A 52,500-nucleotide genomic window follows, 5' to 3' on the forward strand; every position below is an offset into this window, starting at 1 on the left:
ATTCTATAGTTTGTAAGATATTTGGGTCTTTTCGGTTTGACCGGCAGTTTTTAAAAAATAATTTCCACGTAACTAACACTTTTAAAACTTCGTATACTGGTAGAATGTGTTTATAAGACATCTTTTTCTCTCTTGGCTTTATTGAGAAAATTCTATAGTTTGTAAGATATTTTGGTCTTTTCGGTTTGACCGCAGTTTTTTAAAAAAATATTTCCACGTAACTAAACACTTTAAAACTTCGTATACTGGTAGAATGTGTTTATAAAACATCTTTTTCTCTTGGCTTTATTGAGAAAATTCTATAGTTTGTAAGATATTTGGGTCTTTTCGGTTTGACCGGCAGTTTTTAAAAAATAATTTCCACGTAACTAAACACTTTAAAACTCGTATACTGGTAGAATGTGTTTATAAGACATCTTTTTCTCTTGGCTTTATTGAGAAAATTCTATAGTTTGTAAGATATTTGGGTCTTTTCGGTTTGACCGGCAGTTTTTAAAAATAATTTCCACGTAACTAAACACTTTAAAACTTCGTATACTGGTAGAATGTGTTTATAAAACATCTTTTTTCTCTTGGCTTTATTGAGAAAATTCTATAGTTTGTAAGATATTTGGGTCTTTTCGGTTTGACCGGCAGTTTTTAAAAAATAATTTCCACGTAACTAAACACTTTAAAACTTCGTATACTGGTAGAATGTGTTTATAAGACATCTTTTTCTCTTGGCTTATTGAGAAAATTCTATAGTTTGTAAGATATTTGGGTCTTTTCGGTTTGACCGGCAGTTTTTAAAAATAATTTCCACGTAACTAAACACTTTAAAACTTCGTATACTGGTAGAATGTGTTTATAAGACATCTTTTTCTCTTGGCTTTATTGAGAAAATTCTATAGTTTGTAAGATATTTGGGTCTTTTCGGTTTGACCGGCAGTTTTTAAAAAATAATTTCCACGTAACTAAACACTTTAAAACTTCGTATACTGGTAGAATGTGTTTATAAGACATCTTTTTCTCTTGGCTTTATTGAGAAAATTCTATAGTTTGTAAGATATTTTGGTCTTTTCGGTTTGACCGGCAGTTTTTAAAAATAATTTCCACGTAACTAAACACTTTAAAACTTCGTATACTGGTAGAATGTGTTTATAAGACATCTTTTTCTCTTGGCTTTATTGAGAAAATTCTATAGTTTGTAAGATATTTGGGTCTTTTCGGTTTGACCGGCAGTTTTTAAAAAATAATTTCCACGTAACTAAACACTTTAAAACTTCGTATACTGGTAGAATGTGTTTATAAAACATCTTTTTCTCTTGGCTTTATTGGAAAAATTCTATAGTTTGTAAGATATTTGGGTCTTTTCGGTTTGACCGGCAGTTTTTTTAAAATAATTTCCACGTAACTAAACACTTTTAAACTTCGTATACTGGTAGAATGTGTTTATAAAACATCTTTTTCTCTCTTGGCTTTATTGAGAAAATTCTATAGTTTGTAAGATATTTGGGTCTTTTCGGTTTGACCGGCAGTTTTAAAAAATAATTTCCACGTAACTAAACACTTTTAAACTTCGTATACTGGTAGAATGTGTTTATAAAACATCTTTTTCTCTTGGCTTTATGAGAAAATTCTATAGTTTGTAAGATATTTGGGTCTTTTCGGTTTGACCGGCAGTTTTTAAAAAAATTTCCACGTAACTAAACACTTAAAACTTCGTATACTGGTAGAATGTGTTATAAGACATCTTTTTCTCTTGGCTTTATTGAGAAAATTCTATAGTTTGTAAGATATTTGGGTCTTTTCGGTTTGACCGGCAGTTTTTAAAAATAATTTCCACGTAACTAAACACTTTAAACTTCGTATACTGGTAGAATGTGTTTATAAGACATCTTTTTCTCTTGGCTTTATTGAGAAAATTCTATAGTTTGTAAGATATTTGGGTCTTTTCGGTTTGACCGGCAGTTTTTAAAAAATAATTTCCACGTAACTAAACACTTTAAAACTTCGTATACTGGTAGAATGTGTTATAAAACATCTTTTTCTCTTGGCTTTATTGGAAAAATTCTATAGTTTGTAAGATATTTGGGTCTTTTCGGTTTGACCGGCAGTTTTTAAAAAAATATTTCCACGTAACTAAACACTTTAAAACTTCGTATACTGGTAGAATGTGTTTATAAGACATCTTTTTCTCTTGGCTTTATTGAGAAAATTCTATAGTTTGTAAGATATTTGGGTCTTTTCGGTTTGACCGGCAGTTTTTTAAAAAATAATTTCCACGTAACTAAACACTTTAAAACTTCGTATACTGGTAGAATGTGTTTATAAGACATCTTTTTCTCTTGGCTTTATTGAGAAAATTCTATAGTTTGTAAGATATTTGGGTCTTTTCGGTTTGACCGGCAGTTTTTAAAAAATAATTTCCACGTAACTAAACACTTTAAAACTTCGTATACTGGTAGAATGTGTTTATAAGACATCTTTTTCTCTGGCTTTATTGAGAAAATTCTATAGTTTGTAAGATATTTGGGTCTTTTCGGTTTGACCGGCAGTTTTTAAAAAAATTTCCACGTAACTAAACACTTTAAAACTTCGTATACTGGTAGAATGTGTTTATAAGACATCTTTTTCTCTGGCTTTATTGAGAAAATTCTATAGTTTGTAAGATATTGGGTCTTTTCGGTTTGACCGGCAGTTTTTAAAAAATAATTTCCACGTAACTAAACACTTTAAAACTTCGTATACTGGTAGAATGTGTTTATAAGACATCTTTTTCTCTTGGCTTTATTGAGAAAATTCTATAGTTTGTAAGATATTTGGGTCTTTTCGGTTTGACCGGCAGTTTTTAAAAAAATTTCCACGTAACTAAACACTTTAAAACTTCGTATACTGGTAGAATGTGTTTATAAGACATCTTTTTCTCTTGGCTTTATTGAGAAAATTCTATAGTTTGTAAGATATTTGGGTCTTTTCGGTTTGACCGGCAGTTTTTAAAAAATAATTTCCACGTACTAAACACTTTAAAACTTCGTATACTGGTAGAATGTGTTTATAAAACATCTTTTTCTCTTGGCTTTATTGGAAAAATTCTATAGTTTGTAAGATATTTGGGTCTTTTCGGTTTGACCGGCAGTTTTTTTAAAATAATTTCCACGTAACTAAACACTTTAAACTTCGTATACTGGTAGAATGTGTTTATAAAACATCTTCTTCTCTTGGCTTTATTGAGAAAATTCTATAGTTTGTAAGATATTGGGTCTTTTCGGTTTGACCGGCAGTTTTTAAAAATAATTTCCACGTAACTAAACACTTTTAAACTTCGTATACTGGTAGAATGTGTTTATAAAACATCTTTTTCTCTTGGCTTTATTGAGAAAATTCTATAGTTTGTAAGATTTTGGGTCTTTTCGGTTTGACCGGCAGTTTTTAAAAAATAATTTCCACGTAACTAAACACTTTAAAACTTCGTATACTGGTAGAATGTGTTTATAAGACATCTTTTTCTCTTGGCTTTATTGAAAAATTCTATAGTTTGTAAGTTATTTGGGTCTTTTCGGTTTGACCGGCAGTTTTTTAAAAAATAATTTCCACGTAACTAAACACTTTAAAACTTCGTATACTGGTAGAATGTGTTTATAAGACATCTTTTTCTCTTGGCTTTATTGAGAAAATTCTATAGTTTGTAAGATATTTTGGTCTTTTCGGTTTGACCGGCAGTTTTTAAAAAATAATTTCCACGTAACTAAACACTTTAAAACTTCGTATACTGGTAGAATGTGTTTATAAGACATCTTTTTCTCTTGGCTTTATTGAGAAAATTCTATAGTTTGTAAGATATTTGGGTCTTTTCGGTTTGACCGGCAGTTTTTAAAAAATAATTCCACGTAACTAAACACTTTAAAACTTCGTATACTGGTAGAATGTGTTATAAGACATCTTTTTCTCTTGGCTTTATTGAGAAAATTCTATAGTTTGTAAGATATTTGGGTCTTTTCGGTTTGACCGGCAGTTTTTTAAAAATAATTTCCACGTAACTAAACACTTTAAACTTCGTATACTGGTAGAATGTGTTTATAAAACATCTTTTTCTCTTGGCTTTATTGAGAAAATTCTATAGTTTGTAAGATATTTGGGTCTTTTCGGTTTGACCGGCAGTTTTTAAAAAAATTTCCACGTAACTAAACACTTTAAAACTTCGTATACTGGTAGAATGTGTTTATAAGACATCTTTTTCTCTCTTGGCTTTATTGAGAAAATTCTATAGTTTGTAAGATATTTGGGTCTTTTCGGTTTGACCGGCAGTTTTTTAAAAATAATTTCCACGTAACTAAACACTTTAAAACTTCGTATACTGGTAGAATGTGTTTATAAAACATCTTTTTTCTCTTGGCTTTATTGAGAAAATTCTATAGTTTGTAAGATATTTGGGTCTTTTCGGTTTGACCGGCAGTTTTTTAAAAAAAATTTCCACGTAACTAAACACTTTAAAACTTCGTATACTGGTAGAATGTGTTTATAAGACATCTTTTTCTCTTGGCTTTATTGAGAAAATTCTATAGTTTGTAAGATATTTGGGTCTTTTCGGTTTGACCGGCAGTTTTTAAAAATAATTTCCACGTAACTAAACACTTTAAAACTTCGTATACTGGTAGAATGTTTATAAGACATCTTTTTCTCTTGGCTTTATTGAGAAAATTCTATAGTTTGTAAGATATTTGGGTCTTTTCGGTTTGACCGGCAGTTTTTAAAAAATAATTTCCACGTAACTAAACACTTTAAAACTTCGTATACTGGTAGAATGTGTTTATAAAACATCTTTTTCTCTTGGCTTTATTGAGAAAATTCTATAGTTTGTAAGATATTTTGGTCTTTTCGGTTTGACCGGCAGTTTTTAAAAAATAATTTCCACGTAACTAAACACTTTAAAACTTCGTATACTGGTAGAATGTGTTTATAAGACATCTTTTTCTCTTGGCTTTATTGAGAAAATTCTATAGTTTGTAAGATATTTGGGTCTTTTCGGTTTGACCGGCAGTTTTTAAAAAATAATTTCCACGTAACTAAACACTTTAAAACTTCGTATACTGGTAGAATGTGTTTATAAAACATCTTTTTCTCTTGGCTTTATTGAGAAAATTCTATAGTTTGTAAGATATTTGGGTCTTTTCGGTTTGACCGGCAGTTTTTTAAAAAATAATTTCCACGTAACTAAACACTTTTAAACTTCGTATACTGGTAGAATGTGTTTATAAGACATCTTTTTCTCTTGGCTTTATTGAGAAAATTCTATAGTTTGTAAGATATTTGGGTCTTTTCGGTTTGACCGGCAGTTTTTTAAAAAATAATTTCCACGTAACTAAACACTTTAAAACTTCGTATACTGGTAGAATGTGTTTATAGACATCTTTTTCTCTTGGCTTTATTGAGAAAATTCTATAGTTTGTAAGATATTTGGGTCTTTTCGGTTTGACCGGCAGTTTTTAAAAAATAATTTCCACGTAACTAAACACTTTAAACTTCGTATACTGGTAGAATGTGTTTATAAAACATCTTCTTCTCTTGGCTTTATTGAGAAAATTCTATAGTTTGTAAGATATTTGGGTCTTTTCGGTTTGACCGGCAGTTTTTAAAAATAATTTCCACGTAACTAAACACTTTTTAAACTTCGTATACTGGTAGAATGTGTTTATAAAACATCTTTTTCTCTTGGCTTTATTGAGAAAATTCTATAGTTTGTAAGATATTTGGGTCTTTTCGGTTTGACCGGCAGTTTTTAAAAAATAATTTCCACGTAACTAAACACTTTAAAACTTCGTATACTGGTAGAATGTGTTTATAAGACATCTTTTTCTCTTGGCTTTATTGAGAAAATTCTATAGTTTGTAAGATATTTGGGTCTTTTCGGTTTGACCGGCAGTTTTTAAAAAATAATTTCCACGTAACTAAACACTTTAAAACTTCGTATACTGGTAGAATGTGTTTATAAGACATCTTTTTCTCTTGGCTTTATTGAGAAAATTCTATAGTTTGTAAGATATTTGGGTCTTTTCGGTTTGACCGGCAGTTTTTAAAAAATAATTTCCACGTAACTAAACACTTTAAAACTTCGTATACTGGTAGAATGTGTTTATAAAACATCTTTTTCTCTTGGCTTTATTGGAAAAATTCTATAGTTTGTAAGATATTTGGGTCTTTTCGGTTTGACCGGCAGTTTTTAAAAATAATTTCCACGTAACTAAACACTTTAAAACTTCGTATACTGGTAGAATGTGTTTATAAGACATCTTTTTCTCTTGGCTTTATTGAGAAAATTCTATAGTTTGTAAGATATTTGGGTCTTTTCGGTTTGACCGGCAGTTTTTTAAAATAATTTCCACGTAACTAAACACTTTAAAACTTCGTATACTGGTAGAATGTGTTTATAAAACATCTTCTTCTCTTGGCTTTATTGAGAAAATTCTATAGTTTGTAAGATATTTGGGTCTTTTCGGTTTGACCGGCAGTTTTTAAAAATAATTTCCACGTAACTAAACACTTTTTAAACTTCGTATACTGGTAGAATGTGTTTATAAAACATCTTTTTCTCTTGGCTTTATTGAGAAAATTCTATAGTTTGTAAGATATTTGGGTCTTTTCGGTTTGACCGGCAGTTTTTTTAAAATAATTTCCACGTAACTAAACACTTTTAAAACTTCGTATACTGGTAGAATGTGTTTATAAAACATCTTTTTCTCTTGGCTTTATTGAGAAAATTCTATAGTTTGTAAGATATTTGGGTCTTTTCGGTTTGACCGGCAGTTTTTTAAAAAATAATTTCCACGTAACTAAACACTTTTAAACTTCGTATACTGGTAGAATGTGTTTATAAAACATCTTTTTCTCTTGGCTTTATTGGAAAAATTCTATAGTTTGTAAGATATTTGGGTCTTTTCGGTTTGACCGGCAGTTTTTTTAAAAATAATTTCCACGTAACTAAACACTTTTAAACTTCGTATACTGGTAGAATGTGTTTATAAAACATCTTCTTCTCTTGGCTTTATTGAGAAAATTCTATAGTTTGTAAGATATTTGGGTCTTTTCGGTTTGACCGGCAGTTTTTAAAAAATAATTTCCACGTAACTAAACACTTTAAAACTTCGTATACTGGTAGAATGTGTTTATAAAACATCTTTTTCTCTTGGCTTTATTGAGAAAATTCTATAGTTTGTAAGATATTTGGGTCTTTTCGGTTTGACCGGCAGTTTTTAAAAATAATTTCCACGTAACTAAACACTTTAAAACTTCGTATACTGGTAGAATGTGTTTATAAAACATCTTTTTCTCTTGGCTTTATTGAGAAAATTCTATAGTTTGTAAGATATTTGGGTCTTTTCGGTTTGACCGGCAGTTTTTAAAAAATAATTTCCACGTAACTAAACACTTTTAAAACTTCGTATACTGGTAGAATGTGTTTATAAAACATCTTTTTTCTCTTGCTTTATTGAGAAAATTCTATAGTTTGTAAGATATTTGGGTCTTTTCGGTTTGACCGGCAGTTTTTTAAAAAATAATTTCCACGTAACTAAAACTTTAAAACTTCGTATACTGGTAGAATGTGTTTATAAAACATCTTTTTCTCTTGGCTTTATTGGAAAAATTCTATAGTTTGTAAGATATTTGGGTCTTTTCGGTTGACCGGCAGTTTTTTTAAAAATAATTTCCACGTAACTAAACACTTTTAAACTTCGTATACTGGTAGAATGTGTTTATAAAACATCTTCTTCTCTTGGCTTTATTGAGAAAATTGTATAGTTTGTAAGATATTTGGGTCTTTTCGGTTTGACCGGCAGTTTTTAAAAATAATTTCCACGTAACTAAACACTTTTAAACTTCGTATACTGGTAGAATGTGTTTATAAAACATCTTTTTCTCTTGGCTTTATTGAGAAAATTCTATAGTTTGTAAGATATTTGGGTCTTTTCGGTTTGACCGGCAGTTTTTTAAAAAATAATTTCCACGTAACTAAACACTTTAAAACTTCGTATACTGGTAGAATGTGTTTATAAAACATCTTTTTCTCTTGGCTTTATTGAGAAAATTCTATAGTTTGTAAGATATTTGGGTCTTTTCGGTTTGACCGGCAGTTTTTTAAAAAATAATTTCCACGTAACTAAACACTTTAAAACTTCGTATACTGGTAGAATGTGTTTATAAAACATCTTTTTCTCTTGGCTTTATTGGAAAAATTCTATAGTTTGTAAGATATTTGGGTCTTTTCGGTTTGACCGGCAGTTTTTTTTAAAATAATTTCCACGTAACTAAACACTTTTAAACTTCGTATACTGGTAGAATGTGTTTATAAAACATCTTCTTCTCTTGGCTTTATTGAGAAACTTCTATAGTTTGTAAGATATTTTGGTCTTTTCGGTTTGACCGGCAGTTTTTTAAAATAATTTCCACGTAACTAAACACTTTTTAAACTTCGTATACTGGTAGAATGTGTTTATAAAACATCTTTTTCTCTTGGCTTTATTGAGAAAATTCTATAGTTTGTAAGATATTTGGGTCTTTTCGGTTTGACCGGCAGTTTTTTAAAATAATTTCCACGTAACTAAACACTTTTAAACTTCGTATACTGGTAGAATGTGTTTATAAAACATCTTTTTCTCTTGGCTTTATTGAGAAAATTCTATAGTTTGTAAGATATTTGTTGGTCCTTTTCGTCAATTTCTGCAATTTCAACCAATCAATGACGTCTATTGAGGTAAAAAAAAACATTCTGTGCCGTATGAAAATGTCCCTCGTTTAAGAAACAGATTGGGTTTATTTACATTTGTGAAGAAAAAAATATACCTATTTCTTTACTACCCACAAGGGGCTAAACACAGACAAACGGATTAAGTCGATTACATCAACCCCTGTGCGTAACTAGTACTTAATTAATCGACCCCGAAAGGATGAAAGGCAAAGTCGACCTCGGCGGAATTTGAACTCAGAACGTAACGGTAGACGAAATACCTATTTCTATTTCTTTATTACCCACAAGGGGCTAAACACAGAGGGGACAAACAAAGACAGACATAGGTATTAAGTCGATTACATCGACCTGAGTGCATAACTGGTACTTAATTTATCGACCCCGAAAGGATGAAAGGCAAAGTCGACCTCGGCGGAATTTGAACTCAGAACGTAACGCAGACGAAATACCGCTAAGCATTTCGCCCGGCGTGCTAACGTTTCTGCCAGCTCGCCGCCTTCTTAAAGGGATTAAGTCGATTACATCGACCCCAGTGCGAAACTGGTACTTTATTTATCGACCCCGAGGCAGAGTCGACCTCGGCGGAATTTGAACTCAGAACGTAACAGCAGACGAAATACGGCTACGCATTTCACCCGGCGTGCTCACGTTTCTGCCAGCTCGCACCGTTCCCCCCACCTCTAACCCTAAAACAGATTGAAATGCAATAGATCGATTCTAGGGTCATAATTATGGGTGACAATTTCATTTGACACCGCTAGAAAAAACTGCCGTTCAAACCGAAAAGATCCGAATGGAGGACTATGAAACGGAATAAAGAAGCAGTCACCTATTTCTTTACTACCCACAAGGGGCTAAAATAGAGAAGCAGTCACCGTTAGATCAGTGGGTGCGCATGCAAAAGGGATAGTGACCGGAAGGAGAAGCAGTCACGCCAGGAAGGGACCGGAAGCTGGATGACATGACGTCAAGTAAGGAAGCTACAGGTTGTAGAAGGTCTTGGTCCTTATGGGGTCTGGGACGTGGTCAATTTATGAGCTGGAAACGGTTGTAGAGCGGAATATATGAGTACACATTGTGAAGATTATATTGTGAAAAACTGAAAAAACTTCAAGAAAACCACTTGAACGAATCCAGCCATTCCGCCTGTGTTTAATGAAATAATTAATTAAGGTGCTTAATTAGCGGTCGCTGACTCGCAGTTTGTATCTGAACAGGGTAAGTTGACAAAGATTGACTTTAAGGCTGTAATAGTGTTGATAATACTACTAATAATAAGGTAAATAATAGAATTATGTGAACCTCTCGATGTTACATTAATTATTTTTCGAAGCGGGAACCTGACAACAATTAAGAAAATATATTTACTCGTCTTAATTAATAACTTCCAAGCTGAAATTTTGGTCGGTCGTTTATGAAAACTGATGATCGACTTTTATATGTGATATAAAGTAAATTAGTTGGTAAAATGAGAGTAATGTGGTATAATTAATTAGTAAAATGAGAAGAAACCGATTGAAGAATACCACATTAATTAACGTTGTCCCGTTGTTAATGAGGTATTGATAAAACGGTAAGTTGAGAAAGATTTACTTTAAGGCTGTAATGATAATAATAATAAGGTAAATAATTGAATTATGTGAACCTCTCGATGTTAGAGTAATTATTTTTCGAAGCGAAAACAGAATAGCATTAGGAAAATATATTTTCTCGTCTTAATTAATAAATTCTAAACTTAAATATTGATATATTGTTTATGGGAACTTATATGATTGCCTGTTACGTGTGATATAAAGGAAATTAATTGGTATAATGAGAGTATAGCGCCGTAATTAATTAGTAAAATGAAACCGATTGAAGAATACCACATTAATTAATGTTATCCTTGTCCTGTTGTTTATGAAATACTGATAAAACTATAAGTTGATGATTTACTTTAAGGTTATATTAATATTTGTAATGATGATGATGGTTTCAAATTTTGGCCGGGGACCAGCATTATTTGAGGCGAGGGGGAAGTCGATTACAGGTAACCCAATTTTCTGTTGCTTCCTATTTCAACGATGTTGAAAGGATGATGGACAAATTCGACCTCGTTGGCTTTTGAACTTGCATATCTAAGATGGGCATTTTTGGATTATGTGAGTCCTTCGTAGTTACAGTAATTATGTAGAAGTTAGGTACTATTTAAGAAGAGTGGTCCCGGTGCGCGCAGTCGCGTACTTGCGCATCTGCGCTAGCTAGTCGTGACTAGTCGATCCTACAACGATTACCTAGCAAAGTAAATAAAACACAAAATAAATAATTGGATCTTTTCCTTTTGAACGGCAGTTTGTAACATAATTTCTAGGTAACTAAAAAATTTTAAACTTCGTATTCTGGTAAAATGTGTTTATAAAACATCTTTTTATCTTGGCTTTATTGAGAAAATTATGTTACAAACTGCTGTTCAAAAGGAAAAGATTCCGTTTTTGTACACGCGTAACAATTAAATTAATTTAACAATTAAGAAAAAAAAATTTAGGGTTAGGGTTAGGTTGAGGGTTAGTGACAGGATGTTGTCTCAGTTTTAGACGCAGTAAATGATTTTAGTTGAATGGAGGTAATCGATTGGTTAAAATTGCCAAAATGCTCGGATTTTCAGACGAAATATCTTACAAACTATAGAATTTTCTCAATAAAACCAAGAGAAAATGATGTTTTATAAACACATTCTACCAGTATACGAAGTTTAAAAGTTTTTCTTAATTGTATATATGTATATATATATATATATATATATATATATATATATATATATATTATATATATATATATATATATATATATAGGCGCAGGAGTGGCTGTGTGGTAAGTAGCTTGCTTACGAACCACATGGTTCCGGGTTCAGTCCCACTGCGTGGCACCTTGGGTAAGTGACTTCTACTATAGCCTCGGGCTGAACAAAGCCTTGTGAGTGGATTTGATAGACGGAAACTAAAAGAAGCCCGTCGTATATATGTATATATATATATGTGTGTGTTTGTCCCCCTAGCATTGCTTGGCAACCGATGCTGGTGTGTTTATGTCCCCGTCACTTAGCAGTTCGACAAAAGAGACCGATAGAATAAGTACTGGGCTTACAAAAGAATAAGTCCTGGGGTCGATTTGCTCGACTAAAGGTGGTGCTCCAGCATGGCCGCAGTCATATGAATGAAACAAGTAAAAGGAAGAGAGTAAAGACTAAGCCACACCATGGGAAAGCAAAGAGTGGAAAGAGATAAATAATTAGACAAAGGTAGAAACATCATCATCATCATTTAGCGTCCGCTTTCCATGCTAGCATGGGTTGGACGGATCAACTGGGGTCTGGGAAGCCAGAAGGCTGCACCAGGCCCAGTCTGATCTGGTGGAGTTTCTACGGCTGGATGCCCTTCTTAACGCCAACCACTCCAAGAGTGTAGTGGGTGCTTTTTACGTGCCACCGGCACAGGGGCCAGGCAGGGCTGGCAAACGACCACAGTTGGATGGTGCTTTTTACATGCCACTGGCGAGGCTGCAACGGCCACCAGCATGGGGGCCAGATGAGGCTGGCAACGGCCACGTTCAGGTGGTTTGCTTACGTGCCACCGGCACTGGTATCGATTTCGATTTTGATTTCCATTTGCCTCAACAGGTCTTCACAAGTAGAGTTTTGTGTACCAAGAAGGAAAGGTTTGCATAAGCCAAGTGATTCCTTTATATACAGAATGCTGTAAAAGTTTCAATGCCTCAATGGATTCTGACCCCTGCAAACATAGACATTAAATGGATGACAGTGTTGATGTTGTAAGATTTGCAATGTTGAATTACTATGTCGTTTAATGATTCTCTTTATTTCACTGCTTCTGTTTTTCTATTTCAGAATATTACATCCTGTTGATATGAAAGAAATTACTTCATTCAGATGTGCCTCTGATATTTTATCAGCTCCCATCAACCAAAGGAAGATGATATATTTATAAGGAGCATTCATCAATACATCAAACTCATCTTATAAAGGAAATCTGTGAAAAACAACAGCAAAATATTTCTTCTGGACGATGGAATTAACAGCAACAATTTGAAGTCTTTGCTGTCTGGAATATAGAGGAGATTATTGTTTTACAGGTTAATTAAGCTTCGATAACTTTACAAAGGGTTAGACGATTGTCACCTCTTGATTTAGATATTAAGCAAAATCACAGATGAAAGAAGCATAGCATTAAATTATTCTCTGAAAATATTAACTGAACAGAACACAAACTCATTCATAGAAATGGAGAAGACGCATTCATTGTGATACGCATGATAAATTATTCTCTCAAAATGCATCATTTAACTAAACCAATAAACCCTGATGCAGGAGAGAAGCCATATCATTGTGACATTTGTGGTAAATCATTCTCTCAAAGTAGTCCCTTGACTAGGCACAAACGTACACATACAGGAGACAAACCCTATCATTGTGATATCTGTGGTAAATCATTTTCTGAAAATAATACTTTAACTATTCACAAACGTATTCATACAGGAGAGAAGCCATTTTCTTGTGATATCTGTGGTAAATCATTCTCTCACAGTAGTAACTTAATTGGCCACAAACGTACACATACAGGAGAGAAACCATATCATTGTGATATCTGTGGGAAATCATTCTCTGAAAGGAGTGACTTGACTAGACACAGACGTACACATACAGGAGAGAAACCATATCATTGTGATATTTGTGGTAAATCATTCACTCAAAGTGGTTCCTTGACTGTACACAAACGTGTTCATACAGGAGAAAAGCCATATGATTGTGATATCTGTGGTAAATCATTCTCTGATTATAGTTACATAACTGATCACAAACGTATTCATACAGGAGAGAAGCCATATCATTGTGATATCTGTGGCAAATCATTCTATCGTAATAGACAATTGGTTAATCACAAACGTACACATACAGGTGAGAAGCCATATCAGTGTGATATCTGTCGTAAATCATTCTCTCAAAGTGGGGACTTGAATAAACACAAACTTACACATACAGGAGAAAAGCCATATCATTGCGATATCTGTGGTAAAACATTTTCTGAAAAGAGTAACTTGACTAGACACAAACGTACACATACAGGAGAGAAACCATATCATTGTGATATTTGTGGTAAATCATTCTCTGAAAGTGGTTCATTAGCCAAGCACAAACGTATTCATACAGGAGAGAAACCACATCACTGTGATATCTGTGGGAAATCATTCTCTCACGGTAGTGATTTAACCAAGCACAAGCGGGTTCATACAGGAGAGAAGCCATATCATTGTGATATTTGTGGTAAATCATTCTCAGCAAGTAGCAATTTAACTTGTCACATACGTATTCATACTGGGGAAAAACCATATTTTTGTGGTATTTGTGGTAAATCATTTTCTAAAAATAGTGGTTTAACTAGTCACAAACGTGTTCATACAGAAGAGGCGCCATACCTCTGTGATGTCTTTGGTTAAGTTAAGTTAATTTTTTGGCTCAAAAAGCGAAAAGCAAGGCCATGTAGGGGGACATGGAATTATGTACAGGGTGGTGTTCATGCAAAGAGTTCAGGCCATTTCTGGTCAAGAGAGACCTTGAACCGAGCGGTTGTTGGCATTTTCACTATCTCGTCCGGCAGCTTATTCCACAGATCCGCAACCCGGACGGAGAAAGCCCCTCTATAGAGAATTAAGGTCGAGCGTCTTACCACACAGCCACCCCTATGCCTATATTTATATTTAGAAGGTCATTTGTTATAGTCATTTACCATCAGTCTTGCATTTATAAAGCGCTTAGCTGTACAGGTTAGTTAAGTTAAGTTAATTTTTTGGCTCAAAAAGTGAAAAGCAAGGCCATGTATGGGGACATGGAATTATGTACAGGGAGGGTGTTTATGCAAGAGTTCAGGCCATTTCTGGTCAAGAGAGACCTTGAACCGAGCGGTTGTCGGCATCTTCACTATCTCGTCCAGCACCTTATTCCACGGATCCGCAACCCGGACAGAGAAAGCCCCTCTCCTTCGATTGAGATGAAATCATCACAGATAGAGCTTTATATATATATATATTCAATTCAATTCAATTTTATTGGCTCAAAAAGCAAAAGCAAGGCCATGTATGGGGACATGGAGTTATGTACAGGGAGGGTGTTCAAGCAAAGAGTTCAGGCCATTTCTGGTCAAGAGAGACCTTGAACCGAGCGGTTGTTGGCATTTTCACTATCTCGTCCGGCAGCTTATTCCACAGATCCGCAACCCGGACGGAGAAAGCCCCTCTATAGAGAATTAAGGTCGAGCGTCTTACCACACAGCCACCCCTATGCCTATATTTATATTTAGAAGGTCATTTGTTATAGTCATTTACCATCAGTCTTGCATTTATAAAGCGCTTAGCTGTACAGGTTAGTTAAGTTAAGTTAATTTTTTGGCTCAAAAAGTGAAAAGCAAGGCCATGTATGGGGACATGGAATTATGTACAGGGAGGGTGTTTATGCAAAGAGTTCAGGCCATTTCTGGTCAAGAGAGACCTTGAACCGAGCGGTTGTCGGCATCTTCACTATCTCGTCCGGCACCTTATTCCACGGATCCGCAACCCGGACAGAGAAAGCCCCTCTCCTTCGATTGAGATGAAATCATCACAGATAGAGCTTTATATATATATATATTCAATTCAATTCAATTTTATTGGCTCAAAAAGCAAAAGCAAGGCCATGTATGGGGACATGGAGTTATGTACAGGGAGGGTGTTCAAGCAAAGAGTTCAGGCCATTTCTGGTCAAGAGAGACTTTGAACCGAGCGGTCATCGGCATCTTCACTATGTCGTCCGGCAGCTTATCCAACGGATCCGCAACCCGGACGGAGAAAGCCCCTCTATAGAGAATAAAGGTCGAGCGTCTTACCACACAGCCACCCCTATGCCTATATTTATATTTAGAAGGTCATTTGTTATGATCATTTACCATCAGTCTTGCATTTATAAAGCACTTAGCTGTACAGGTTAGTTAAGTTAAGTTAAGTTAATTATTTGGCTCAAAAAGCAAAAACCAAGGCCATGTAGGGGGACATGGAATTATGTACAGGGTGGTGTTCATGCAAAGAGTTCAGGCCATTTCTGGTCAAGAGAGACCTTGAACCGAGCGGTCGTCGGCATCTTCACTATCTCGTCCGGCAGCTTATTTCACGGATCTGCAACCCGGACGGAGACAGCCCCTCTCCGATTGAGTTGAAGTCGTCGTAGATAGAGCTTTTCGGAGTGACCCCGCAGCCCACGCTCTCGAGTAGGAGTGAAGAACAGCTCTTTCGAGAGGTTACACTTTCCGCTTATGATGTTGTGAGCAAGAATGAGATCACCACGGCGTCATCGTTTTTCTGGAGAATAAAGGTCGAGCGTCTTCAGCCTTTCTTCATAAGATAAATGCTTGAGACCAAGAACCATGCGGGTAGCCAGCTTCTGGACTCTTTCGATATGATGTATGTCTTTGAGGAGATAAGGAGGTGGTAAATCATTCTCTGAACTGAGTGCTTCAGCTAAAGACATGTGGGCACATACAGGGGAGAAGCCATAACATTCCAACACATGTGGTAGTTTTCTTTTGAAGATGGTGTTTTAACTATTCCTGAACATGTTCATGCTAGCGAGAAACTATGTACTTAGGATATCTGTCATCATCATCATTGTTCGACCGTGGCCAAGACAATGGTATTTACCATGCTACGCCAGACTTCACAGTCCATCATGGCATTACGGAGGTCCTGTTGCTGGATGCCTGTATCCCTGGAGATTACATCAGGGTAGGAGAGAGTGCACCCTCTGGTATCACGACTGTGGTCGAGACAATGGAATTTACCATGCTACGCCAGACTTCATGGTCCATCATAGCATTACGGAGGTCCTGTTGCTGGATGCTTGTATCCCTGGAGATTACATCAGGGTAGGAGAGTGTGCGACCGTGGTCGAGACAATGGAATTTACCATGCTACGCCAGACTTCACGGTCCATCATAGCATTATGGAGGTCCTGTTGCTGGATGCCTGTATCCCTGGAGATTACATCAGGGTAGGAGAGTGTGCGACCGTGGTCGAGACAATGGAATTTACCATGCTACGCCAGACTTCACGGTCCATCATAGCAGGGTAGGAGAGTGTGCGCCCTCTGGTATCGCGACCGTGGTCAAGACAATAGAATCTACCATGTTACGCCAGACTTCACGGTCCATCATAGCATTACGGAGGTCCTGTTGCTGGATGCCTGTATCCCTGGAGATTACATCAGGGTAGGAGAGTGTGCACCCTCTGGTATCGCGACCGTGGTCGAGACAATGGAATCTACCATGCTACGTCAGACTTCACGGTCCATCATAGCATTACGGAGCGTCATTCAACCAAAATGCAAATATATGGGAAACTACCACCTGTATCATCTCTTGTGAAAGGTAGGAGAGTCCAGTTTGCTGGATATTGTTGTAGAGCTGAAAACGAGGTAATTTCTACTCTTCTCCTCTGGAAGCCATCTCACAAGGTTTTGGTCAGACCAAGACTATAGTGGAAGGCACACACTTCAGATGCCATGCAGTGGGATGGAACCCAGAACCATGCGGTTTGCAAAAAGATTTCTTATGACACAGACTACTTACATTATTCTAGTTTTGTTACAAGTACTGTAAATCTTCAAGTATAATCTGCATTTTTCCAAAAAAATTTAAAGGTCAAAATTGCTCGTGCGTACTATATATGAGGTTAAAAATGAAACATATTTTCTAAGCAATGTCCGAGTCTCTATTTGCTGTCCGGCAATATTTATTCAGATGCATTTTGTGATGTCGGGCGCGAAAATACCTTAAGCTAAACCTGAAAGCAATGAAGTCATAAAAGAATCATCCATAACTTGCAGTAAGCAACATTTATTAAAATAAAAGTATTCAGAACACAGAATAACAAGTAACAAAAACAATTTGCAAACATATTTACATTCCCATATAACAGTTAAGAACATCACCATTATTGTATTACACATGCGCGGAAGTGTTTGTTTGACTAAGTGCTGCTGGCTTAATTACGCACGACTCAAGTTAGAGAAGGGGTGCGTATTATACACAAGGTTTAGGTTTTTCAGAGGTACAGCCCCCTAAACTTGCAGTAAGCAACATTTATTAAAATAAATTCAGAACACAGAATAACATGTAACAAAAACAATTTGCAAACATTTACATTCCCATATAACAGTTAAGAACATCACCATTATTGTATTACGCATGCTTGGAAGTGTTTGTTCGACTGGGTGCTGCTGGCTTAATTACACACAAATTATGCAAAATAGTTTATCCTGCAGTTTTTATTGGTACTCAGGATGACATTGTTTAGAAAGATGAAATAAATGAAAGTGAATCTTCTAATGATGACGGAGATTTGCATTACAATGATGCTGACATGTTCACGGAGCAACAAACGGAACAGTTATTTGATGTTGAAAGTGATGTTGAATTTGAAGGATTTGAATAAATGTTTTTGCTTTTACTTTTGTAAAAAGGCAATTTACTTAATATTTATTTTTCACTGACATTATTACTGTTTTTCGTTATTTTCTGCAAACAAAATGCACAAAAAAGCTACACGTTTGCATTATGTTATATTTATAATAATAAAGGATGATACTGTATATATTTTTACAAACCAAGGATTTTATATAGACCTCGTTGACTCATGTTAGAGAAGGGGTGCGCATTATACACAAGGTTTAGGTTTTTCAGAGATACAGCCCCCTAAACTTGCAGTAAGCACCATTTATTAAACGTTATTACTGTTATTTCTTTATTTTCTGCAAACAAAATGCACAAAAAAGCTACACATTTGCATTATGTTATATATACAATAATAATAAAGGACGTTACCGTATACATTTTTACAAACCAAGGATTTTATATAGACCTCATTGACTCATGTTAGAGAAGGGGTGTGTATTATACACAAGGTTTAGGTTTTTCAGAGGGACAGCCCCCTAAAAATCTTTATTAAACGTTATTACTGTTTTTCTTTATTTTCTGCAAACAAAATGCACAAAATAGCTACGCGTTTTTACTCTTTTACATGTTTCAGTCATTTGACTGCGGCCATGCTGGAGCACCGCCTTTAGTCGAGCAAATCGACCCCGGGACTTATTCTTTGTAAGCCCAGTACTAATTCTATCAGTCTCTTTTGCCGAACCGCTAAGTGACGGGGATGTAAACACACCAGCATCGGTTGTCAAGCAATGCTAGGGGGACAAACACAGACACATAAACATACACACACATACATATATATATATATATATACATATATACGACAGGCTTCTTTCAGTTTCTGTCTACCAAATCCACTCACAAGGCATTGGTCGGCCCGGGGCTATAGCAGAAGACACTTGCCCAAGATGCCACGCAGTGGGACTGAACCCAGTACCATTTGGTTGGTTAGCAAGCTACTTACCACACAGCCACTCCTTCGCCTATTACTTACTTTAAATAACACTTGTCCTGGAAGAACTCGGGGATCTTTTCCTTTTGAACGGCAGTTTTCAACACAATTTCTAGTTAACTAAACACTTTAAAACTTCGTATACTGGTAGAATGTGTCAAAATAAGACATTTTTTTCTCTTGGCTTTCTTGAGAAAATTGTAATAATGTTTGTTTAATGTAGTTTAATTTTTCAAATTTTAACCAATCCTATGCTCTCTTTTGAGCTAAAATCATTTGCTGTGTCTAAAACTGAGACAACACCCTGTAACTAACCCTAAACCTCCCCCCTAACCCTAACCCTAAATTTTTTTTTCCTTAATTGTTACGCGTGTAAAAAAAACTAAAGCAATGAAATTAAATTAATTTAACAATTAAGAAAAAATAATTTAGGTTTAGGGTTAGTTACAGGATGTTGTCTCAGTTTTAGACGCAGCAAATGATTTCAGTTGAATGGAGGTAATCGATTGGTTAAAATTGCAAAAAATGCTCGGATTTTCAGACGAAATATCTTACAAACTAGAATTTTCTCAATAAAACCAAGAGAAAATGATGTTTTATTTTGACACATTCTACCAGTATACGAAGTTTAAAAGTGTTTAGTTACCTAGAAATTGTGTTGACATCTGCCGTTCAAAAGGAAAAGATCTGCACTCAGTTGGCTGAATGCTACACGAGGCAGTGTAAGCACAGCAGATCCTGGGACCTGGCTGAACGGGCTGATTGTTTACGTTTGCTGTGCTGTTAATTTAATATCATCTTACTATTACTCCAGCTTCCCAAATATGGGATCTTTACGGTTTGAACGGCAGATTTTTTCTAGCAGTGTCATATGAAATTGTCACCCATAATTATGACCCTACTGTCGATCTAGTTAGTTAGTTAATTTGGCTCAAAAGGAAATAGCAAGGCCATGGAGTTAAGTACAGGGTGGTGTTCATGTAAAGAGTTCAGGCCACTTGAGGTCAAGGGAGGCTTTGAACAAAGCGGTCGTCGGCATCTTCACCATCTCGTCTGGCAGCTTGTTCCACGGATCCGCAACCCGGATGGAGAAAGCTCCTGTCCTTCGATTGAGATGAAATCATCGCAGGTAGAGCTTTTCGGAATGACCCCCGCAGCCGACGCTCTGGAGCAGGAGTGAAGAACAGCTCTTTTAAGAGGTTACACTTTCCGCTTATGATGCTGTGGGCGAGAATGAGATCACCACGGCGGCGGCGTTTTTCAAGAGAATAAAGGTCGAGCGTCCTGAGCCTTTCTTCATAGGACAAATTTTTGAGACCATGAACCATGCGGGTAGCCAGCTTCTGGACTCTTTCGAGATGCTGTATGTCTTTGAGGAGATAAGGAGAAGAGGCTTGAATCCCGTACTCCAATATGGGTCTCACCAGCGTGACATAGAGTGGTAGGAATATGGCTGCTGTAAGCATTCCAAATGACCATCGAATCAAGAACAGAATTCCGTGTGCTTTGTTGGCAGCATGGACGCACTGGGCCGAAGGCGAAAAGGAGGAATCCACCAAGATACCCAGGTCCTTTACCTGATCGGTCCTCTCCAGCAGCAGACAACCCGGCTCGAAATCAAGTTGAGTTGCAGGAGGAGAGCCAACAGGCAGATGACAGCACTTTGACACGTTCAGACACAGGTCCCATTCGTTAGACCACTTCCAAATTTGGTGGAGGCATCGACGAAGATCCTCTATATCACCGCGGGGAGCGACCAATTTGATATCGTCGGCAAATAGAAGGGTGTGTTGCGTGAGGTCGTCGGGCAAGTCATTTATGAAGACTAAGAACAATAAGGGCCCAAGCACTGAACCTTGAGGCACGCCACTGCTCGCACTGGAGACGTCGGACCGCGAACCATTAACTTGGACTTGGAAGGAGTGATCTGAGAGGAAGGCACCAACCCAACGTACAATATCTGGATGGAAACTATATGCTTGAAGCTTGACAAGTAATAGGCGGTGGTTTACCGAGTCAAAAGCTTTGGCAAAGTCCAATAAAACGATGTCAACAGCATCACTATCATCGAGGATGCGCGTCACTAATTCTTCCATTACCAGTAAGTTGGTCAAGCATGATCTCTTCGGCACGAAGCCGTGTTGGGAATCAGAGATAGAGGCTGTGTTTTGGAGGTGGAGCATCATACTTTTCTTAAGGATGGTTTCGAACATCTTGCTGATTATTGATGTAAGGGAAACCGGTCGGTAGTTAAGCGGGTCTTCGCGGCTCCCTTTCTTGAAAATTGGGCAGATTATCGCTGTTCTCCAGTCCGCAGGTATAACACCCGTCGCCAATGACATATTGAATAGACGTGTTAAGGGCTCGCAGATGACCGGAGCCAACGCTTTGATAACCCATGGGTGTATGCCGTCAGGGCCATGACCCTTGTTGACATCGAGGCCTTGAATAACACGTTTGACTTCGTCCCGCGTGATGACTAATCTAGGCATTGGAGGTACCGATCTATCAAATGGAGGGTGTTCACGACCATCATCTTGTTTGAAAATAGTTGAAAAAGCCTCGGCAAATAATTGACTCTGTTGATAAGGGTCCTCAATCGATACGCCTGTTGAGTCTACCAACGTTGCAATCTGGTTGTTCAAGTGGGAATTCCGTTGGACATGGGCAAAGAAGGTTTTTGGATTGCTACTGGCATTGGCCGCGATTTTGTATTCATAACTGAAGCGTTCTTCCTTTTCAATTTTCACGGCTCGGTCTCGTTGAGTTTTGTACACCTCAAAAGCTGCAGTCGAATCCAGATTTTAGAATTCAGCCCAAGCAATATCTCTGAGTCGACGTTCTCGTTTAACCTTCTTCGTCACCCAGGGCTTGTGTTTCTTCTTATTGGGAAACCCAACGGGAACTGCCTGGTCAGTCAACCAGATTACATATGCTTTGAGGGATGACCATAGTTCGTCAACTGAGGACAACGTCATCAGGGATCGCCAGTCCAGAAGCGCGGAAGCCTCGGTTAGAATTTCAAGATTAATTGCAGAGAAGACTCTACGTGGCAGCGAAGTAGTCGTGGGCGTAGAAAAAGTTGTGTGCATGACGAACTTCAGGACCGCATGATCACTCTTGGCAAGAGGGGCGCACACAGATACGTCTGACACTGATCTTGGATAGCGGGAGAATACCAGATCCAGCATAGATGGCTGCTGCCCAGACCGATGCCTTGTCGGATATTCAACATGTTGCGATAGAAAACAATCTTCAGCCACGTCAAGAAGGGCCTGGCCGAACCGGGAAGATGTACAAATTGATGCGGGCCAATCGATCGTGGGAGCGTTGAAGTCTCCTAGTACCAAACAGTCATGCGGAGCTGAAACGAATCTTATCGCTTCGAGTAAATGAGCATCGTCCTGGGGGTCGGCAAGAGGCGGCCTGTAGACAGCTAACACGGGCAGGCAAAACTCGGATAGGCTCAGCTTGCAATAGACGGCATCGAATTTTGTTGTAGGTTGAGCATTAGTGGGTAGAATACCGCTGGACGGTTTGTGCTCAGATTTGACATACACAGCAACACCTCCACCTCGCCTTTTTTCTCTGTCACATCTGAAAAGGACGTAGCCCTGTAGGTGGATTTCTGAGTCCTTTACTTCTGGAGTCAGCCAAGTCTTGGTGATAGCTATCACATCAGGGGAGTCATGTATGGCCAGTGTAAATAGTTCGCTGAACTTTGGGAATAAGGAGCACGAGTTGGTATAGACGATGCTGAGCTGTGAAGTTTGAGGGGCGGGAGTTGGGGAACAAGCAGAATAAGGGGTATCAGAGATAGCATCGTTGACGGGGGTATCAACTTCACTTCGATTTGCCCTCACTTCACTTTCCCTGTCAGTACTACAGCATGCGACCAGAGGTAGGACTTGATTATTTGTCCATCTTGGATGCGTAAACCCTTCTCTACCATCTGTTTCCTCATCTTTAGTTCGGATATTAGGTTTCTCCGATCTATTGCATTTCAATCTGTTTTAGGGTTAAGGTTAGGGGGAAGAGCATCTTTTTTTCTTCACAAATGTAAATAAACCCAATCTGTTTCTTAAACGAGGGACATATTCATACGGCACAGAATTTTTTCACCTTAATAGACGTCATTGGTTGGTTGAAATTGAAGAAAAAAAACAACAACTGGATCTTTTCGGTTTGAACGGCATTTTTTCTAGCGGTGTCATATGAAATTGTCACCCATAATTATGACCCTAGTATCAATCTATTGCATTTCAATCTGTTTTGGGGTTAGGGGTGGAGTGAAGGGTATCGTTTTTTCCTTCAGAATGTTTTTACCTCAATAGATGTCATTGATTGGTTGAAATTGTCACCCATAATTATGACCCTAGTATCGATCTACTGCATTTCAATCTGTTTTAGGGTTAGGGGTGGAGGGAAGGGTATCGTTTTTTTCTTCAGAAATGTAAATAAACCCAATCTGTTTCTTAAACGAGGAACATATTCATACGGCACAGAATGTTTTTTACCTCAATAGATGTCATTGATTGGTTGAAATTGAAGAAAAAACAACAACGAATATCTTACAAACTATAGACTTTTCTCAATAAAGCCAAGAGAAAAAGATGTTTTATAAACACATTCTACCAGTATACGAAGTTTAAAAGTGGAAATTATTTTAAAAATCTGCCGGTCAAACCGAAAACATCCTACGTGTGTGTGTACTCTTTGTAAAAAGAATCTGGTGTAAATTTGAAAAAGGTGAAGTGGTTGACAGAATAGGACAAAGACAATCACTGGAACATAATTCAACCAGTCAGTAGAGCCATCTGTTGGAGATTTGAAGAAATACAATCAAATAAAGGGAAATAACTTGTACAACATTTCAACTTATGGCCATTTGAATTATTAATTAGTGTGATTAATTATCGACCACGGACTCGTTGCTTATTTGTGAATACGGTAAGTTGACAAAGATTTACTTTAAGGCTGTAATAGTGTTGATAATACTACTAATAATGAGGTAAATAATAGAATTCTGTGAACCTCTCGATGTTACAGTAATTATTTTTCGAAGCGGGAACCTGACAACAATTAAGAAAATATAATTTGCTCGTCTTAATTAATAATTTCCAAACTGGGTTAATATAGGGCGTAACAAATATCAGAAAATCAAAAAAAAAATGTGTGTAATAGGTGTAAAACAACTTCCTATGAACGAATATGAAAAAAAAAATTCGCGCACGCGAAAGGGGGGTGGGGGAGAGGCTTCGGAAAATTCACATCGGGAAGTTCCGAAAGCGTCTGAGGGGCTGACCCGGGCACCAAAACAAAAAAAAAATAGTGTAATATGTGTAAAACAACTTGCTCTAAACGAATATGAAAAAAAAAATGTGCTCTCGAGAAAGAGGGGTGGGGGAGAGGCCTCGGAATATTTATATCGGGAATTTCCGAAAGCGTCTGAACCGGGCACAAAAACAAAAACAAAAACAGCGTAATAGGTGTAAAACAACTTGCTCTAAACGACTATCATGAAAAAAATGCGCGCTCGCGAAAGGGGGGTGGGGGAGAGGCTTCGGAAATTTCACATCTTCAGTCCACGGCCTTTAAACTAAGAAAAAATAGTGTAATTGGTGTAAAACTACTTGTTCTAAACGAGTATCAAGAACACACACTCACACATGAATCATAAACTCCGTATTTCGCAAAAAAAAAAAATAAAGAGAAGAAATTCTGGAAAAAGTGAAGAAATGTTGGATCTCCGCCATGTGAATCAAAATACGTGTCAGAAACATCTTGAAATACTACAGAAATTATGTTACGAAAATGATAATGTATACATACCTCTTTGAGTGGTCCATCGATAATGATGATAAAGAAATGAGTTGGATTTGAACTCAGAATATTGACTAACACAACTACATACTACAAGACTCAAAATATTCAGCCAAGTCACCACCCTTTAACTAGCAATAATAATAACATCAATAACATAACAGCCAAAAGATTTATTTGTTCTGAAAATAACAATCATAGTAAATAAATATGTTCTTTAATATTCACATTCATGTGCACAGTTAAACACACTTACATACAAACAGTCACGCATGCATAATACAAAACGGAACACATAAATGAAGGATGCATTACTTAGTATATATTACATCTAGAGAATTTTGATTAATAAGTCAAATATGCAAATTATAAAGATAATTAATTGCTTTACTAAACAGTGTTGTAAAGGTGAAAAAATAAATTTGGGAAAAAAATACACGCCAAAACTAATTAATAAAGGATAATTAGGGAAGGATTGACACAAAATAATAATTTTTTCTGTCTCTTTTTTTCTGATAAATGCATCTTAATAAGTGAGAAGAATTGCATATATCTGAACTATTTCAAAGAAAAGCATAAATTTAATGTTTAAAATAGCTTTAACCAAGGAATGAGATCCAACATTTCTTCACTTTTTCCAGAATTTCTTCTCTTTATTTTTTTTTTTGCGAAATACGGAGTTTATGATTCATGTGTGAGTGTGTGTTCTTGATACTCGTTTAGAACAAGTAGTTTTACACCAATTACACTATTTTTTCTTAGTTTAAAGGCCGTGGACTGAAGATGTGAAATTTCCGGAGCCTCTCCCCCACCCCCCTTTCGCGAGCGCGCATTTTTTTCATGATAGTTGTTTTACACCTATTACGCTGTTTTTGTTTTTGTGCCCGGTTCAGACGCTTTCGGAAATTCCCGATATAAATATTCCGAGGCCTCTCCCCCACCCCTCTTTCGCGAGAGCGCATTTTTTTTTGTCATATTCGTTTAGAGCAAGTTGTTTTACACATATTACACTATTTTTTTTTTTGTTTTGGTGCCCGGGTCAGCCCCTCAGACGCTTTCGGAACTTCCCGATGTGAATTTTCCGAAGCCTCTCCCCCACCCCCCTTTCGCGTGCGCGAATTTTTTTTTTCATATTCGTTCATAGGAAGTTGTTTTACACCTATTACACACATTTTTTTTTTGATTTTCTGATATTTGTTACGCCCTATATTAACCCCAAACTGAAATGTCGATCTGTTGTTTAGGAAAACCTATGATTGACTGTTACATGTGTTATAAAGTAAATTAGTTGGTAAAAATGAAAGTACTACTAGCGAAGACTAGACCCGGTGCGCGCAGTCGCAAGTAGTCGATCCTACAACGACACGTATATACACATACACACGCACACACATATATATATATACATATACATATATATATATATAGGCGCAGGAGTGGCTGTGTGGTAAGTAGCTTGTTTACCAACCACATGGTTCCGGGTTCAGTCCCACTGCGTGGCACCTTGGGCAAGTGTCTTCTACTATAGCCTCGGGCCGACCAAAGCTTCGTGAGTGGATTTGGTAGACGGAAAATGAAAGAAGCCCGTCGTATATATGTATATATACATGTGTTTGTCCCCTAGCATTGCTTGACACCCGATGCTGGTGTGTTTATGTCCCCGTTACTTAACGGTTCAGCAAAAGAGACTGATAGAATAAGTACTGGGCTTACAAAAGAATAAGTCCCGGTGCTCCAGCATGGCTGCAGTCAAATGACTGAAACAAGTAAAAGAGTATATACCTGTATGATGTACCTGTATGATGGATGTTGTCCAAAAACTAAAAACTAGTAAAAGAATATATCACACATAAACACATATAATATCTATTTGTATCGGTGTATATACACACACACACACACACATGATTAAAAACAATAGAATTTGAAAACTAAAAGAATATATCACACACATTTTATTTGATTTGTGTAAAAAAATCATATACATTGTTCTAAGAAATAATTTACTCGTTTACTTGTTTCAGTCATTCTTTGTTTCAGTTATTCTTTGTAAGCCCAGTACTTATTCTATCGGTTTCTTTTGCCGAACTGCTAAGTGACGGGGACATAAACACACCAGCATCGGTTGTCAAGCAATGCTAGGGGGACAAACACACACACACGAACAAATGCACACACATATATATATATATACATATATATATATATACATAATATATATATATATATACATATATATATATATATATACATATATATATAATATATATATATACATATATACGACGGGCTTCTTTCAGTTTCCGTCTATCAAATCCACTCACAAGGCTTTGGTCGGCCCGAGGCTATAGTAGAAGACACTTGCCCAAGGTGCCACGCAGTGGGACTGAACCCGGAACCATGTTGTTTGTAAGCAAGCTACTTACCATACAGCCACTACTACGCCTATATATATATACATATATACGACGGGCTTCTTTCAGTTTCCGTCTACCAAATCCACTCACAAGGCTTTGGTCGGCCCGAGGCTATAGTAGAAGACACTTGCCCAAGGTGCCACGCAGTGGGACTGAACCCGGAACCATGTGGTTTGTAAGCAAGCTACTTACCACACAGCCACTCCTGCACCTATATACGACTGGCTTCTTTCAGTTTCCATCTACCAAATCCACTCACAAGGCTTTGGTCGGCCTGAGGCTATAGTAGAAGACACTTGCCCAAGGTGCCACGCAGTGGGACTGAACCCGGAACCATGTGGTTTGTAAGCAAGCTACTTACCACACATCCACTCCTATTACTTCCTTTAAAAAATTCTTTTATTTTATTCTGTAAAATCAACTCATTTGCGTACGCGCAAGTCGTTGCACGATCGACTACTTACGACTAGCCAGCGCGGACGTGCGACTGCGCATGTGCACGCACCGGGTCCAGTCTTCGCTAGTAGTACCATGAAAGTAATGTGGCATAATTAATTAGTAAAGTGAGAGGAAACCGATTGAAGAATACCACATGAATTCTGTCCTGTTGTTCACGAGATAAAGTGAAAAACGCCGACGCCGTGGTGATCTCATTCTCGCCCACAACATCATAAGCGGAAAGCGGAAAATTAATTAATATTAATAATATTTTTGAACAAAGTAAATAATTTATAAAACTTGGTTAATAATTTTTTTTACACAAACGCGAACGTATATAATTGTGAAACTTTTTTTTTTTTACAGACGTATATATTTGGTAAACTTAATGAATTAATTTCTTCTCATCATCATCATCGTTTAACGTCCGTTCTCCATGCCAGCATGGGTTGGACGGTTCGACCGGGGATCTGGGAAGCCAGAAGGCTGCACCAGACTCCAGTCTTATCTGGCAATGTTTCTACAGCTGGATGCCCTTCCTAACGCCAACCACTCCGAGAGTGTAGTGGGTGCTTTTTACATGCCAGGCGAGGCTGGCAACGGCCACGGTCGGATTGGTGCCAGTCGAGGCGGCTCTGGCATCGGCCACGATTCGGATAGTGCTTTTTACATACCACCAGTCCAGGGGTCCTGGCATTTGCCGGGTACCACACTTGCTCCAACATGTCTTCGCAAGCAAAGGGGGTTGGCATGGGTGCCTGTCGTGGGATGAGGTTCGATATCAACTTCGCTTGCCTCAACAGGTCTTTGTGTATAAATGTATAAATTTTTCGCACTAAATTCTTTCCGTAGAATTTATCAAAAAACGTGCAAAATTATTCCGTAGAATTTATCAAATTAAAAAACGCAAAATTAATATATTTTTTGAAATTGCAAATTATTTAGAATATAAAACAAATGAAGTTAAATTTTAAAAATAAATGTCATATACTTATACTCTGTAAGGTGCTGTGTTCACACTTCAATTTACTATTTTCTAGAAATGTTGCTTTTCTAATTGAAACAATTTTTCTCAATCTCCATTTAAAAGTCCATAATGCCTCTTGAGCCATATCAAAATGAACAACTTTGAATTTTCAAGAATTATTTAATTTATATAATTAATTCATTAATTTTATTCTGTAAAATAGTAATTAATTCATTTATCTGTAAATCCGCGAGGAAAGCGACTATGTAATTATTTTGTGTAAAATTGAAAATGTTATATATATACACACACACACACACACACACACACATATATATTTTTAGTGAAATCCAACACCTTTTTTTTTTAGGGGGGGGGTTAACGTGCATGCGCAAATTCTGCACTGTGCATGCTCAAGTCACCTCGTAGGATCTCGAGTATCGAGTACCTATGTCTGGCGCGCGAATTCGCGTGTGCGAAACCGGGACCACGACAATAGACAAGTACCCTGACAACAATTAAGAAAATATAATTTGCTCGTCTTAATTAATAATTTCCAAACTGAAATATCGATCTGTTGTTTAGGAAAACCTATGATTGACTGTTACATGTGTTATAAAGTAAATTAGTTGGTAAAAATGAAAGTACTACTAGCGAAGACTAGACCCGGTGCGCGCAGTCGCAAGTAGTCGATCCTACAACGACACGTATATACACATACACACGCACACACATATATATATACATATACATATATATATATAGGCGCAGGAGTGGCTGTGTGGTAAGTAGCTTGTTTACCAACCAAATGGTTCCGGGTTCAGTCCCACTGCGTGGCACCTTGGGCAAGTGTCTTCTACTATAGCCTCGGGCCGACCAAAGCTTCGTGAGTGGATTTGGTAGACGGAAAATGAAAGAAGCCCGTCGTATATATGTATATATATACATGTGTTTGTCCCCTAGCATTGCTTGACAACCGATGCTGGTGTGTTTATGTCCCCGTTACTTAACGGTTCAGCAAAAGAGACTGATAGAATAAGTACTGGGCTTACAAAAGAATAAGTCCCGGTGCTCCAGCATGGCTGCAGTCAAATGACTGAAACAAGTAAAAGAGTATATACCTGTATGATGTACCTGTATGATGGATGTTGTCCAAAAACTAAAAACTAGTAAAAGAATATATCACACATAAACACATATAATATCTATTTGTATCGGTGTATATACACACACACACACACATGATTAAAAACAATAGAATTTGAAAACTAAAAGAATATATCACACACATTTTATTTGATTTGTGTAAAAAAATCATATACATTGTTCTAAGAAATAATTTACTCGTTTACTTGTTTCAGTCATTCTTTGTTTCAGTTATTCTTTGTAAGCCCAGTACTTATTCTATCGGTTTCTTTTGCCGAACTGCTAAGTGACGGGGACATAAACACACCAGCATCGGTTGTCAAGCAATGCTAGGGGGACAAACACACACACATATATATATATATACATATACGACAGGCTTCTTTCAGTTTCTGTCTACCAAATCCACTCACAAGGCATTGGTCGGCCCGGGGCTATAGTAGAAGACACTTGCCCAAGGTGCCACGCAGTGGGACTGAACCCGGAACCATGTGGTTTGTAAGCAAGCTACTTACCACACAGCCACTCCTGCACCTATATACGACGGGCTTCTTTCAGTTTCCGTCTACCAAATCCACTTACAAGGCATTGGTCGGCCCGAGGCTATAGCAGAAGACACTTGCCCAAGGTGCCACGCAGTGGGACTGAACCCGGAACCATGTGGTTTGTAAGCAAGCTACTTGCCACACAGCCACTCCTATTACTTCCTTTAAAAAATTCTTTTATTTTATTCTGTAAAATCAACTCATTTGCGTACGCGCATGTCGTTGCATGATCGACTACTTACGACTAGCCAGCGCGGACGTGTGACTGCGCATGTGCACGCACCGGGTCCAGTCTTCGCTACTAGTACCATGAAAGTAATGTGGCATAATTAATTAGTAAAGTGAGAGGAAACCGATTGAAGAATACCACATGAATTCTGTCCTGTTCACGAGATAAAGTGAAAAACGCCGCCGCCATGGTGATCTCATTCTCGCCCACAACATCATAAGCGGAAAGTGTAACCTCTCGAAAGAGCTGTTCTTCACTCCTGCTCCAGAGCGTCGGCTGCGGGGTCATTCCGAAAAGCTCTACCTGCGACGATTTCATCTCAATCGAAGGAGAGGAGCTTTCTCCGTCCGGGTTGCGGATCCGTGGAACAAGCTGCCAGACGAGATGGTGAAGATGCCGACGACTGCTTTGTTCAAAGCCTCCCTGAACTCTTTACATGAACACCGCCCTGTACTTAACTCCATGTCCCCCTACATGGCCTTGCTATTTGCTTTTGAGCCAAATTAACTAACTAACTAACTAACTAAGATATTGATAAAACGGTTGACAAAGAATTAAAGGTTATATTAATAATTAATGATGATGATGATGGTTTCAAATTTTTGCCAGAACCAGCAATTTTTTATGCAAGCGGGAAGTCGATTATAGGGAATCCAGGGATCTTTTCGGTTTGAATGGCAGTTTTTAAAAATAATTTCCACTTAACTAAAAAATTTTAAACTTCGTATACTGGTAGAATGTGTTTATAAAACATCTTTTTCTCTTGGCTTTATTGAGAAAATTCTATAGTTTGTAAGATATTTGTTGTTTTTTTTCTTCAATTTCTGCAATTTCAACCAGTCAATGACGTCTATTGAGGTAAAAAAAAACATTCTGTGCCGTATGAATATGTCCCTCGTTTAAGAAACAGATTGGGTTCATTTACATTTGTGAAGAAAAAAAGATACCCTTCCCCCTAACCCTAAAACAGATTGAAATGTAATAGATCGATACTAGGGTCATAATTATGGGTGACAATTTCAACCAATCAATGACATCTATTGAGGTGAAAACATTCTGTGCCGTATGAATATGTTCCTCGTTTAAGAAACAGATTGGGTTTATTTACATTTGTGAAGAAAAAAAGATACTCTTCCCCCTAACCCTAAAACAGATTGAAATGTAATAGATCGATACTAGGGTCATAATTATGGGTGACAATTTCAACCAAACAATGACGTCTATTGAGGTGAAAACATTCTGTGCTGTATGAATATGTCCCTCGTTTAAGAAACAGATTGGGTTTATTTACATTTGTGAAGAAAAAAAGATACTCTTCCCCCTAACCCTAACCGTAAAACATTGAAATGCAATAGATCGATACTAGGGTCATAATTATGGGTGACAATTTCATATGACACTGCTAGAAAAAATGCCGTTCAAACCGAAAAGATCTGAACCCAGTATTTCTCGAATGGGAGGAAAGGCAAAGTCAAGCTCGGCCCTATTTGCCGAGGTCAACTTAGACGGCAACCAATCGATTTGAGTCTCCTTTGATTGTACTTGCTCTCACAGTGTGTCACTGATTGAAGCAAAATAAACAACACACCGACACACTCCTTTTCTTGGTTATTCTTATGCATAGCCATATTTCGTCTGTTGTTATGTTCTGAGTTCAAATTCCACCAAGGTCGACTTTGCCTTTCATCCTTTCGGGGTCGATAAATAAAGTACCAGTTTCACACTGGGATCGATGTAGCCGACTTAATCCCTTTGTCTGTTCTTGTTTGTCCCCTCTGTGTTTAGCCCCTTGTGGGTAGTAAAGAAATAGGTATTTCGTCTGTCTTTACGTTCTGAGTTCAAATTCCGCCGAGGTCGACTTTGCCTTTCATCCATTCGGGGTCGATAAATAAAGTACCAGTTTCACACAGGGGTCAATGTAATCGACTTAATCCCTTTGTCTGTCCTTGTTTGTCCCCTCTGTGTTTAGCCCCTTGTGGGTAGTAAAGAAATAGGTATTTCGTCTGTCTTTACGTTCTGAGTTCAAATTCCGCCGAGGTCAAATTTGCCTTTCATCCTTTCGGGGTCGATAAATAAAGTACCAGTTTCACACTGGGATCGATGTAGCCGACTTAATCCCTTTGTCTGTTCTTGTTTGTCTCCTCTATGTTTAGCCCCTTGTGGGCAGTAAAGAAATATATTCTTATGTATAGCTTAACAAAGTGGAGGTGCAATGGCCCAGTGGTAGGGCAGTGGACTCGCGGTCGTAGGATCGCAGTTTTGATTCCCAGACCGGGCGTTGTGAGAGTTTATTGAGCGAAAACACCTAAAGCTCCACGAGGCTCCGGCAGGGGGTGGTGGTGAACCCTGCTGTACTCTTTCACCACAACTTTCTTTCCTGTTTCTGTTGTACCTGTATTTCAAAGGGCCAGCCTTGTTACACTCTGTGTCATGCTGAATCTCCCCAAGAACTATGTTAAGGGTACACATGTCTGTGGAGTGCTCAGCCATTTGCACGTTAATTTCATGAACAAGCTGGGACCCTCATCATCGTAACTGATGGAGTGCTCATCTTGTGAAGGTGCAATGGCCCAGTGGTTAGGGCAGCGGACTTGTGGTTGTAGGAACGCGGTTTCGATTCCCAGACCTGGCGTTGTGTGTGTTTATTGAGCGAAAACACCTAAAGCTCCACGAGGCTCTGGCAGGAGATGGTGGTGATCCCCGCTGTACTCTTTCGCCGCAACTTTCTCTTACTTCCTGTTTCTGTTGTACCTGTATTTCAAAGGCCAGCCTTGTTACACTCTGTGTCATGCTGAATCTCCCCAAGAACTATGTTAAGGGTACACATGTCTGTGGAGTGCTCAGCCATTTGCACGTTAATTTCATGAACAAGCTGGGACCCTCATCATCGTAACTGATGGAGTGCTCATCTTGTGAAGGTGCAATGGCCCAGTGGTTAGGGCAGCGGACTTGTGGTTGTAGGAACGCGGTTTCGATTCCCAGACCTGGCGTTGTGTGTGTTTATTGAGCGAAAACACCTAAAGCTCCACGAGGCTCTGGCAGGAGATGGTGGTGATCCCCGCTGTACTCTTTCGCCGCAACTTTCTCTTACTTCCTGTTTCTGTTGTACCTGTATTTCAAAGGGCCAGCCTTGTCACTCTCTGTGTCACGCTGAATCTTCTTGAGAACTACGTTAAGGGTACACGTGTCTGTGGAGTGCTCAGCCACTTGCACGTTAATAAATGAGCTGTGACGTCACTGGTGCCAAGCTGTACCGGCCCCTTTGCCTTTCCCTTGGATAACATTGGTGGTGTGGAGAGGGGAGTCTGGTATGCGTGGGTGACTGCTGGTCTTCCATAAACAACCTTGGCCAGACTTGTGCCTGGGAGGGTAACTTTCTAGGTGCAAGCCCATGGTCAGTGTCGTGACCGAAGGGGGTCTCAATCATAGCTTAACAAAAATATAGAAGAACGATATACTGTTAAGCATTTTCTCCAGCAAGCTAATGATTCTGCCAGCACATAATAGAATTATGTGAACCCTTCGAAGTTACAGTCATCACATAGAAAGATTGAGAAAATATGCTCCCTCGTCTTAGATATATCAGACATGGATTTTTCTGAAATGTATCATCATCATCATCATTATCGTTTAGCGTCCGCTTTCCATGCTAGCATGGGTTGGACAGTTCAACTGGGGTCTGGGAGGCCAGAAAGCTGCACCAGGCCCAGTCTGATCTGGCAATGTTTCTACGGCTGGATGCCCTTCCTAACGCCAACCACTCGGTGAGTGTAGTGGGTGTTTTTTATGTACCACTGGCACAGGTGCCAGACGAGGCTGGCAAACAGCCATGATCGGATGGTGCTTTTTATGTGCCACCAGCACGGGGGCCAGGCGAGGCTGGCAACGGCCACGAACGGATGGTGCTTTTTACATGCCACCGGCACGAGGCCAGTCAGGGCGGCGCTGGCAACGGCCAAGATCGGATGGTTCTCTTATGTACCACCGGCACTGGTATCACAGCTGCAATTTCCATTGATGTTGATCGATTTCGATTCTCGCTTGCCTCAACAGGTCTTCACAAGTAGAGTTTTGTGTCCCCAGAAGGAAAGGTATGCATAAGTGAACTGGCACATCCCGGGTTATGGTCTCACTTGTCCTGCTGGGTCTTCTCACGCACAGCACACTTCCAAAGGTCTCAGTCTCTAGTCATTTCCTCAGTGAGACCTAAAGTTTCAAGGTCTTTAGGTCTCACTGGGGAAATGACTAGAGACCGGAGAAAACAAATTTAGGGTGTAGCACACTTGTGTAGGTATACCAGTCTTTCAATGCCTCCATGAACCCTGACCCCTGCAGACATTGACATTAAATGGATGACAGTGTTGATGTTGTAAGATTTGCAATGTTGAATTACTATGTCGTTTAATGATTCTCTTTATCTCACTGCTTCTTTTTTTTTTCTATTTCAGAATATAACATCCTGTTGATATGAAAGAAATTACTTCATTCAGATGTGCCTCTGATATTTTATCAGCTCCCATCAACCAAAGGAAGATGATATATTTATAAGGAGCATTCATCAATACATCAAACTCATCTTATAAAGGAAATCTGTGAAAAACAACAGCAAAATATTTCTTCTGGACGATGGAATTAACAGCGATAATTTGAAGTCTTTGCTGTCTGGAATATAGAGGAGATGATTGTTTTACAGGTTAATTAAGCTTGGATAACTTTACAAAGGGTTAGACAATTGTCACCTCTTGATTTAGATATTAAGCAAAATCACAGATGAAAGAAGCATAGCATTAAATTATTCTCTGAAAATAGCAACACAAATATATTCATAGAAATGAATTTTTTTCCTATTTCAGAATATCATACCATGTTGATTGAAAAGAAATTTCTTCATTCAGAGGTGTGTCTGATATTTTTATTGACTTTCATCAATTAAAGGAAGACCATATATTCATAAGACACATTCATCAATACATCAGCCTCTTTATATAAATATTCTGTCATTATGAATAATTCAACTAAACCTGAAAAACCTGATGCAATAGAGAAGCCATATCGCTGTAATATCTGTGGTAAATCATTCTCTGGAAAGAGTGTCTTGACTGTACACAAACATACACATACAGGAGAAAAACCATATCATTGTGATATTTGTGGTAAATCATTCACTCAAAGTGGTCACTTGACTGATCACAAACTTACACATACTGGGGAAAAACCATATCATTGTGATATCTGTGGTAAATCATTTTCTCAAAATGGTCACTTGACTGATCACAAACGTACACATACTGGGGAAAAGCCATATCAGTGTGATATCTGTGGTAAATCATTCTCTGAAAGTGGTGTATTAATTAAACACATACGTATACATACAGGAGAGAAGCCATATCACTGTGACATTTGTGGTAAATCATTCTCTCAAAGTAGTCCCTTGACTAGACACAAACGTACACATACAGGAGAGAAACTATATCATTGTGATATTTGTGGTAAATCATTCTCTGAAAGTGGTGTATTAATTAAACACATATGTATACATACAGGAGAGAATCCATATCGTTGTGACATTTGTGGTAAATCATTCACTGCAAACAGTGTCTTGACTAGACACAAACGTATTCATACAGGAGAGAACCATATCATTGTGACATTTGTGGTAAATCATTCACTGCAAACAGTGTCTTGACTAGACACAAACGTATTCATACAGGAGAGAGAAAACCATATCATTGTGATATTTGTGGTAAATCATTCTCTGAAAGTGGTGTATTAATTAAACACATATGTATACATACAGGAGAGAATCCATATCGTTGTGACATTTGTGGTAAATCATTCACTGCAAACAGTGTCTTGACTAGACACAAACGTATTCATACAGGAGAGAAACCATATCATTGTGACATTTGTGGTAAATCATTCACTGCAAACAGTGTCTTGACTAGACACAAACGTATTCATACAGGAGAGAAACCATATCATTGTGACATTTGTGGTAAATCATTCTCTGAAAGTGGTGTATTAATTAAACACATACGTATACATACAGGAGAGAAGCCATATCACTGTGACATTTGTGGTAAATCATTCACTGCAAACAGTGTCTTGACTAGACACAAACGTATTCATACAGGAGAGAAACCATATTGTGACATTTGTGGTAAATCATTCTCTCACAGTAGTAACTTAATTGGCCACAAACGTACACATACAGGAGAGAAACCATATCATTGTGATATTTGTGGTAAATCATTCTCTGAAAGTGGTAGTTTATCTGTACACAAACGCATTCATACTGGAGAAAAACCATATCACTGTGATATTTGTGGTAAATCATTTTATAGAAACAGTCACTTGACTAGGCACAGACGTATCCATACAGGAGAGAAACCATATCACTGATATGTGTGCCAAATCATTCTCTCAAAGTAGTCACTTAACTAATCACAAACTTATTCATTCAGGAGAGAAGTCATATCATTGTGATATCGATTGTAAATCATTGCTTTGTAATAGTCAATTGGCTTATCATAAACGTATTCATACTGGGGGAAAAGCCATATCACTGTTATATATATTTCTTTACTACCCACAAGGGGCTAAACACAGAGAGGACAAACAAGAACAGACAAACGGATTAAGTCGATTATATCGGCCCCAATGCATAACTGGTACTTAATTTATCGACCTCAAAAGGATGAAAGGCAAAGTCGACCTCAGCGGAATTTGAACTCAGAACGTAGCGGCAGTCGAAATACGGCTATGCATTTCGTCCGGCGTGCTAACGTTTCTGCCAGTTCGCCGCCTTTATCACTGTTATATATGTAAATCATTTTCTGGAAATAGCTTGTCACACACATATTCACACAGGTGAGAAGTCAGATTGTTGTGATACCTGTAGTAAATTATTCACTAAAAATGTTCATTTAACTAATCACAATGGCACGTAAAAAGCACCAACTGATCGTGGCCGTTTGCCAGCCTCGTCTGGCACCTGTGCAGGTGGCACGTAAAAAGCACCAACTGATCGTGGCCATTTGCCAGCCTCGCCTGGCACCTGTGCAGGTGGCACATAGAAAGCACCAACTGATCGTGGCCATTTGCCAGCCTCGCCTGGCACCTGTGCAGGTGGCACATAAAAAGCACCAACTGATCGTGGCCGTTTGCCAGCCTCGTCTGGCACCTGTGCAGGTGGCACATAAAAAGCACCAACTGATCGTGGCCGTTTGCCAGCCTCGTCTGGCACCTGTGCAGGTGGCACATAAAAAGCACCCACTACACTCTTGGAGTGGTTGGCGTTAGGAAGGGCATCCAGCTGTAGAAACACTGCCAGATCAGACTGGGCCTGGCGCAGCCTTCTGGCTTCCCAGACCCCAGTTGAACCGTCCAACCCATGCTAGCATAGAAAACGGACTTTAAACGATGATGAAGGCATTAGGAAGGGCATCAAGCTGTAGAAAAACTGCCAGATCAGACTGGGCCTGGTGCAGCCTTCTGGCTTCCCAGACCCCAGTTGAACCGTCCAACCCATGCTAGCATGGAAAACGGACTTTAAACGATGATGAAGGCGTTAGGAAGGGCATCCAGCTGTAGAAAAACTGCCAGATCAGACTGGGCCTGGCGCAGCCTTCTGGCTTCCCAGACCCCATTTGAACCGTCCAACCCATGCTAGCATGGAAAACGGACTTTAAACGATGATGAAGGCGTTAGGAAGGGCATCCAGCTGTAGAAAAACTGCCAGATCAGACTGGGCCTGGCGCAGCCTTCTGGCTTCCCAGACCCCATTTGAACCGTCCAACCCATGCTAGCATGGAAAACGGACGTTAAACAATGATGATGTATTCATCCTAGGGAAAAACCATATCAGTGTGATATATGTGGTAAATTACAGGCGGCGAGCTGGCAGAAACGTTATCGCGCCGGGCGAAATACTTAGTGGTATTTCGTCTGTCGCTACGTTCTGAGTTTAAAAAAGTGGAGGCGCGTGGCTTAGTGGTTCGGGTGTTGAACTCATGATTGTATGGTTGTGGTTTCAATTCCTGGGCCAGGCGGTGCGTTGTGTTCTTGAGCAAAACACTTCACTTCACGTTGCTCCAGTTCACTCAGCTGGCAAAAATGAGTAACGCTGCGATGGACTGGTGTCCCGTCCCAGGTGGGGAATTTCTATGCCACTGAAACCGGGAAACCAGCCCTTATGAGCCTGGCATGGCTTGAGAAGGAAAAGGCAGCGAGCTGGCAGAAACGTTAGCACGCCGGGCGAAATGCGAAGCCGTATTTCATCTGCCATTACGTTCTGAGTTCAAATTCCGTCAAGGTCGACTTTGCCTTTCATCCTTTTGGGGTCAATTAAATAAGTACTAGTTACGCACTGGGGTTGATATAATCGACTTAATCCCTTTGTCTGTCCTTGTTTGTCCTCTCTGTGTTTAGCCCCTTGTGGGTAATAAAGAAATAGGTATTTCGTCTGCCGTTACTTTCTGAGTTCAAATTCTGCCAAGGTCGACTTTGCCTTTCATCCTTTCGGGGTCGATAGATAAAGAAACTGGCCCTTATGAGCCAGGCATGGCTCGAGAAGGAACAAACAAACATATATACAGGAGAGAAACATAACATTACAATACCTGTGGTAATTCAGATTTGAAAATGATGTTTTAACTATACATGAACATGTTCATACCAGAGAGAAAATATGCATTTTGATATCTGTGGTAAATCATTCTCTCATAGACCTAACTTAACTGTACTTGGGCACATCCCTACAAGAGAGAAGCCACCTTGGTGTGACATCTGTGGCAAATCATTTTCTCGAAAAAGCCACGTCCGTACACAAGGTATTCACACATAAATGTAACTATCAATATCAAAATTTATTACATGACAATGACGGAGACTATTTTGTCTGCTAAAACACAGGGTTTTTCCCCCTTCAATAACAATAACTCTGACCACCTTTTCAAACTCCACGCATCTAACACCTATGGACATGTTTACAAAGTCAGAAAACAGCACAACTCCCACAACTTTTGGAAACATTTTAGAATACCCTCCATCAGGCATTTGCCATATTCTGAACGCCTTGCTTCTCTGGACATGGATACATTGAAACTCCGACGTCTGGCATCTGACTTGGCAGACACCCATAAAATTATTAACCATCTTACAAACAATAACTCTGAGCACCTTTTCAAACTCCACCTGTCTAACACCCGTGGACATATTTACAAAGTTAGAAAACAGCACAGCTCCCATGACTTTTGGAAACATTTTTTCCCGCTGAGAGTTGCTGAAGCATGGAACAAACTGCCGGCATCAGTTGTTAGTTGTCGGAGCACTGCATCCTTCAAAACTTCCATGCTTCCTGAGATTCGCCAACACTACACCTGATCTTTCTCCCCTCCATACACACGCAAGCATGTATCTGACTCATACACTGTTCACTTTCCAGACATTTCTACATTACTGCATATACTTTATATGCACTGTTTGACAAGTTGTGGTGCACCTGAGCACTGTATACAATAATTTCAATATTATTATTATTTAAAATCTCCACCTGTCTAACACCCATGGACATCTTTACAAAGTCAGAAAACAGCACAGCTCCCATGACTTTCGGAAACATTTATTTCACGCTAAGAGTTGCTGCACCATGGAACAAACTGCTGGCATCAGCTGTTAGTTGTCGGAGCACTGCATCCTTCAAAACTTCCATGCTTCCTGAGATTCGCCAACACTACACCTGATCTTTCTCCCCTCCATACACACGCAAGCATGTATCTGACTCCTACACTGTTCACTTCCCAGACATTTGTACATTACTGCATAGGCTTTATACGCACTGTTTGACAAGTTGTGGTGCACCTAAGCACTGTATACAATAATTTCATTATTATTATTATTTCAACACAACGTGACAGTCCCGTAAGGGAATTACACCACCGCTGTTTAGCCCTAGGAAGCATCGACGCTTCCTGCCGGCTTTGATACATTTCCCGTGTCCTTATATTTGCGAAGGCTAGACAGGCATCTCAGCTAGCAGGGCTCACTATCCCGGACTGATGACGGGTTAAGACCCAGAAACATGCATGTCTTCAGGTGTGATTCCTAGCTGGTGGGGGTGCTTGCCTCCCCTTTGCAGATATGACACAGGAAATGTGTCAAAGCCGACTGGAAGCGTCGATGTTTCCTAGGGCTAAACAACGGTAGTGTAATTCCCTTACGGGTCTGTCACGTTAAGTTGACAGTATACAACCACTCTATTTGTCCACCACCGCTCATGTCTCTCTGAGACATTTAGAAATTCAATATTTCTAATTATTATTATTTCAATATCAATACTGTCAATGTAAACCTCTAATTTGTTTTCTGCAAACGATCCCTAGTCTGGTGGTACGTAAAAAGCATTATCCGACTCATGGCCGATGCCAGCGCCGCCTCCACTGGCTTCTGTGCCGGTGGCACGTAAAATACACCAATCCGACCGTGGCCGTTGCCAGCCTCGCCTGGCACCAGTTCAGGTGGTACGTAAAAAGCACCCACTACACTCACGGAGTGGTTGGCGTTAGGAAGGGCATCCAGCTGTAGAAACATTGCCAGATAAGACTGGAGCCTGGTGCAGCCTTCTGGCTTCCCAGATCCCCGGTCGAACCGTCCAACCCATGCTAGCATGGAGAACGGACGTTAAACGATGATGATGATGTATTGACTCCAAAATAACTTGATTACTGGAAATACCTGCAGTTTGAGGAATTTGTTATAAAAAAATAATGAATAAAAACGTAAAGTATACTAGCCATCTCAAGATGGCTAACCACTAAGGGTGAGTGTTACTGTAGCTTTTAGCCCCAGGAGATCATCGTCTCCAGCTGGCTTTAGGCACCCTTTCTGTGCCCTTATGATACTTGAAAAGGGAGGTTATCCCTCTCTCGTAAACCTAAGTGATACGCATGGACTGCAGTTTCGAGGTATTTGCCTCTTGTCAACGTACGGTAATCACCGGTTTTCGATAAAGAGAGACCTGTTTGCAAATATCTATTTAATGTTTTTCCCAGTAACCACTGTCACTGATTTCGAAAAACTGTCTGAAAGCAATAATAAATCTCTGAACGAGATGTAAACAGTAACCGCTCGAAAATGTAAAGTATACTAGCCATCTCAATATGGCTAACCACTAAGGGTGGGTGTTACTGCAATCCGTGCGTATCACTTAGGTTTACAAGAGAGGGGATGACCTCTCTTTGCAAATACCATAAGGGCACAGAAAGTGTGCCTAAAGCCAGCTGGAGACGATGATCTCTTGGGGCTAAAAGCTACAGTAACACCCACCATTAGTGGTTGGCCATATTGAGAGGGACATATTCATACGGCACAGAATGTTTTCACCTCAATAGACGTCAGTAATTGGTTGAAATTGCAGAAATTGAAGAAAAAAAACAACAAATATCTTACAAACTGTAGAATTTTCTCAATAAAGCCAAGAGAAAAAGATGTTTTATAAACACATTCTACCAGTATACGAAGTTTAAAAGTGTTTAGTTACGTGGAAATTATTTAAAAAAAACTGCCGGTCAAACCGAAAGGTCCTATTTCTTAAATGAGGGACATATTCATATGGTACAGAATGTTTTTTACCTCAATAGACGTCACTGATTGGTTGAAATTGCAGAAATTGAAGAAAAAAAAACAACAAATATCTTACAAACTATAGAATTTTTCTCAATAAAGCCAAGAGAAAAAGATGTTTTATAAACACATTCTACCAGTATACGAAGTTTAAAAATATTTAGTTACGTGGAAATTATTTTAAAAGACTGCCGGTCAAACCGAAAGGTCCTATTTCTTAAATGAGGGACATATTCATATGGTACATAATGTTTTTTACCTCAATAGATGTCATTGATTGGTTGAAATTGCAGAAATTGAAGAAAAAAAACCAACAAATATCTTACAAACTATAGAATTTTCTCAATAAAGCCAAGAGAAAAAGATGTTTTATAAACACATTCTACCAGTATACGAAGTTTAAAATTTTTTAGTTACCTAGAAATTATGTTAAAAATGCCGTTCAAACCAAAAAGATCCTCTTTCTCTCTTGTTTTATTTCTTCCTTTTCTCTTCAGGTGGCTTCAAAGGTTTTGGTTCCAATGGTGACAAACACTACTCATTGGTATAGTCCCAGGTTTCTATTTCAAACAATTTAGGCTCAAGCCTAGTCGTTTTCAGTGTTATTGGTCGTTGTATCTTCAAAGAAGGTAACCCCATAATATTTTACCTCAATGAAGATTGTTGTGTGAAAAAGTGCCACACCCTAGCGGTTGAGGGAACCCGTGGAAGAGGCAGACCCAGGAAAACCTGGGACGAGGTGGTGAAGCACGACCTTCGAACTTTAGGTCTCACTGAGGAAATGACTAGAGACCGAGACCTTTGGAAGTATGCTATGCGTGAGAAGACCCAGCAGGACAAGTGAGACCATAACCCGTGGCCTCTACATGGGATGTAGCCAGTCCACTTATGCATACCTTTCCTTCTTGGGACACAAAACTCTACTTGTGAAGACCTGTTGAGGCAAGTGAGAATCGAAATCGATCAACAACAATGGAAATTGCAGCTGTGATACCAGTGCCAGTGGTATGTAAGAGAACCATCTAAACGTGGCCGATGTCAGCGTCGCCCCAACTGGCCTCGTGCCGGTGGCATGTAAAAAGCACCATCCGATCGTGGCCGTTTGCCAGCCTCGCCTGGCCCCCGTGCCAGTGGTACGTAAAAAGCACCATCTGATCGTGGCCGTTTGCCAGCCTCGCCTGGCACCTTTGCCGGTGGCATGTAAAAAGCACCCACTACACTCACGGAGTGGTTGGCGTTAGGAAGGGCATCCAGCTGACTGGGCCTGATGCAGCCTTCTGGCTTCCCAGATCCCAGTTGAACCGTCCAACCCATGCTAGCATGGAAAGTGGACGCTAAACGAAGATGATGAGTGAGCCTGCTGGATAAAACTTATGAAATTGTCACCCATAATTATGACCCTAGTATCGATCTATTGCATTTCAATCTATTTTAGGGTTAGGGGTGGGGGGAAGGGTATCTTTTTTTCTTCAGAAATGTAAATAAACCCAATCTGTTTCTTAAACGAGGCACATATTCATACAGCACAGAATGTTTTTTTTTACCTCAATAGACGTCATTGATTGGTTGAAATTGCAGAAATTGAAGGAAAAAAAACAACAAATATCTTACAAACTATAGAATTTTCTCAATAAAGCCAAGAGAAAAAGATGTTTTATAAACACATTCTACCAGTAAACGAAGTTTAAAAGTGTTTAGTTACGTGGAAATTAGTTTAAAAAACTGCCGTTCAAACCGAAAAGATCCGGATGCACTTTTATCGATTTGATTACTCGCATTGAATTAAAAAAGCGCACTTGTTTATCGATCGAATATTTTTGTCGCAGTCATTGAGATGGTTGTCATGCGTGCTAAAAATAGCAGCCAAATAAGCCCAGGCCTTAAATCCACTCCACTACAAATTTTGGATCTTTTCGGTTTGAACGGCAGTTTTTTCTAGCAGTGTCATATGAAATTGTCACCCATAATTATGACCCTAGTATCAATTTATTGCATTTCAATCTGGTATAGGGTTAGGGGTTGGGGGAAGGGTATCTTTTTTTCTTCAGAAATGTAAATAAACCCAATCTGTTTCTAAACGAGGCACATATTCATACAGCACAGAATGTTTTTTTTTACCTCAATAGACGTCATTGATTGGTTGAAATTGCAGAAATTGAAGGAAAAAAAACAACAAATATCTTACAACTATAGAATTTTCTCAATAAAGCCAAGAGAAAAAGATGTTTTATAAACACATTCTACCAGTAAACGAAGTTTAAAAGTGTTAGTTACGTGGAAATTAGTTTAAAAAACTGCCGTTCAAACCGAAAAGATCCGGATGCACTTTTATCGATTTGATTACTCGCATTGAATTAAAAAAGCGCACTTGTTTATCGATCGAATATTTTTGTCGCAGTCATTGAGATGGTTGTCATGCGTGCTAAAAATAGCAGCCAAATAAGCCCAGGCCTTAAATCCACTCCACTACAAATTTTGGATCTTTTCGGTTTGAACGGCAGTTTTTTCTAGCAGTGTCATATGAAATTGTCACCCATAATTATGACCCTAGTATCAATTTATTGCATTTCAATCTGGTATAGGGTTAGGGGTTGGGGGAAGGGTATCTTTTTTTCTTCAGAAATGTAAATAAACCCAATCTGTTTCTTAAACGAGGCACATATTCATACAGCACGGAATGTTGGTTTTTTTACCTCAATAGACGTCATTGATTGGTTGAAATTGCAGAAATTGAAGAAAAACAACAACAAATATCTTACAAACCATAGACTTTTCTCAATAAAGCCAAGAGAAAAAGATGTTTTATAAACACATTCTACCAGTATACGAAGTTTAAAAGTGTTTAGTTACGTGGAAATTATTTTAAAAAACTGCCGGTCAAACCGAAAAGATTCGAGGCCTGTGTTTCAGCGTGGCCGCAGTCAAATTATTGAAACAAATAAAGGAGTAATTATAAAATAAAGTTTATAGTGTGTGCGCGCGCATATACACACATACATACATACACACAGGCCTACGTACGTACATACATACATACATACATGCGTGCATACATACATACACACGTACGTACATATATATAACGAACTAACTGTTACTTTCTCAGATGCAGCACGGATTTTTGTCAGTGAACAGGTTGGGGTCTCAAAGCAACGAAAATATTTTGACAAATTAAACTTAAATGTTGAAGTGAATCTAAAGGTTTTTGTGCGTTTCTTAAATGGCTTATAAACACCTTCCAATATATATATATGCGGTTGAAGCTTTGGCTGTTATTTCTAGTGGGTGAATGGCCTATTATGGCCGTTCCTTGATTGTTGATGTTGAACTTAAAAATGGTCTATGACTATTTAATTTTTTTCCCACTAGGCCGCTGGTGGCAAAAAAATTCTACAAAATTTTTTTTTGCCACCCTATATTGATTAATTATATATATATATATATATATAAAGAGGGAGAGAGAGAGAGAGGAGCGTACATATATACATATATATACATTCATATACACACATATATATTATACACAAACACACACATGCACACGAACGGGTATATATACGAAGACACATACACACACACATATATATACATACATATACATGCACATATATATATATATATTATACACACGAACGGTCATATATACGAAGACACACACACACACACATATACATACATATATGTATATATACATATACGTACATTACTGCATATACTCTGACAAGTTGTGGTGCACCTGAGCACTGTATACAATAATTTCATTATATATATATTATACACACGAACGGTCATATATACGAAGACACACACACACACACATATACATACATATATGTATATATACATATACGTACATTACTGCATATACTCTGACAAGTTGTGGTGCACCTGAGCACTGTATACAATAATTTCATTATATATATATTATATATATATATATATATATATATACATATATATATATATCTATATATATCTATATATAATATAGCATGGAATTTTGTCAGTGAACAGGTCGCGGTCTTAAAGCGAAGAAAATATTTTAATAAATTAAACTTAAATGTTGAAGTGAATCGAACGGTTTTTGTGTGTTTCTTAAATGGCTTATAAACAACTTCCACGCTGCAATTATTTTAAAATAAACCTGAGAAGAGAAAGAAGGCTTTGTGTGAGGAGGAAGTAGGCTGAGTTACTGATAAGAGGACGGGAGGGAGGTGGCTGTATTCAAAGAGAAACTACATGACAAATTAATATGGAGTATTTAGAGCGTGTGGGTAGTATTATAACAGCGTCAGTTCACGATACAAACTATGGTCTGCGAAGTCAGTAAATCCGGTTCACTGCTGGCTGCACTGTAGCCTTTGTGTAAGTACTTGCAATGAGAGCTCAAGTGTCTCTGTTTGCTGCAACTTATCACTAATTGAAAAACCAGACATATTGGCGCCTGTGCCCACAGTAAGAAGATAAGCTGTTACCAAACTACTTGCCTACGTGGACGGTTTTTTTTACTTATCAACTACTTATAACATATGCGGTGAGGAGTGGCCTTGATATATGCTAGCAATGATATTGTTAAGCATCTCATGACATATTTTAAAATAGGTACACTCACGCACAAACAAAACAAGCACACACGCACAAGCTTTCTCTTCCCAACTAACAATTAACAAGACAACAAGTGGTCACGGAAATGACCAAATTGAATGTTTATTCGAGTTAAAACGAAAGATCGCCAACAATAATTTTGGTATTTTTACGTAAAGTAAATAAATTATTTTTTCTAAACAACGGTGGACAAACACATACACACTAATACACACACACATATATGTGTGTGTGTGTGTTTGTATATACATATATACGATGGGCTTCTTTCAGTTTCTGTCTACCAAATCCACTCACAAGGCTTTGGTCGGCCCAAGGCTATAGTAGAAGACACTTGCCCAAGGTGCCCGGAACCATGTGGTTGGTTAGCAAGCTACTTACCACACAGCCACTCCTGCACCTATATATATATATATATATAGGTAAACAGTAAAAATAATTACAGACATGGACAAGAACATGAAACACCACAGAGACGACACAAGAACCACAGGACGGGACATTCGAAGCCCTCAGTCATCAGTCAAGAACCAGATCATCTTAGCAATTTCGGCTGATTAATCTTGAGATTGCTCCGATATGGGCAGCCCGCCATGGGAAATCTAAGCCAAGCGCATTAGATCCCATGGAAGAAAGCTTCGAATGTATACAACACGAGGACGGAAAACGAACGAAGTACACGAACAAAAATACAGAATACGTGACACCAATAAGAATACAAAAACGTAAAAACAATAACGGTAAAAATAAAAAACAGAACAAAACCAGGACGTAGGACAAGGGTCTTTCGACAGGACGAGTTGAGTTTGGGGCTGGCTTATATATATATATATATATACATACACAACGGGCTTCTTTTAGTTTCCGTCTACCAAATCCACTCACAAGGCTTTGGTCGGCCCAAGGCTATAGTAGAAGACACTTGCCCAAGGTGCCACGCAGTGGGACTGAACCCGGAACCATGTGGTTGGTTAGCAAGTTACTTACCACACAGCTACCTCTGCGCCTAGTTGATAGTTGATTTATGGAAAAGATTATAATGTTAAATTTTTGAAATGCAAATATGTGAATGGAGATTAAGCTTAATTTGTAGACGGAATAGTACTGAATCTTTTGATACCCCATACGACAGTATATGCAACTCGGTGGTGTCCCAGCATGGCCGCGGCCTTCGGGCTAAAACATTTTTAAGGATTTTAAAGAACGTAAATAAATTTGGGATTACTGATGTGAAGTTAAAAAAAATAAAAAAAAACAACCCACTTTAATTTCATATAATTAAATTACATCCTTTGAGATCTTTTCGGTTTGAACGGCAGTTTTTTTAAAACCGAAAAGATCCCTACTTTGTCATATTACAGCAGGAAATTACTCTGAAAGAAATCTTTGCAGAAAGGTGATTCGGTTGATTACATTTTTTCACGCTGAGAGTTGCTGAAGCATGGAACAAACTGCCGGCATCGGTTGTTAGTTGTCGGAGCACTGCATCCTTCAAAACTTCCTGAGATTCGCCAACACTACACCTGATCTTTCTCCCCTCCATACACACAAGCAAGCATGTATCTGACTCATACACTGTTCACTTCCCAGGCATTTGTACATTACTGCATGTACTTTATATGCACTTTTGACAAGCTGTGGTGCACCTGAGCACTGTATACAATAATTTCATTATTATTATATTATTATTATTATTATTATTATGTTATCGCAGTTTTGTGAGATTTGGCTGTTATTTCTAGCATGTAGATAGCCTGCGAGAAGGTCTGAGGTATATATACTATCTTTTCGTTCCTGTTTCCCCTCCCACTCTCTCTCTCTTGTTATTCGTGACATAAAAAGTTGTCAGTTTGCTTTCCCTCACTAACAACACACTACACTGGATTCTGTCTGATTAATTCAAGGTTACAGAGTTAATTAACATTTTGAAGGTAAGAGAATGTTTTGTCCAGGTTGCCAGTAACTCCGAAAGGCTTAACAAGTGAAATATTTGGCAGGGTAGGGATAGGCGAAAATATCAATTCTGTAAATTCACCGTCTCATAAATGATATGTTAATTCCGTCTGAAATTTAGTGGGAGCGGCAAGTTATGGAAGGCCAGATTTCAACACAATTTCTAGTTAACGAAACACTTTTAAACTTCGTATACTGGTAGAATGTGTTTATAAAACATCTTTTTCTCTTGGCTTTATTGAGAAAATTCTATAGTTTGTAAGATATTTGGGTCTTTTCGGTTTGACCGGCAGTTTTTAAAAATAATTTCTAGTTAACGAAACACTTTTAAACTTCGTATACTGGTAGAATGTGTTTATAAAACATCCTCAATAAAGCCAAGAAAAAATAATGTTTTATAAACACATTCTACCAGTATACGAAGTTTAAAAGTGTTTAGTTATGTGGAAATTATTTTAAAAAACTGCCGTTCAAACCGAAAAGATCCGGATGCATTTTTATCGATTTGATTACTCGCATTGAATTAAAAAAGCGCACCAGTTTCTCGATCGAATATTTTCGTCGCAGTCATTGAGATGGTTGTCATGCGTGCTAAAAATAGCAGCCAAATGTCTTTTCCTTTTGAAGGCCAGATTTCAACAGAATTTCTAGTTAACGAAACACTTTTAAACTTCGTATACTGGTAGAATGTGTTTATAAAACATCCTCAATAAAGCCAAGAAAAAATGATGTTTTATAAACACATTCTACCAGTATACGAAGTTTAAAAGTGTTTAGTTAACTAGAAATTGTGTTGAAATCTGGCATCCGAAAGGAAAAGATCCCAAGTTATTTATATCGAATCTAGAAAGGTGGGTGAGAAAAACCGAAAGTTCTTTTATAGGGAACTAGCAGTATCGCCCGGCGTTGCTCAGGTTTGTAAGGGAAATAACTATAAAGCATTTTTAGAGAGTTATAGCCAAAAAATAGAAAAAAAATGGGAATAAATGATGGTAAATTTTTTTTGAGATTTAAAAAAGGTGGAGTTGCGTCCTCTAGACAGTTTGTGGTTCGTGTTTCTGATTCTCGACCCCATGTCGAATTTATCGATTTTTTTCAAAACTGGGGGAACTTTTCAAAATTTTCGCTGCGTTAGTTTTGAATTATGACATTGGGCTATGTGTGTGTCAAGTTTCATCAGAATCGGTTGAAAGCCGTGGTCAGGGTGAGGGTACAAGCAAACAGACACACAGAAACGCGCACAGACAAACTGCCGTTTATATAGAGAGAGATACATACATGTGCGTGTGTGAAATATTTTCCATCTTTTCTATCCATTGCGTCAGGTAAAGCAACTATACAGGTTCTCACACACACACATACATAAATACATACACACATACAAATATACGTTTTAATCGATTTCAATTAACTTGTTCATTAATTGGGTCTTAATTGTACGTCCACCTCGCTGAAATGGTTAATATAGGGCGTAACAAATATCAGAAAATCAAAAAAAAAATGTGTGTAATAGGTGTAAAACAACTTCCTATGAACGAATATGAAAAAAAAAATTCGCGCACGCGAAAGGGGGGTGGGGGAGAGGCCTCGGAAAATTCACATCGGGAAGTTCCGAAAGCGTCTGAGGAGCTGGCCCGGGCACCAAAACAAAAAAAAAATAGTGTAATATGTGTAAAACAACTTGCTCTAAACGAATATGACAAAAAAAAATGCGCTCTCGCGAAAGAGGGGTGGGGGAGAGGCCTCGGAATATTTATATCGGGAATTTCCGAAAGCGTCTGAACCGGGCACAAAAACAAAAACAAAAACAGCGTAATAGGTGTAAAACAACTTGCTCTAAACGACTATCATGAAAAAAATGCGCGCTCGCGAAAGGGGGGTGGGGGAGAGGCTTCGGAAATTTCACATCTTCAGTCCACGGCCTTTAAACTAAGAAAAAATAGTGTAATTGGTGTAAAACTACTTGTTCTAAACGAGTATCAAGAACACACACTCACACATGAATCATAAACTCCGTATTTCGCAAAAAAAAAAAATAAAGAGAAGAAATTCTGGAAATTTTCTGATATTTGTTACGCCCTATATTAACCGCTGAAATTAAGTCTGCATTTACTGATATCTAGGCCTGCCTAGAATAAGGATGCACGAATCTTTTCGGTTTGAACGGCAGTTTATTCTAGCGGTGTCATATGAAATTGTCACCCATGATTATAACCCTAGTATCGATCTATTGCATTTCAATCTACTTTAGGGTTGGGGGGAAGGGTATCGTTTTTTTCTTCAGAAATGTAAATAAACCCAATCTATTTCTTAAACGAGGGACATATTCATACGGCACGGAATGTTTTTTTTTTACCTAATAGATGTCATTGATTGGTTGAAATTGCAGAAATTGAAGAAAAACAACAAATATCTTACAAACTATAGAATTTTCTCAATAAAGCCAAGAGAAAAAGATGTTTTATAAACACATTCTACCAGTATACGAAGTTTAAAAGTGTTTAGTTACGTGGAAATTATTTTAAAAAACTGCCGTTCAAACCGAAAAGATCCAAATTTTGTTTAATGTTGACATTATTACCCGGAAACGACATTGGAAAAAAAAGTAGTGCAACGGGTGTTAAAGAAGGTTTAGGAAACGAAAATGAAAACAAAAATTCCAGGAAAGCAACGGGGGTGGGGAGAAGCCTTCGGAAAATTCACAAAATCCGATTTTTTCCCCCTCATAACTTTTAGGAAAATGTGTTTTTTTTTCTCAATGAAATATTTCTCTTTACTCTTTTACTTGTTTCTGTCATTTGACTGCGGCCATGCTGGAGCACCGCCTTTAGTCGAGCAAATCGACCCAGGACATATTCTATCGGTCTTTTTTTTTGCCGAACCGCAAAGTTACGGGGACATAAACACACCAGCATCGGTTGTCAAGCGATGTTGGGGGGACAAACAGATACACACACACACACACCTATATGTATATGTATATATATCACCGGGATCTACCAGGCTATCAGATGTTGCTACACATCACTGGTCACAATGCGCTTCGCATTGTTTTAGCCTTCAAATGACACCACCCCGCTGGCTAAGCGAGCAGGCCATATGTATATGTGGCTGTGTGGTAAGTAGCTTGCTAACCAACCACATGGTTGTGGGTTCAGTCCCACTGCGTGGCATCTTGGGCAAGTGTCTTCTGCTATAGCCCCGGGCCGACCAATGCCTTGTGAGTGGATTTGGTAGACGGAAACTGAAAGAAGCCTGTCGTATATATGTATATATATATATATATGTGTGTGTGTGTGTCTGTGTTTGTCCCCCTAGCATTGCTTGACCAACCGATGCTGGTGTCCCCGTCACTTAGTGGTTCGGCAAAAGAGACCGATAGAATAAGTACTGGGCTTACAAAGAATAAGTCCCGGGGTCGATTTGCTCGACTACATATATATATATATATATACATATACATATATATATATATATATATATATAACATATATACATATATACGACGGGCTTCTTTCAGTTTCCGTCTACCAAATCCACTCACAAGGCTTTGGTCGGCCCAAGGCTATAGT

General features: G+C 38.3%; 1 protein-coding gene and 1 pseudogene across 1 annotated transcript; both read left to right on the plus strand.

Moving 5' to 3' along the window:
* Positions 1 to 13,231: 13,231 nt before the first annotated feature.
* Positions 13,232 to 14,320, plus strand: LOC115225207 (zinc finger protein 2 homolog; the record flags this gene model as incomplete). Its single annotated transcript, XM_036513959.1, has 2 exons — positions 13,232 to 13,673; positions 14,010 to 14,320. Coding segments are annotated over 2 exons (645 nt in total), but the record flags the coding sequence as incomplete, so codon positions are not given.
* Positions 14,321 to 36,065: 21,745 nt separating this feature from the next.
* On the plus strand, positions 36,066 to 37,363 carry LOC115225208 (annotated as a pseudogene).
* The last annotated feature ends 15,137 nt before the right edge of the window (positions 37,364 to 52,500 follow it).

Source organism: Octopus sinensis, linkage group LG27 (genome assembly GCF_006345805.1).
Source record: "Octopus sinensis linkage group LG27, ASM634580v1, whole genome shotgun sequence".
In the NCBI taxonomy this organism is placed as follows: Eukaryota; Metazoa; Mollusca; class Cephalopoda; order Octopoda; family Octopodidae; genus Octopus; species Octopus sinensis.